The sequence below is a fragment of the Ornithodoros turicata genome, chromosome 7 (genome assembly GCF_037126465.1).
Source record: "Ornithodoros turicata isolate Travis chromosome 7, ASM3712646v1, whole genome shotgun sequence".
Lineage (NCBI taxonomy): Eukaryota > Metazoa > Arthropoda > Arachnida > Ixodida > Argasidae > Ornithodoros > Ornithodoros turicata.
In genome coordinates, this window is record NC_088207.1 from 17,623,105 (window position 1) to 17,692,734 (window position 69,630).

Consider the following 69,630-nt stretch of genomic DNA (forward strand, 5'->3'; position numbering starts at 1 on the left):
AAGGCTACCTTCGTCGACCGCCTATATGCATGGCTTGTATCCTACCCTAAGAGCACCAAGCCATTAAAATTGGCTGACCACTCCCCATACCAAGAAGCAGCATCCTTCTTTTCATCGTGAATCACAGGTCCTGATTTAACATAATTTAACACAACGGATGCAGTTCCGTATCGGGACCACTGGCTTTTTAAAGAAAAAAAGAATAAAAACAAAAATCAAACGCTTTTACGTGAAAGATGAGCTAATTAGTAACGAAATTAAACAGGAATGACCCTCGTATATTGCGTGAAACGCATAAAAATTGAATTTTATCGCCTGTTTCTGGAAGGCGATCCGCCATCTTTACTGAGGACCTTCTGGTCTAACCCGAGGCACAGTCTCGACGCCCGCACCGCCTAGTGCGTGCGTGGGGGGGGGGGGGGCAACCCCCCCCCCCAATCTGCAGAACCTAACCTGGAGTAACCTCACTAACGTGATTTGATTTAGCCCAATTCAACGACCCTACCTCTTGCAAGATGGCAAGTTTCGAGTCCGTTCGGCTTAGCATTCCCGTGTTTCTCTTGCGCTAAAAGTGAATCAGATGGGGTTGTTGAAATGCATATAAAAAGTTCTAGTCCGCAGAATTTTATAATTCTTACATTTTTAGATTCAGTATATGGCCTTCTTCCACTTCTATGCAATATTTACCTTCCTAACGCTTTCACTAATTTTTAAAAACGAGTGGTCGCGATACGGAACTACACTCAACACAACTTATAGAAAGTTCGGCTACAGAAGTGGAAGGGTAGGCTGACGAAAGATCCCTGCATTCTTTCCTCCAACGATATTTGAAACCACGCAAAATGCTGTGGCATAGGCTGTGGCGTCTCGGCTTCGCCACGGCAACAGGCTGCCCAGAGCATCACTTATCATCCGCTAGACTAGAGAAAGCGCGATCTGCTGTACTGGGTAGTGTTTTGGAATTACGCGTCCGGGAAACGCTGCCCGGCGTGTTACCGAAACGCATTCGATGACGCGGATGACCATTTCTTCGAGTTTTAAGTAAATTTCGTTCGAAAAATATTCGTAACTTTTAATATCCACGACATGGAGGATTCACATTACGTTATAGAGTATATAGAAAATAACAATACACTCGATTAAATTCTCTGTCATCGTGAAAGAGTTCTTAAAACCTTCGCCTATCAAAGTGAGCCAGCTAAAGCTGTGAAATTACACTTTCTACAACTCAGTTCGTAAATTGCAGCAGCAGTTCAAATTTTAATTAAACACTCACTGATAGTCTCCACCGCTCCGGAATGTGATCTGATAAATTTTATCAATTAATGTACAAACAAATATCTTGTATACAATATGTGACTATAGACAGCTTTTTAATCTATATCTTAAAAAATTGTAAGAAAGAGTGTACAGTTTTGACTTTGAAAATTTAAACAAGAATCTTTTGTTTCATTATGAGCTAAAATCTTCTAAAATTAAAGTATGTCCTTCCCATTTGTAGTGCCTCATATGCCGTGACATAATGAATAGACTCATAGTTTTTCAGTATGGCTAATGAAAAAAACCTCGGGTACATCCTGTGAATTGGAGCGACACGTTTATGTGTGCTGCTTTGGTTAAGTTTGCAAAAGGAATATTTACTTATTATAATTACGTATCATATGCATAGTGCTCATCTTCATTTGTTAAACATTTCTGATGACAGTTGTGTGATTCGATTCTCCCAAAATCTTACTGGAACTGTGTGCCGCATGTTATGATGATTAGAATTGTAGACTGCGCGTCATTTGATAATAGATTCATTTCAATATAGTACTGTCAACTGTCCAATCGTTTGAGAAAATATATACACTGTGCAATTTAATTCATAAAATAAGCTTTCACAAAATATTAGTGATCCTCTTTTGTAAACAAAGACTGATGTAACATGCCTCTAAATTTCTATTAGGGATTCTTCTACAGTCATTTCCTTCGGGTGTCGGTGTTGTATAGAGTTTGATCGTATAAAATCTCTTTGATTGCCAGCGCTGATTCCATGCGAAGATCCTTGTACATAGTGTGGAATAAACGTCTCCTTAGCAATCTTCAATCTAATCATAAGCTGTTTTCGTTGCGATGTGTAGAATACATTACAATGATGACAAAGAATACAATTATTATTTCAATTATACACTTGTTTATTTCGATAAATTACAGTTCTATTCCAAACTCTGAAGTTTTCGTTTGTCGTCTCGATTGATGAATTCCGAAGACATCAAGTAGTTTATTCTGATTATTGGGCGCTTGAAACCAGCGTTGATTAACGCAGGTGATATATTGTCGCCGTGTTTTTATTGCTTCAACAACTTGCACTTTGTCGCGATGAACTTGCACAGTCTCTTATTGATGTTTCCTTTCTTTGTATGAAGATTCTTGAATGGCGTAGAAGATAGTATTAGATGAAAATCGTCCGGTGGTCCACCGCAATTGATATGTTTGTTGAGTTTCAATAAGTGGTGATACATCAGACCTTGCACAACAATATTGAACTTCTGTTCATTCGACATCATTGACTGGTAGAATAAATGTGTAGAGGCTCTAGGTGGAATATATCACGTGATAAGATTTTTTATGTACTTTCTATTTCAATCGTTAGGTGTAATTTCGACAAATCCGTAATGAATCGTGCGATATAGACTGCTTGTATATGATAATTTGATCTGATTGCTTTCTTGATTAATGCAATGCCCATTGCAATGATTACAATTACGTTTGGTCTAGTGTATTTCAATTCTTCGTTAGCAAACCTCAAAAACTCCACCATCAATCCTAGTGGTCCTTCCGATGTTGACGTGCAAATATTTTTATAACTATTGTAGATTCGGCATACAAGTTCTCGCATCTTGAATTCCATCATAGAAATCTTACGGAGAGAGGCTAGAAGGAAAGCCGGGGAGGAGGATCGGAGGAGAGCAAAGTACTTGAACGGGGCTCTTCCCTCTCTCAATGTATGCGCTCGGAGGCAGCCATATTGAATCAGCCGAGGAGACGTCGTGTATTTCCAGCCCGTGAAAGCAGCCACAGTTCCAAGAACTGTTGCAACACTTGCTCGGTTGCTCCTCTGCTTCCGTCGGCTACATATTTTGTCAGTGTCCGCCCCTATCCAGGCTTGTAGTCAAGGCTGGTTGAGGCAGCGGCAGCGGCGGAGACGGCGTCCCCATGTGGCGTCCGTGTCGTGTCTGTTTCTTCGTGTGTGTGTGTGTGTATGTGTCTTCATATATCTTACAGTTTCATGGGTTCTGGCGGTGTGTTACTGTTCCAAACACATTTTTGGCGTTATGTTTGCTGTATGCTTACTGGATTCCTTTGTTTGCATGCGCCGCTGCAACAGTAGCTGATTCAATATGGCGCTCCCCTCGCCCGTACGTCCCAGTTTCGGAGGTTTCCTTCTAGCATAAGTACTCCTTAAGATTTCTATGAATTCCATAATTTGCACCATATCTCCGAATACGACCATGGCTAGGACGTATCGAAATGCATCGATAATTGAATCGTTTCGAGGCTCCTCCTTTTCGAAGCAGCTTTTTATCAGGTCCTCCCATGACCTATGGTAACGAGAACAAAATCCGTCCATCTCTTCAATGTATAGCAATTGTCTGTTCTGTTTTGTAGTGTGCCTCGACACTTAATTAAATCATATCGATGCTAATTTTATTTATTAAAAGAATTATTATGTTATCATGTTTAGAATGTTTCACCTGCCGTGAGAATTATGAAAATCAATTTACAAAAAGATGTGATGAGTAAGAAAAATGTGTGCTTTCAATGATTCTACGTACAAGACCACGCTAGAAACCTCCCTTCCCTAACTTGACTTGCAGGAGCGAGTTTATGGTTTTCAACTATACATTGTGTACCAAGAGCTCCAAGACCATTGTAGAATTCCCCTACTCCCTGCGGGTGTAACCTTAACGAAAGTGTATGGGAGGCCAGATTGCCCCTCTCACTTCGAATCCACTAGTGGGTCCTGAATGAAAAAGACGTGTTTCTGTGATGTATTTGCGCGCGTGGTTAGGAAAATGTTTGCCTAAATTAATTACTGCTTTGACTTTGTTTCAGATGATCACTCGATTGATATTAATAAAAAATATTCTACTAGATGGGAATGTATTTTTGAGCTGTGTGCGTTGATTTCCGCTATAGAAAGCTTTTACAATAATTTACATTTCAGATGAGTTGTTTGTTGTGGCTTAGAACTGCGTGTAGAAATTACTGTTGCAAACTTATCATAAAAAATGATGTAATTAAATTTATTTCTCGTTTCGAATTAGTATTATTTCTATCACTTAATAAACTTCACTTTCTCTCTTTGCTTCAGATGTTCACTCGATTGATATTTTGTGAGTTGAGAATAATGTATGCATTATAGTTGTGTCTGATCGGAAATACATTAAAATGCAGCGTTTCTCGTTTTGGTTGAGTATTGTTTGCGCCGATAATATTTCTCATTTGCTTAGATAATGTTTCTCTAAATACCAGTTTGCACAGATATTGACGTCTATTCCTAGATTTTTTGCGTGCTATTGTTTGTTGATAGAATTCTTATTGTGTTCTTGAGAATCGAATCATTCCAATGTCTACTTGCGATCATTAAAAAATTTCGTCTCTGTACACCAGTCCTAAGAATATTTCCTTTTGGAGGAAAGAATGTGAAAAAGAGAGAGGGTTTCCCCACCCCGTAGATTGACAACAGATTCTTTGCTTTTGGGGTGTATAGAGGGATAGAGTGACCCCAGCGGTCTCGAGTCTGGTTGTACTGTGTAAAGCATAGCTGTGCTGCGTGTTTGGATACCTCTGTCAAGGTAATGTTTATAGTGCCTGAGTAGGATAAAAATTCTATATTGTTAGGTCGCAATGTTGATTTTATGATAGTTCAAAAGATATATTATTTCCATTTCAATTTGTAATGTTTGATAGTTTGTTTCGCTACTATTTTCCTGTGTGTTGTTTACATGTTGGCAGATGCGCCGTTTAGACTGTTTCTCTGCTATTCAGCGTTAGCTCTGTGCATGTTTCTCGTTTTGATAGATTGTTTTTCAATTATTTATCCTTTGTGTACCTCTTGTTTACTGATGGGTTTTGGTTCTCTATTAGCTGTTGATCGTGTTTTTTATCATTTCCTCGCGTGTGTGCTATTGTTTACATGTGGATGGTGTGCCGTTCAAAGTGTTCCTCTGCTATTCAGTGCTAGCTCCGTGCATGTTTCTCGTATTGCTAGATTATTTTTCAGTTATTTTCCTATCTGTTGTTTACACGTTGGCAGATGCGCCGTTTAGAGCGTTTCTCTGCTATTCAGTGTTAAGTGCGTGCATGTTTTCTCGTTTTGATAGATTCTTTTTCAATTATTTATTCTTTGTGTACCTCTTGTTTATGTGATGGGTTTTGGTTCTCTATTAGCTGTTGATTGTGTTTCTCATTATTTCCTTGCGTGTGTGCTATTGATTACGTGTGGATGGTGTGCCGTTCAAAGTGTTTCTCTGCTATTCATCCGTGCATGTTTCTCGTTTTGATAGATTCTTTCGCAATTATTTTCCTGTATGTGTCTGTTGTTTACACGTTGGATTGTGCATTGTTTTGGCTCTCTATTAATGCTAGCTGTTGATCGTTTTGTGTCTCATTATTTCCGTATGTCTATGCTGTTTACTTAATAAGAGAGTGATTAACTAAAAGTTGTGTAATGTTGGAATAATCAACTTATCTTCCCTATTGCGCTCGAAAATGTTCATAACTGTCACAAAACAGGCGTATGCCTCCCGTCTTCAACAAATCAGAGCAGATATTATTAGAGCTGGTTGTTGGGCTAGGAGCGTGCTATGCGGTGAAGTTCATTTTTAATATATTTTCTGTGTTGGATTCATAAAACAAAGTAAGGTTTGTAGTGTCTCTTAGAATGAAAATTGTATGGGGTTCTACTAGATTAAGTCACGAGGATGATTTTATGATAATTAAAATGATAGATTATTCTCCTCCTCTGTTGTTTTGATTAAGAATATCTTCTTTGGTTAAATGTAGCGTTATAGATTTTATTTCCTCTTGTGTTCGTGTCATTCGTGTCCCATGGTCTTCCAGGTTCTCTGATGTCCACAATTAACTACATACATCTATCGGCACTTGTAATTAAAGCTCCACTATGGTGGTCACTTATAATAATGTTAGACTTTTTATAATAAAACTTTTAAACGAATGAAGTCGACCCAGAGTGAAAAAATGTGAATGAATTCGACCCAGGTGTTGTCAGTGTGCATGCCCCTATTTGCATGTAAACCGCCTATCGCACCGCCTGAAAAAATTATGAAAGAATTCGGCCCAGGTGTGACGGTATAATCGCATGGCTGGGATGACAGTGTGCATGTCCCTACTTGCATGTAAACCACTCACGCGCCGCCTCAAAAAATTGCGAACGAAGTCGGCCCAGGCGGAAAAATCGCCAAAGAAGTCGGCCCAGGTGCAAAAATACAGAATGATAAGGGCACGCGCAGCCCTCCGGCTCGCTGGTAAGCTCCCGGACAGCCCCCTCACCCGCGCACCACCCACCGCGCGCTGGAAAAAAAATTTGTGAGAGAAGTCGGCCCAGGATGAAAAATGCGGTAAACGAAGGCCTTCCGCCAACTCCACCGATCACTTCATAAGAATCTGATTAATTGTGCCATATTGGAATATTAGCTGTTGTGCTTGAAGTTATGTACATCTGTCAGAACTTTGTAATTAAAACTCCGCTATGGTGCTCACGTATAATAATGTTAGACTTTTTATAATAAAACTTTTAATTTTGATTGTAATCGTATTGATTAAAAATATATTCTTTGAATAAAATGTGCTATCCCTTCTGCTTAATTGAGAACTTGCGTGATTATCACTAATAAAAAATATTGTGTATGATGTGTGATCAATGCTAGCATCATACCTGTAATAAGTATATTCTTTATTACGTGTATTGTGTTTCCTCTGCTTCAGGTTTTGCGGCTAGATTCACAGATTGACATTACAGCATTGGCTTTAATAAATATATTTCCACTTGTACTTTTGTGTATGGCTATCCTTTGCATGTAAATCGCCTACTGCACAGCTGTTGTAGCGGGTAAAAATACGAATGAAGTCGGCCCAGGCGGAAAAAAGGTGAGAGGGTAAACGCGCACACAACCCTCCGGCCACGCGCCGCCCATCGCAGCAGCCACAGGGGTGGCATCCAATGTATAGCTCCGTAGACGAAAGCGTGCTGGGCGAACGCAATGCATCCTGGACAGGTCCTGGTCGCACGTCCCAGCAAACGTCAAGGACCTTAAAGATGACGACGCCCCTGATCGGCGGCCAAACCGTTTGTAAACAATGCGGTTGTTGTTTCTGCGCCACGTTTTGGATGTCTTTCGATCACAGTAATTATTTTTATCCGATAATCTCGCAGTAAAACGCGCAGTCTCGCACATAAGGTCTCATGCTGTTGACGACTTCCAAAGATGTGATGACGACCGCGCGTTAGGACCCACTGAGCCGATGCGGTGTACTTGAACTAAGGAAAAATGGGCTACCATATTGCAGAAGAAGCACCGCATAGTTTACGCTGGCAAAATACACTCATCTCTTCGCTTTATGACGACGGAAATGTGTCGGTAAGCGGCAAAACGACTTGTAAACAAAGTCACATGACCTCAAAATGACGTTTTCTATGACGTGCGACCAGGACAAGATGGCAGTTTTGCAAAAAGCACCCGCTTGAGGGTAGTTACAACAATGGCGGGTTTGTGTCACCCCTGCGGCAGCAGCCCTCCACCCGAGCGCCGCCTGCCGCGCACGGGAAAAAATCGCGAAAAAAGTCGGAGCAGACGCGCTTGGCCGTTGCTAGGGGCCTGGGGGTACCGTACTGGACCGCACCGTATACACCTCACGCAGGACTAGAAACATCAGGGCCAGTTCTCAGTTAGCGAGGCCCAACGCGGCGTCGTGAGCGGGCGGCGGATATAGTACGCGCATTTCCGGAGTCGGGAGAGGAGAGACGTCGAGCCAAAAAACTGCCATGCCGACCTTCTTTCACGACGTCGGCGAGAGCTGCCGAGAACGACAGCTGGCGACCAATTAGGTGACACAGAAAGGCCACGCCTCCTGATTTTTCGTCTGCTTTGGACGACGACATGAAAATCGTGCGCGCTGACGGGGCGGCGGAAATGCGCCTCTACATCCGGCGCCCGTTCGCGACGTCGCGCCGGGCGTCGCCAAGTGAGAACTGGCCCTCATTCGTGGCACCGACGTTTGTGTGACGACGTGCCCACGTTTTGTGTGTTTGTTGCTGAAGTGGTAAAGCATGCCAGTAATCAAACTTGTACAACAATGGAGGAAATCAAATGAATCTACAGTTGTAGCACAGCGCCAGTTTGTAAAGGAACGGACAGGAGTACGAAACAACCGACCAAGTACGTACTTACGAATGCAACGTTATTCGCGTGACAGAGCTGATTTCTGTTGAACGGCAGCCGCAACCGCGGTAACCCTGTATTCACACGAGTCAGTTTTCTGCCGGCAGCAAGTCGGGAAGGAGTGAGAGGATATCCGAGATAAACGAGGTCACTACGCGTCTGAAGACGAGGAGGAGGAGGAGGAGGAGTGTCGTTGGGAGGAACCCGAGAGGTCTGCCTGCCTGAGTAGGCGGCATGTTTCTCGGGAAGGGAAAGGTGGTGGAGAGGAGGAGAGGAAAGGGTGAAGTGGAAGACCGAGCGGAATCCGCTCGGGGGGAGTATAGCTGCATCCATGGGCCGACTTCAGGGGAACTGTGCCGGCATACGCCTATTACACATCTGAGGGAAACCCAGGAAAAACCCCAGACGGCACAGCCGGCCCATGGATTCGAACCGCGGACCTCCCAGTCTCCAAGCGCACGCGTTACCGCTGCGCCACCGGAGCTGGTAACGGCAGCCGCAACCGCGGTAACCCTGTATTCACACGAGTCAGTTTTCTGCCGGCAGCAAGTCGGGAAGGAGTGAGAGGATATCCCAGATAAACGAGGTCACTACGCGTCTGAAGACGCCCGCTCGTTCTCTAGCATTCACACGAGTTATTTTCCCGGCGGCTATCAGTTTTCCGATCCCTTCTGTATTCGCGCTTGCATATCGCCTGTGTCTAGCGTAGGATGGACCAATCAAAGAAAAAACTTATTGCGCTTGGGCTCCTTGTGGATGATTGAGAGCGCATTCACGTGAGAAACGGGACAAGATATGGGCCAAAGAATAGGTTCCGAAGAAGCGCTATGGAATGTAAAACAGCATTAACCCAAATCTCCGTGTGGACGACCCAAACGCCTGTCGGAGTATTTTGATAATAGACGTTGTCACATTCGGTTTTATTTTCCACTAATGAAGCGTATCTCGACGCTGAGCATCAATATAGGCGCGACATCATGCCGACAAGTGATGGACTGGCAATGAAGCTGTGATGTCGAGCTACAGGAAGTTAATAATTAATTAAATTAAATCAAATCGATTTTTATTGTTCTTTCGGTAGGACGGGTAGCTTCCAACTATTATGTTTTTATGCATGTATTGGAAAGGTGCAAGCGAACGATTATGTGTATATATAGCCAACGTCTGTCCAGCGAAAGAAATATCTGCGTTTATAAAATTCATGCTTTGGATTCCGTGTCTGTTTCGTCTCACGTAGAGAAAAAGCTTCCTATGCAACACTACATTGTAGGCATCTATCTATGCATTGCATAATTGTTCCAAAGCTGCTGCGCCGGTGTGTCGTGGCACCACTTTCGCGGTAAAGCCAAGCATCGTTGGCGTTCCAATTCAGAATTGGTCATAGTACAGTGAATGCCGTTGTATGGGACACATACAGAACAATCCTGATGAAATAAAAAGCAAGCGCGATAAGTATCCGTTGCGTCACCTTCTCCTTCTGCCGGCAGCAGGCGCCGTCGGTCGTCAGAACCTGTGCCGGGAGGACAAGATATCCGGCTGCCTCCGACTGCCGCTCCGGTGGTGACGTAGCGAAGAGCGCCGGTCACGTGGCACCAGAGAGCGGTGACGTTCCCTGCCGGCTGACTCGTGTGAATACAGGGCATGGAGGTAAGAAACTAAGGAGATGCCCTAAGCGCCTCTCCCAATGCAAGCGAGCGTGCTGTGACCCGCGCATGGCATTGTGGTTAGTTGCCCACACACGTGACCCATAAACGTCACGGCAAGACGTCATAAAACATGGCGTCCTCCATGTCCGCGGCGTATCTTATCTGAATACAGAGACGAGCTGCGGCCGAATAACTTGTTTCCGCTTTCATAACATATTTGGAGTTGGAAGTTATCACACCCGTTGAAACACAAGATAGATCATCTCAGTGTGGAAGCAATGGATCACTAAATCGCTAGAAGATATACGTACGTCATCGTGACATTGCCTGGCTTCTCTTCTGTTTTGCTATTTTGCTGCGATTTATCACGCGGCAAATGTTGAAACAACCCATAACCTTCAAAGTATTGTGCGAATGGACTCCTTGAAGGTAAGGCGTTTGCTGAAGATGAAGTTTGCTAAACTTCAAAGCCTCCGCGCAGACCGCCATACCGCCGAAACATGTGGGGATCACGTGACCGGGCAACTAGATGGGCGTGGTATTGCCAGGAGCGACCGCTAGAGGGGTCCCACGGCCTTCCGATCTTTTAGCCCTCTCCTTAGTTTCTTACCTCCATGATACAGGGTAAGAACACGTTAACAAAACGTTATTCCCACAATGGTGCTCACATTTTAAGAGTAAATGACTTTGAAAAAGCACAGAAAGCAGCGCGGGCAACAAAGCGTTGCTAAATCGAAACTTTAGAGAAGATCACGTGGTGGACAGGAAGTAATGGCATTTTGATAGGAGCGACCGCCAGAGGGGTCCCACGGATATCTGTCCGAAACGGTATCACATTTGACGAAGGTGCTTCGTACAACAAGGTAATTTGGTAGTCGCTACAGTTGTCCGCAACAACGCCCCCGTTCAAACGCCCCCCCCCCCCCCAACTCCCTCGTTTGGTTGCATTGGAGGTGAAATCTTCCTCGCCATGTAAAGTTCCCATAGACCAGGTCCTAAAACATTTTTCTGGCTACGCTAATGAATGTAAGTGATCCCGTCCGGGGGCTAACAAAGGGCTTTGAAAGTGGAATGATAAATGAAGGCAAATATAAATGGGCAAACGTAGCCCCGGCTCAATTCTGAGATTCAATTCTCCCCTCACAGAGCTAACGTCTTTGTGGATCTTTGTGAGACCACTGGTGGCGTGCGCGACAGCGGCTAGGTGACACGGCGGAGGAACCGCAAAACAAAGTAGCTGTAGTTTCAATATCCTTCCCGATACAGTAATAAACCGCGACGCGTAGTTTTCAGTGCATCTTTTGCGTGTAGAAACATAGCCTATGGCTAACGTGTTCATAACACATGCAGATAGTATAAAATCCGAGTGCATATCAGATTGCCCCATATGGCATATAGTACGCCAATACGCCACACGTGTGATTGTGTTATATTTTACTAAATTTTAAGCATATGAAAAATTGCACTGCGCAATAACGGAAGCAGACAACCTCGCAACACTTCAGGCCGTGTTCTTCAACTAGAGAGCGCATCGTAAATAGCGCGAAGCAATGGCGCTCGCACAGAATCGCATTCAGCCCCAAAATCATCCATCTCCAAATTCCAAACTGCCATGCAGAGTCCGCCCGTGCCCATGTCCTTGCGCATTCTCGCCAGCTTCACGGCAATGGTCCTGGTGCCTTCGTAACTAACCCAGTTCCTCGCGTGCACAGCAAAAGAACACAGTCCGAACCTGTCGACGATATCTCTCAAGTAAAATCTGCACACGTGCGTATATTCCATGAGGCCGGCCTCCTGTGTATTTCCCGTTGGCGAACCGGCGCTCTGGGCTAGGCTTCCCACCGCGAATTCCGAAGACGAACGGAGCGTCCAGGAGACACCCCGGAGCGATACGCTGAAGCAAAGAATATCACGGTGCTCTCGTGGGATTTCATGCTTGAGGGTGTGAACGACCTCGTACACCGTGGTCCCTAAGCGTGGCTGCTCCGTGTAAGGGCCGGGACAGCGGGTGCGGCCGGAGGAGGTGTTTGTCAGCTCGTGCGTCGAGACGAGGAGGTAGTTTACGTTGTCAGCGAGGCCGGGAAGATGATATCCGCGGTGACGTACTTCGTTCTGGTGCGGCACGCCGACCGTTATCAGGAAGCGACTGCCAAACCGTTCCCTTAGCGTCTCCACCAGACGCAAGTAGTTCTTCTTGTCTGATGGTTTTCCGCAGTCCCCACCGGGGTATCTCCAGTCGATATGGAGACCGTCGAAGGCCTGATTGACTAGCCACCAATATGCTCGATCTGCGAAAGCCCGGGTGCGGTTCAGATTGGATGACATGTGTGAGAAGCGAACAGTGTCCTCCAGGTGAGGACCCCCGCCCACAGCCAGAAGGACTTTGAGATGAGGGTAGATGTTCTTCAGCTCTGAGGCCATTTTGTAACCGCGGTAGGTCTCGTCGATGACGGGATTTTTGCTGTACAGACTGCCGTCCGATGTCACACCTGCCTTGTAGTAGAGAAGGTGGGTGCAGTAGGTGCCCGGGATATCGTTGATTCGATACCGGAGCTTAGGGTATTTCAATAGGACGTCATTCTGGTACACGCAGAAGATGGCATTCTTGCTAGGAGGTACCCGTCTGTACGGTGTTATCTCGTCCATGTCGACAAAGGGTAGGTCTGAGTGGATGACGCGACTTCTGATTGAGGTCCGGTTATAATTTGAGCAAAAGGAAAGAGACTTGACGCTACTAGCATTGGCTACCGCTCGTCTCGCAGCTTCGTAACGGGCAGCTGTGTACGCACTGGCAACGTAGAGGCTGCAAGGCAGAATGACGACGGCGACAGCAGCTATCCCTACCATGGAGTAGAGCCAGCGGCTTTTCTTTGGTATAAGTACAAGTGCTGGAAACTCCTTGCCTTCGCTGACAGTGGTACTCGGCTCCGATACGCTATCCCGGCCGCAGCAAGAATGATGGCTCGTTATCTGACATTCGTTAAATCTCTCTGATGATAAAGTTACTCTTTGTTCTGCCGTAGCAGCGCTGACAGAAGCGTAGGAAGGCTGGGAAACCGGAGAAACATGGGTTCTCCTGAACGAAATTGCATCCGGTTGTGATTGCGCGTAGACCTCATCGCAAGGCTGTAGGTCGTCGGGTGTCTCCCTGCCCCTTATGAAAATGATTTTCTAGTTTCTATACAGGACCTATCGAGAATCTATCTATCGTGTCTAGTCTGATTCTTGTGGATAGGAAATAGATAGAAGCTGTATAGGGTTTTTAACTGGTAAACTCTATACAGTTTCTAGACAGCATTTAGACTCTAGAATGTATACATTTTCTATACAGTCTCTATAGAGCTAACACTAGCTGCCCTGGAAGATCTTATTTACGGACATGTGTTTTTTTTTTTTTTTTTTTGCTGTACATTGGAAGAACAACTAATACATGTGATATGTGCATGTATGAGTATGGATACAAATGCTAATAGCAATATTGTGACTTATCACTTCGGGCAACGTGAACATTTACCGTATAGTACTTTTTAATGTTGCACTTGAAGAACTGCTGCTTCTACACTGTCAGCGGAAAAGGTATAAAAAGCGTATGTATAAAAGAGGTAAACCAGGGCGGAAGTACCATTTTTGTGCCTGTTTCAACTGTTTATGCCATCGTTTATAAACCAAGTGTAACTCACTGACCGCAGTAGCCAATAGTATAGTACGGGGCTGGCTCCATGCATGCGCAATGTGCAGCACCACATTAATTTGCCGTGGAGATTGTGCTGGGTTAATTCGAGTAATTTGAGTAAAAAACACAGTCCTTAATGCAGTAATGTATTAACCAGGTTGGAGGAAATATTTTTAGTGACTGTTATTCGCTACCGAAATAACAATCTATGCGTGCTCTCCTCACCCGTGTGGTTGCATCTCGAGCTAAGACGGCTACGCATGTGGCCTAGGTGTTTCGTTGCGTGTTCTGCCAGTATCTGTTCCTCTGCAAACACGCACTGGCTTCTGCGTGTGCAAGTATTTTGTGGTTTATTTTTGAATCGTGATGTGGGCAAGGTAACGCTTGTCCCATCCTATCGTTGGCGGTACAAGTGTTTCCCCTCTTGCTTTTGTTTATTTTACGTATTTCTTCGTTTTTTTTTTTTTTTTTTTTGCGGTTTGGAGTGGGATGTGGTGGTACAATAACTGGACAGTTTCTGGTCAATGAAATACAAAAGAAGGTAATCGAGGTACTGAAAGTCCTCCTCAGGTAACCGAGGATACGGCTGTAGAGTATGTACCACTGCGCCAATCTACAACGTTGCAAGCTCATTGGCCCAGACTGTGTGCGCGCTCCGATTGGTCGACAACGTTTTGAAATCGCATTTTGTACGCGCGCATGTGTGTGCAGCGTCCCGGCGGCCGTTTCAGCATAGTTTCGAAATAGCTCGCATCGGTCGCCACGGCGTCCGTCGTCTTGTGTTCCGTGTTTCGGTGATGTCAATCGGCAGAACAGTTTGTGATTCTACGCGTGACGTGCTGTTCCTGAACACGACTATTATCCCACGTACAGTCTACAAACTACGGAACTGGAATGCTTCGTGGGTTGGAGCGGTTGGAGAGTGAAGAACGCGTTCGGGCGCCGTTGGATTTTGAGGCCTGACAACAAAGACAGGATTACGATTACGTGCCACACAAGTGCTTTCCGCTCTACAATCAACGAAAGAAGATGCTCATCATAAAATCGGCCGGCAAGGCGTCCTCTTGTGTTCCGTGTTTCGGTGATGTCAGACGGCAGAACAGTTTGTAGTAGTGTTCGCTGGTTTATTCATGCGTCGATGTGATTCAACGTGTGTTGTGCTGTTCCTGGACACGACTATTATCCCACGAACAGTCTATCAACTCCGGAACTGGAATGCTTCGTGAGTTGGAGCGGTTGGGGAGTGAAGAACAAGCGCGGGCCCCGTTGGATTTCGAGAGCTGTGTTCGTTTTGCTTCAAGTTCGAACTTGATTACAGTGCGCCAGCAACGCAGTGGACTTTATATTCACAGTGCCCCCATGTATCAGATCTTTGAATCAGTGCTTTGTGTCAAATAAATATTTCTTTTAGCCAAAAGAAGCTTCAGTTATTTTGAATATCGGGTAACGGCGGTAGGCGTGAAATCCGGTAGAAGTCGATGGTAGCCAGAACCGGTCGAAAGGTCAGCCAAAGTTAAGGCTCCTGATTGGCTGACTGGCATTGCATAATTTCTACAACGTTGCACTCTCATTGGTCGTGTGCCCAGTGTTGTGTGAATTATCTCAAACTATGGGCTCTATGGGGAGCTGTTGGAGCCTGGTACTGCCATCGGCTAGGCGGAGCTAAAAAATTCGTAGTCAACCAGTTGGCGTAGCTGTATCGAAAATGAAACGATATTGTATTCATATTCTATACCACTTGTAATGTGCTTTCCAATTCCTACCTAATATTGTCTCTACAATATCGTTTCCATATTCAAACTTTTTTCATAAGGGTATATAAAAGATCAAACGAATATGTACACAGATTCTTTAGGAACTCTATCTATTGCACCGTATACATTTTCTATTGAAAATAGTCACCAAATATTGATTAAAAATGGATTGTGAACAGATAAAGGCTGTATAGAATTCCTATACCGTTCCAACCTGGCCCGTCTAGATCTTTGTACACAATTTGTATAGGATATAGTTAAATTTTTTTATAAGGGGCGACAGTTCCGCATGCCGGAGTGTAGGAAGGTGGGCTCGACGAAAGGAATGCTTCGTCTTCTTCTACGTCAGAGAGCTAGCTCGAGTATGCGTTCATCTTCCTCATCATTTTCCTCAGTACGCAGGATTTATTTATCCATTATGGAAGTAGTTCAAAATAGAACACATTCCTTTTTAGAAGTTCCAATAACGGGAAGTTTGTTCAGAGCACTTGCAAATGTTAGGTTTGTTTCCGGAAATGTTGTGTTCTGCAGCGATGAGCTCCTGCAAGAGGACGACGGGTGCATGCCACACATCGCTCTTCCTTTGTCTTGAGCGGAGGAACAATTTGGTGGTGGTGGTGGTTGGTAAAGTAACAAGGGGAGGTTGAATTCGCGTAAGCGAATTCTGCTACCCCCCCCCCCCCCCAAAAAAAAAAAAAAAGAAAGACGGTACACCCCAAAGCAGAAAAGAAACAAGAAAGGAAACGGTACGATTGCACCACAGAATGTGCGAACGCACCGCAAAAGTTCACCGGGGTGAGCGTCTCGACCGCGACAACGCAGGACCGAGCGCGCCGTTCACATCAAGGATCATAGTAATGTCCACGCTCCGTCTAGTATAGAGTTTCTAGCAGCAGCAGGGACTTCAGCATAGAGAAAGTCTTAGGCGTATGGGACGCTAACCACAGGGACGTGGCCTTCAATGCTCTTGTCAATTTCATTGTGAAATCTGGAGGAACAATTTCTGTTGTAGGTTCTTGTAGCGTACCACGTAGAATAACAAAAGTATGTTTGTATTGACATCAAGTAGGGAACATGTACCTATGGAGGTAGGCCCCTCTTGCTACATGCTGGAGAGCTTGCCCTTGTTGGCCGCACTCAAGTGGGCATCGTCACGACTACTGAGCTACTTGCTGCGCGTACTTACCAGATTATGCGAACAATCCAGAGCAAGAGTGTTCTCGAAGCTAGGACATCTCTTGGAACACGATGAATGAACGTGAACGAGACACGGGCGGACAGGGTTCAACCCTTTAAAGCAGGAGACAGGCAGTTTATATTGATGGCGTGACTGCTCCTTGCTTGTAAATAGTGTTGGGATCTCTGATATCCCGGGATCCTGGTTATTTTTCACGCCCCGAAATCCCGGGACTTTTTTGAAAAAAAAAACGTATATTGTTGACGCAGTCGCGACAGAAAACTGCGTAATAGTTCCGAGTTATTTAATTTCTAGCACGGATTTGAAATGCTGCTGCCTCATTCGGCCCGAAGAAAGACGCCTCTGAAGCATCCCCATGTTTTCCCATGTCACGTGGCTCCAAGGCGCGCAAAGGCTGCGCGTGACGTCACGTGCACAAGCCTTCATTCTTTGTCACCAGCTGCCTCTCAATCAGTCTAAGGGCGTACGCGTCTCTTCTCGTTCCTCACGGAGTGCCGGTAAGGAGGATTCTAGTGTTCACGCCAGTGACACACAACTGCCTGATATCAGAGTGTTTTAGCTGACTCTTTTGACGTTCCGCTCCGTTTACGATGATCCGCTGAGCGCGAGCGCAGCGGGGATAGGAAAATTGGTTTTAGCGGGGCGATCATCCCGTTTTCCGTTTCGCACCGCTAACGGCGCTCTCTCTCTCTCTCTTTGTACGCGGGAAGTAGTAGGACAAATGCGAGTGATTAGCTAAGCTTTTTCCAGTGAAAGCGAGGCGGTATTGTTTATTATTACAGTTTTCATTATGTTTGAAAATAACTCCATGACAGTTGCTTTCATAATAAACCTGAATATTAAAAGAGCCCGGTCGACTTTCCAATAGCCAAGACTGGGTCGACTTTGGTGCGAGCTTCTTGTAAACAATAAATTTGCGCTCGATGCTGTCTGTCCCGGGTTCACTCGTGAACTTTTGGAGTGCCATATACAGGATCCTCGTCGATCCGAAAACGCTTCCGGAGCCGCTGCTGAGACGCATAGCCCTAAGCAGAAGCAAAAGACGACGAGGGCAGTGGTATGTGCTCACCACTGGGTGCAGCCATCTTGACACGAGGAGTGCGGACCGTCTCGCGTCCCGCTTCGCTGAGAGCGCGCGGCAGAGGAGCGGACGCCCCGCATAGCTGGGCCAACGGCCAAATGTCGCGCGCATGCGCAGTTGCGTGCTCGCTCGCCGGCTGAGCGGAGCGGGGACTCGGTCAGCTAAAACTCTCTATTGCCGTGCACGTGGACAACAGCTCAAAGAAGGAAGAAAAAGCGTGAGTTTTAGAAAACCACCCCTTCCCTCAACATTTTGCAATCGTCCACTTCCTGTTTCTTGGCCAGTTTTGAAACTTCAGTGATTCAATTTTGGAAGTCGAATCTTTGCTTCCTATTCGGCGATAGTATGAAATAAATCGGTAGGCTGACAGCTGCGAATAAATACGAGCATTTATTTGACGAAAAAATTAAACAGGTAGGTCTTCTCAGTTTTCTTTATATAAAGTGCCGAATATTAAAAAGGAATGTATTGATTAACGTGCAGTGGCAGAACGCCGAGGAGACACGTACACACAAGAATGATCAGAGTTACTAAACAAAGGCTGCGTATGCGTAATGTTTGGGTACCGCGATCCTGGGGTTAGTCGGGAAAAATTCCGAAGTCCTCTGACTGTGAAAGTGGTCCGGGATTCCCAACCCTACTTTTAAACCCAGAGCGACAGGGACCGGTTAATATTTTTAAATCACTTGCAAGATTCATTGAAAACAGCTCTTACGCAAATGTCAAACGATTTGGGACGACATCTGGTGGCAACGAATCCCCAATTCGTTAAGCAACGGTGATCTACGTCAGTGTTTATAGTCGACCCCGCCCTCCCCCCCCCTTCCTCGGGATTTGGTGCTGGTGATGGCTACGTAGCTGGCACGTAGCAAACGTCGTTTGCTTTAGACCGAGCGTTGTCCGAATGCAATGTAGTCTTTCCGCCACATATACTTAACTGGTTCATCGGGACATACAGACAATTAACCGATTGACTTCACGAATAAGTCAGTTGCTAGTGAACGCCTGTTCATGTGTCCTTCAGGTTTGTTTGTCATGTTCCAAGTAATTCAGCTCTCGATTTGTTGCCCTTCTGTTCTAGGACACACTAACATCAAGAATTCAGCTGCCGTTTATATCCATGTGGCAGTGAATCCAAGGATGCGGTCACCGTGAAAATCGCTGAATCACAATTGACGTAGTAGTGGAGCCTCAGATCGGGTGTACCTCGAAACGAACTGTACTGTCGAAATAAATCGATGCGCAAAATTGCAAAATGCGGAGTTCTGAATCTATATCCTTGGTTGATGCCACTCAAGAAAAAAACGCCCCAAATTCATAGTCGCGAAATTATCACATTCTCATCGGACGCTAGTCAGTGTGGCACGGTGTCACTCCGTTCCCAGAGGTGACCCGTGTTTGGATCCGGGCGCCCCCCCCCCCCCCGCCCACACTCTCTCACACACTCATTTTATCTTGTTTCATTTCGGACAAACACACACACACACACACACGTCGTCACGGTTGTCAAAAAACAAGACGCCCTGATATGTACCACAAAACTTGTACGCGTCTAGTCTCAGTCTGGAAGCAATCACGCTTGAATGTACTGGTGCTCCTCACTGATGTTGACATTTTTCGGTTTCACTACTACGCAACTTGTGCGACTTATACACCACAAAATTATTTATTTGGTGATGCATAATAAATGGTAAGAAATGTAAACATTTCGGAATATTTAAGGGACATTACAATGTCGTAATCTTCAATGTTCAAGGAGTAGGACAGTCCATGCCAGGTCTCACAACAGTTTCGGTGACTTTGAAGACAAACTTGGTTCGGTGTCGAATCCATTTCTTCATCCCAGCATAGTAAATCCTGCAATGTTGTATAATACAACTTCTCAGCACCGCTCATAACTTTTAAGCGAAGGGATGACATCAGTGCCAGTGATCTTCCATGCATGATCTTCCAACAAGTCGAATTTCCCACAAGTTAGCGATCACTGCGTGGTGCATGCCTGTTTATTCTAGGGCTACTCTTAAGAAGGAAAACATGCCAGTCTGCAGGAAGAGAGAGACTTATCTTCATCGGCTTACCCAGTGTCTGGAGGCATTGCGGAGTATTTGCTACAGAACATTACAAACTTCCCACACTGTTTCCTCTCCCAAATAAGGAGGTAACATTTCAAGGTGATAGGCGAACGTCGTTCCTTCTACGCATTCCACTTTTTGCTGCTTTGTGATTGGACAGACACTGCGTCACGTGACTTCTCCAAACTTTACTTAGCTCTAGCTTTAAGGTTTAGCTCCAAACTTTAGCTTTCACCACCACAACCACCACCACCAAACTTTACTCTCCCCCTGCGCAGAGATAAACTGTCGTTGCGTATTAGCTCGACCCTTTTTCTGAAAACGCCAACGCATCAGCGCAAAAAAGAACTAAATTAGTCCATTAGTGCGCGTTCCAGGAGGTTGCTGCTGTGGACATGAGGCGCACTTGACCTGCACTCTTAAAAATGAACTTCACGACATGGCCCGCTCCTAGCCAACCATATTCTTGAATGACACCGATCTCGCCTCTGATTTGCTGAAAACGGGAGGCGGAGCCTATTTTGCTTGGCATAATGAATAAAATAGGCTCCGCCTCCCATTTTCAACAAATCAGGGGCGAGAACTTCCTCATTCGGGATGATGGTTGGCTAGGAGCGTGTTATGTGGTGAAGTATGTGGCGGTGTGGTGAGTGTGATGAAGCATGTGGTGTGGTGGACATTTTTAAGAGTGCAGAACATATCACAAATTCTCGTTACTGAAAAAAAAAAAGCATTTCCCTATATTTAAAAAGAAACTGACCACAGTTAGCGTGTACGCGCTGTATTTGGTACTTTTATATTGCACTCTCGATTACTGTCGTAAACCCACGACTTATCAGATGACACACAATTGACACACAGTTCCGACAAGTGTATTAAACTGGGCTAGATGGCACATAGTTTAAAGGGACAAAAACCGAGCGCACTAAAACAGGGCCAAAGAAAGGCGGTGCCCCCCCCCCCCCCTGTGTGCCTCTCTTTCTACTCGCTTCTCTTTTGGTTCCTTGAATGGTTGTGGTATTGTCGCATCCTATGTCATACTTACCAGAAGCTGTATCCGGCAAATCCGAGCCAGGTGGATGTCTCATAGACTATGCAGGGCAGAACGCAGAGAGTCACAATCCAGGACTCTTGCAATGCTAGGACAGTAACGACGTAAACCCAAGCGAAGCAGAGCACGGGTATCATGGTGGCACTCAGCACGATGGTGAGCAGAAGATGGTACTGGTGCGGTCGCGTGCTCTTGTGACGTAACCACGCGAGCTTCGACTGCGTGAACAAGAGGGCCAGTTTGTGTAGCCAACGTTCTCGCAGCATGCAGACAAACCTGTGCACAATACAGTTCTGCTCGCGTGTATCTTCTGGGCAGACTTCGTAGGAGACTGCATCCACATTTGCCTCAGACCTCCTGAAGAAAACCGTGGGAAAGCACCCACACAGCACAACCGGTGCCGAGGCTCTCTTCACTCATTTCCCTCTTGGGGGAGGGAAATGAGTGTTGGTATCCCGAAAGGGGAATGTGACACACGTTATCTGCTGGTTTTTCGGACATTTTTGGCCTTCCTGGCTGGCTTTTCTTTCGTTTTCTTTCTTTTATTGCGGGTGTTAGGGGTGTAGGAGATGCTGGAAACTCCCTTCCTATTGCTAAAGTTGTTTATTTTTCAGTTTAGTGGACAGAGGGTCCCTGAAGCAAAAGACACCAGCCTATGCTATGCTATTTTCTCGCATCCTGCACAATTTCATTGGCTTGCGCTTGCATTGCCATTGCATTTTACGCCCAAAAGTTGAACTCACTGAACGCATGCGTTCGTGATCCGTCCGCATGCTTGCGAAGGGCCGTGCGTAGGTTCGCAGACTACAGGTTGGTAGTTCGCTATCAGACGCACCGAAACGCAATAGTGCGGTCCAGTCGCTAGCTTTCTAACCCTGATAGAGATTCGCGCCTTTATACGCTCCAAACGTACGGTAAATACCATACCGTATACAGTCAAACTCCTTTATAGCGAACACCTTTTTAACGAAAATACCACTACAGCAAATTTTTTTGGGGTCCCGCTGGAGCCTATGGGTCCAATAATAGACATCCTTTTTAACGAAAATAGCTTTACTACGAATTTTTTTTGCTGTCCCCTGAGTTTCGTTGTAAAGGAGTTTGACTGTACCGCACTTTTCGGCAACTGTTATATTGCAATTGTTCAATATTTCTGAAGGGGAAGAAGGCAGCATTACTGCGCATGCCTAGAATATTTAATAGCAATATTTTGCGTAATACTCAGTGACAACTCCTTGTCTCCCCCAACGCCTTGGACAACCTTGTCCACAAAACGCTTGTTTACCCTTGTCCTAAATCACTACTGCTGTTTTCCCCGGACTAATGGTAAGATAAGCCGATTCATGCGTAACATTCGTATAGCGCATAAGTTATAACGTCCCGGTGTCATACTCACCTTTTTGTAAGCGATAGCCGGTATGCGGTGTTTGCACTTGTCGCAGCGATTGCTGTGAACCTTGTTCATGTAATTCTCCACGCATGCGACATGGGCCCACCGCAGGGTACCTGCACATGTTAAACATATACGTACATTCTCAGCGTCACACTGTCGGACAATTTGACGGGCCAAGAAAAGTTACAGATAAAATGGTACGAAAGCAGGCAAGCTGATGCATGAGACCGATGGATGAGATGGATGAGGAATAACATTGGAGTTATTGTTAAGCCTATGTGTCAAGGCGGACTTATGTTCGACCTGCCTTGTGGGTTTAATAAACCTAGCTTCGTCTCTCTCTCTCTCTCTCTCTTTTTTTTTCTTTTTTATTATATTTTGTGATCATCCTGTCTAGCCATATGTGTAGTGAAGTGTAGTCATGATGGGGGCTCATCTACACTCTAAGAAAAAAAGGAGTAATTTTAGTAAATTTAGGAGAAAAAATAGTCCCTTTCGGGAGTAAATACACGGGAGTAAATGAATGCCACAGAGTGAAGACCGCATTTCACGCGCTGTTGTAAGAGTCCCAGGTACATAATTGGTGCTCATGCATGAAAATACTTTGAAGCAAACCGTCAACGGTGTCATATCGAGTGATATAAAATCTTGCGCCACACTAGGGCACAATTTGCGAAGAAAGATGCGCTAACTGTTTCTTACTCTGTGTGGCTGGAAAATTGCTACGTTGTCTGAGTTATACAGCCTTATGTCGTTCAAATTGACCAAGGGTACATATCTACGTAGACTGTTGCATTTAGGAGACCATTCGCGAAGGTTAGGGACAATTTGCAGTCCTGGGGAGTAAATGTCGGGACTAAATGTTGGGTTAGGGGACTAAAATGGGGAGTAATTGCAGACTAGGGGAGTAGACGCTGCAATTATTCCCCGTTTTACTCCTTTTTTTTCTTAGAGTGTACACGTTTCGTTGGCCACATCATTGTCAAGCACGCGTCTCTCTCTCTCTTTCTCTCTCTCTCTCTCTCTGCTCTTCCCTTTTTCTCCACTTGTACTGCTTTCAAGCCAGCTCTACTGAACCCAGAAGGCTAGCTTGTACCTTATAAACACCTCGGACACAACGCACACGTCATATGTCGCTGCGTATAGACCCAGTGCTATTCACATACAATTTAGTTTTCCCATCGTACATGACGTGCAATGCGTAGTTGTTGTCTACTTCTGCACAGTGTTGTCTGCAATTTTTACTTTTGGTACTACGCGTGCGATTGGGACGCAAATTGCACCTATGCTGCTATTGAATAAGCTTTAATTTTCGAGATTGCGCCTCAACAGCTTTACGGTACCTTTAATTGCCACAAAGGCGTACGTCCCGCCCTCTCCTCAAATCGCAAGCGACAACTGTACTGGCGTGTACCGAGCACGTTATGCGGTGAAGTTCTGTTTTCAGAATGAATGTTCGTGTGAAATTAGCGTCTGCGCAAATCGTATCGCACTTATACGTCTACATAACACCAGGGTCTCCAACGAGCATGAGCTGGCACGGGTAACCTGCTACGTCACGATTGATGTAAACTAATTAATACATACTTCTCTTTCTGCATTTGCAAGGGGCAACTAGCAGTTCCGCTTTGTCTATCTTGCCACAGTATCTGCAAGTAGAAAGAAATATGTGGTATACGTTTTGATATGAATATAACTCTGTGCTGCGCACTTTCAGAGGACATCTCTTTTGACTCGAAAGAGGTTAAAAGAAAGCGAAAGAATCGTACAAGAGGGTCCTCAGTATACCTTCCAGGATGTTTTTCCTCCTAGAACCTCCCCGCCTTAAGAGCCGCATTCTTAGACGGTCCCCGACTCGGTAGTTCACTCCAGCTGCTCCTCGAGACTGGTCTTGTGCTTCAAAAATCGACCTGGACTCGAAACGTCCTCAAAGAGAAGGAAATCCTTCGCACTTTCCTCGAGTATACTACACGGTAGCGCTGGCGTTTCTATGAAGTCTAAAGTGGAGGAGCGCTTTCCTTCCTCCACTCACTAGAGTTGCGTTCCACCTAAGAACAGCACGTTTAATACCCGCTCTACGCGTCCACCTATTGGCTGCAATAGCTAGCCGCGTCACTACATCATGACCTACACCTGGTTGGCGGAACCTAGTGGCGCTGCAGTACCATTTCTCAGGTGAAGTACTGTCGGGACGACGGGCTATATGTCGTGTTCTTAGGTTGAACAGAGGTGTCGAGTCGAGGACTGTTCACAGGTACCGTAAAGCAGTAGAGCTGCATCTCGAGCAATTTATCTTAGAGTCACTAAATAAGCTACGCTTCAGAGTAACGACACTGAGGCAAAATCAGCCGCCATGTTGTTTCGGATGACCTCCAGCCCCACCTCTATTTTGGCAGTAGAAATAGATGAAGATGAAGTTCAGCAGTGGAAGAAGACAACACTTCGAAGAGCGCTAAATGGATGGCGCTGGAGGTCATCCGAAACAACATGGCGGCTCAGTGTCGATACTCTGAAGCGTAGCTTATTTAGTGACTCTAATTTATCTATTCACAGCCGGAGCCCTCAGTGCTTTTGCGTCACAATTTTTGGGCCCATTCGCACTCAGGTTTTCGAAAAATACGGGCAACACTGTGACGAAGTGGTCACCAACTATACAGTGAACCCTCGTTAATACGACCCCCGATAATTTGACATACTCGCTTTATGACAGTTTTTCTTGGGAACCGTTATGCTGCCATGTAAGTCCACCTCGTTAGTATAACAATCCGCTTATCCGACTATGACCGAGATTTTTTGTCATAATTAGGGTCAAACACAGGCATTATTTTCCCGTTATTATGACCGCGTCACATGACCTGCAGAGTAGCCCCATGGAGAGGCTACCACATACCTCATTCAGAGGGTGACACCTGTTAAAGTAGGGCGCCAATGTTTGGGATGACACTTGATGCTATTAACGTCGGAATTGCTTATTGCGCTTTTCGGACAGCCGAAGTAATGCAGCGCTTAAGGCGGCAATGACCACGAGACCAGGTCACACTGTGCTGCTGTTGTCGTGCATGTAAGAACGGCCGGAACGAAGCGATCTCTGCGGTAAGCGGAGGGTGCGTTTCTCGTTAGTATGACAATACGCTTTATGACCAAAATCCGCGGGAACGCTGGTGGCGAGGGTTCCCTGTACACAGAAAAATATTTTGGGAGGGGTTCTATGGGAACATTACATGAGGAGGATATCACCCTCCGTTCCCTCCCCCCCCCCAAATGCACTACCAAAGGTACGGTTTCGGGTGGGGAGAGGGTTTGAACCAACACATCATAGATAGCAGAAGGCCTACGCCCACGTGGCACATCGTCAGACAGGAAGGCCTGCTGTGGTTGTTGGTATGGTATCAGTGAAAGAGCGAAAAAGAGAAAAGCTCGAAGCAGCTCGCAGAGCTCACGTAGACATCCGTGTGTGACGTAGGACGCAGGCCTTCTGTTACCTAGGGAGTGTTGGTTGACCTCCCCACCCCTCCCTCCCTTCTGGATACGCCATTGCCCACTGTGCATTGCTTGTCGTGTGCGGCGGAAAACTACTGCGGGACCGGCGTCTACGGGAGGGGGTGGGGGCAATGGCATCCATTGAGCGCACCTGAAGAGGCGCAAAAAAAAAAAGAACACTTTTCGGCAAGCAAGAAAACGTCCCATTGGTCCCCTGGGAGGCGAGACGCCGACGCCGATGCAGACGCCGATACTATACTACTGCATGCAAAGGACAACAGTGGGTCTGAAACTATACTAAAACGAAAGAAGTTCACTACGTGTCGGCTACGTAGCCATCGGGAGCAGCAACTCTGTCGGGAACATAGATCACTGTTTCTTGACGAATAGGGGCTTATTTGCCACCAGACGTCACAACGAGCCGTTTTACCGCAATGTTGGTAGCAGATTGAAAATATTAAGCGTTCCCCGTTACATTTGTTAAGTTCTTGCGATGGGTTTACGGGCAACAAGCTGTTAAATTACGCCGTCAACATAAACTGCCTGTCTGCTACTTTACGGTACCTTTAAGAATACGGCCATAACTATATATAGTTATGGCCTATGGTTATAACTATAGTTATAGTTATAGCCTCTCGTCGGCCCTGGGTGTGGTTATAACCACACTCAGGGCCGAAGAGAGGTTGGGGCAGGTTGAGGCCTTGGGGTTGGCACCCCAAGGCCTGCCGTAATCACATAAAGAAGAAATACTTGGGCCTTTTCTTTTCTCGCCGGCCCTGCTTACACTACTTACGTGAAGACGGTATCAGGTTCAAGGAAGGATGCGTGGTACGCTTGTGTTGTTAAGGGGTTTGTGATCCCAAGTTAAATAATAACAGCACAACATACAGCGATGTAAATGTGCATTTCATGGTTTATAGCAAAGGGGTAACAGACGCGTACTAGACGCAGAAAGGGGTAGGGGTAGACAGGGGTAGCAGAGGGGTAACACACGCTTAGAGAAATCACCTCCGCGAATATATGAAAAGTCATCCGACTGTAATTGACATCGGCACCAGTGAGGTGAGAATGCACGTGCTTCGAGGACCGCAGTACCTGCAGATGAGATCGTCCGTGAGTGAGGCACTGCTGGCGTGAGTCGTAGAGATGTCGTTGCGCACTGCGACGCTCGAGGAACTTTTGCGTAGGCTGGCGAGCACGTTCTCTCGGTAAGCAAATAGTTCGCCGGAAGCTATGGCTGCAATGGACGCTACGGATGGGGGCAGAGATGACGTCACATGGCCCAGGGCTATCAGACTGTCACTGCTGCTGTAAACATGGCAAACGCAATAGGTTAGCAAAACCTGTGGGACACTGCAAGAACTGCATGGTTTCATGTCGTGTGCAAATGTGCAAATGAAAAATAAGAGCTGTAGATACTTTTTCTTTTTTTTTTTCTTTTTACAAATGAAGTGGAGTGTCTGCAGTTTTGTACTCGGTGTAAACGTTTCAATACTGATAAATATCGACATCTGAAACAGAATATGGATTAAGATTCATTACAATACCGATGAAAAGTATAGACACTTTATCGATATACGAATATCGATCAGTTACAATATCGGGTCGCTGGATACTCAACGTCATCTTTGGTTTCATTTGGTTTCAAAACTACGAGGGTCGTCCAAGGTTGACACATACTTTTGCTCGAGAAAAATCATTGAGTACACGTAACTGAATAAAATTTTCGGAGGACGAAGTGCAACCCTTCTCGAATCAGCGGCACTCGCAGCACGTGTAGCTTATGTGTGCGCGTATAGTAGCAGTAGCTATCATGGTTACGAGCAATGTGTCTGTAGCTGTGGAACAGCTATGTACACTCAAGTTCTTTGTGAAGGAGAACGTCAAACCAGCTGAGATTTTGCAAAGTTTATAGGCACAGTGTAGGGAACACCCCATGTCAAGGGGGGAGTGTGCGAATGGTGCAGACAGTTCGGTGAAGGACGGGATATGGTAACGAATGAACCACATGGACACGTTGGAAGGAAGTTGCCTCAGGACAGAAGCCGCCGATATTTCGAACAGAGACTGTTCTTCTTCTGGGCAGAACAGTCTCTGTTCGAAATATCGGCGGCTTCTGTCCTGAGGCAACTTCCTTCCTACATCTCTACCGGTTCGCTGGATTTCTACCCATCTACATGGACACGTTTGTACGACAGCAGTCACGCCAGTGCACATCGCAGGCATTGTGCACGCAATTCTCGAGAACCGGCGAGTAACAGTTCGGGACATTGCAGCCCATGCCTAATGTTGGCAGTGCGGAGGCAATCATTCACGGGCACTTACATTTCTGCAATGTCTATAGACCTGTATAGCACTGTTTGCAAATAAACGACGCAAACCAGAAGAGCTACGGGGAACAAAACAGGTTAACGCGCGCTGGCGCTACCTGGCGGCGTGCACTTTTCACACCTTTAAAGGTGTAATAGCGTGCATGGCGCACGCCTTTTTAGGTGTAATTTTGGTAACATCATAATAGAGCACGGTTTCGCACAAATTTTCTTTACTCGAGTGTTGTCTGTCCTCCAAAAATTTAGTCTTGCAACATCTCAACATTGTTCAACAGTATTGTAGACACTTGCGCGTGCTCGATTATCGATAGCGATGCATTATGCATTAGCTCGTACCGACGATATCCAAGACATAATGAAAGCAAGATTTGCACTGACACTTGATCTTTAGTAATGCTTTCCGAATTTTGTAAAATATCATACTGGAGATGCAATGTTACGCAACCAGATTGAATGTGCATAGCGCACACCTTTAAAGGTGTGAAAAAGTTTACAGTGTGGAGCTATCAAAAGCGTCTTTGCAAACAGCAGCTGTAACCGGAAGACCAACGGGACGCACATCCAGCTGTCGCGCATTGGCGCACCCTGGCGTCGCCCCGACACTTCACTTCTGACCAGAAGGGATCGCGCATGGCAGTCTCTGAGCAGCTACTGAACAGATTTTTAATCCGAGGTGGCTGGATTTTTGCAGGCGGTCGTCACATGTGACGAAACCTGGATGCATGATTTCACCCACAGAGACAAAAAGGAAGCTGCATGGATTGGCAACATAACGTTTCTTCGCCGCCAAAGACAAGCAAGATGCAGCCGTCTGCTGGGAGAGCTATGGAACATGTCTTCTGGGACATGCGAGGTGTCATCCGTGCGGACTTCTTGGGGCAATGGGTCACGGTTGATGCCCAGTGTTACGTAAATGAGTCAGACAGACCGAAGCTCCAGGTGACCAACCCCAACAAGGGGGGGGGGGAATATATATTTATTGAAAGGAAGCTTTAATCAACAAGTGCCCAGAATCCCAACTCGAGCCAGGAGCCGCGCGCTCATCGCAGTCCCATGCACATGGTCGCCCATCGTCCTTCTCTAAGTTATGCAACACCCAGTACTACTGCCGGTGCCCGTGCCGGACGAAACGCAATTCGCAAGAAAAGGCCTAGGATGTTGCCCGGAAGGGCCAATCGTGACAACGCCCTGCCTCACCATGCGAATTCGGGAGTAACAAGCCTGGCAGAAAAATGCTGGGAGATTTTGTCCCATGCCTCTTACAGCTCAGATTTTGCCGATGCGATTACGAGTTGTTCGTTGTTCTCAAATTGCACTTTGGAGAGAAAAAGTTCCACAGATGAAGCCCCAAAGAAGATGACCTGCATTGTCTACGACAGCGGCCCACTACTTTCTACGTCAAAGGCATCAAATAGTTACCGCAGCGACGGTAGCGGTGTCTAGATGCGCGTGAATAATAATTTGAGAAACTGACGTGGTATGTCGAAATGTAAGGCAGAAGCTGTGGACGAAATCCCCTTCACAGGCAAGCTCTGTACCGGCCATACTATATCGGTTGATGAATATCAAAGAATGCGGCCGCAAGGCCCGGCTACAAAAGACGCGTTGCGCCGCCTCTCAGAAGGAAAAAAGGAGTTCCCAGAGAGTTTATTGATAGTTAGATACATCATTTACAGTAGTTATTACATGACTTTACTGTATATTGAGCTGGAATTGTGGGGAGCCTTAAGCCGGTCAGCTTATGTCAGCAGCATAGATGTCCCGTGAAGCTGCTAAACTTCAATGACACGAAATCTCTTCATGATGAGCTACAGACTGGCAATTCCAGACAACCGTATCGCAAGCAGTACATAAGCGCTGTTGAGATAAAAAAAAAATGCGGCATACAGGCCGTGCTGCCTAGTACGGGCATTATGAAGCCTTTGCTGTAGTAAGAAGTGGTGCCCGAAAACTCCGTAGTGTGGCAGGAATCGTTTGTGTGTTGGTGTAGAGGATGGGGTTTTCTGTCAGCCAAACCTATAGAGGCGGGCCGGAAGCGGTACCTTGTATCTAGCTTGGGTATTGTGCAACACAAGAGTTATTGGCTTGCAGTTGTTGGCGCTATTAACTCACCCTTCTTGTGGACACAAAATACTCCGTAACCTCCTCCATCCTACTGGGACACGCCTTCTGTGGAGGGAGAAGTTGAATAATGCGCATGGGATTATACATGGGGAATGCACGTGGGAACGTGCATTGCCCATGTGTAATCCCCATGCGCATTATTCAACTTCTTCAAGCACCTCTTCAGCAACTTCAGCAGCTTCTTTAAGCACGTGGGAACGTGCATTCCGGGCCCACGCGCAGCAAGTGCCTGTGTACGAGGCGGTCATCCCGGGGTGGAGTGTTTTCACATATAGCGGCTGTGGAGAGGCTGTTGTCTGTTGAGAGTCTGTTGTTTGTTGTGGAGAGGCTCTTCGTCTGTTGGTCTGTAGCACGCCGCCATGTCCTGTGCCGTTCTGTTCGACCACACATGGCGACAGTGTCTTTCGACTGCATCAAGTGGTATGCGGCATCCGTGGGGTCCCCGGGTGATGAGACGGACCACAGTCGTATGTTTCTTCTACATATAGCCGCTGTACTGTTTTTGGGATTTTCGGGATTCATGGTTTGTCGTGCGTTTTGCATGTTTGTTATTCTTCGTGAGAGGTGAATGAGAGGTGAAACTTGTGAACTGCTACGGTGCATCTAGAATATCATCGAGTTCCCGCCATGTGAAGGTTATTAGTACGGGATGTCAACAGGCTCTCAGTGCGGGCTTTGGACCAGATTCGTTCGGGGGACAGGGGCAAACCCGGACGAGGGCTTCGTTATCGGCGAGACGCTCTATTTGCGCTCAAAAGCGCGGTACACAGCTGGTCTTAGGCCTTTTGGCTGATCACTACAGTTTGATCTTAGCAAAAAGGCCAATGGAAATGAGGGATAATGAGAGGTAATGGAAAATAGTCGTATCCAAGACAAATGACCATTTTGAGTCAGCTCACCATCGATCGACCTGAAGCAGAAAAAAGTGAAATGTCTAGGCCATCGGAAGAACTGGGACAAGCAAGCCGCGTCGAGGCACTTAAATAGACGGGCTGTGAAACAAATAACTCACGCCGTTAGAAGGCGGTTGTGTCGAGTGTAGTCTTGTTTATCTCAAACAACGAATTATATCGATCATGCCCAAGTATATAGCTTGCACAGGTGCACTGGTGAATTAGGTTTTGTTTCGTTCCCGTTCGTGTACCGATGGTGGCGTTTTCTTGCCGAGCACTCTTCCTGCCGAATGTTGCTGCCAATTTAGAGGATCGTGGGGCCGACTTCGCACAGCATGTCGGGTTTCCAACCCACGTCACCTCCCAGTCTAGGCGTGGAAGAGCGGTCACTAGCCACTAAGGTCCTGTCCTGTTTCACCAACGCCAGCTAACACTTGAACCGAAGTTAGACTTCCCTAAACTTGGTGTTAATCGTCAACCCTGTGTTACCAACGGCTGTGTGTTACCTTGTTTGACGGATAATCTCGCTATCCCGGGTTGGTGGAACCGGGCTGACGACTAATACCAAAGTCAGGGAAGTCTGATTTCGGTTAAAGTGCTAGCCCGTGTTGGTGAAACAGTGTCTTAGAGTCATGGGAGCTGGTGGTTCGTGTTCAGAGGTATCAAAATGTTATACAGTCCACGTTTGCTTCCGTTGCGTTGCCGAACGGCCTAGTCAGTTCAACAATACGGGCTTGCTTCAATGCTGTGTTGTACTCTGTAAACAGAACTTCACCGTACTGCAGACTCTGTGGTAACCACTGCGCCGAATGATCCGTGTATCGCCTGTGGTTTCAAGAGTGAGCGCGATGTTCATGGGCGTACCAAGAGGAGGGCAAGGGGGGGCAGTGTTCCCCCTCCCTCGAGCTCCAAGGTCGCTTGTGAAAAAGTGCGCTGTTTAGTGATAGGTCGTCAGGATTATTCTCAGGTGTCATAATAGGAACCCCCGCACAGTCCGCAACGTCCGCCTCCAGAAAACAGGTGGTAGAGGGGGGGGGGGTTGTACGCTTGTCCCTGCTTTTAGAAAAAATCCTGGCAACGCCCATGGCGATGTTAGTGGCGATTTAGCTGTACTATAGCAATGAAAGTGCTCCAGTGGTCGCTGAGATGGAGGCGGTTTTATCCGGTTTAGACCAGGTTAGGTTAGGTCAAGTCAGATCTCGGGTGCCCTGGAGGGGGGCGGAGGCGTCCGGGGAAAGCGGAGCCTTCCCACCGCGCACGCCCCAGACGGTGCCAGCATAAAAGCGGGATCCCATGACAAGCGATGAATTCGGTAGAACCACCTGGACTCAAGCGACAACAGAGCTATGTCGCGGCTACATAATCTTGCATCTGTTCCCCGTAGATATCTGTCGCTTGTCGCAAGAGACGGTTGCCCGGAGCTTGCCCAAATCCGCTAGATTTTGCGGTATGTTGAACCGGATCGAATGATAAAAGATAGAGATGTGGGGCAACAACGTAGGCGTGTGTGGCAAGTCAACTTTGTTGCAATGAAATTTCCTGCTTGCAGGTGGAAAGCAACCGTTTGAAGTCTGTGGTTATCGCGTGTGACAAAAATCTCTTGCACCTTGTGCGGAAACGCCACACACCACACATATATCATGACAAACCTGCACTATAGTAGTAGTGGTATCGGTGTTTATTATATCCTGCGGCGGGTCAATCGAAATTTTATTATATTTGAGACTGGTATGCCGCATAATCAATTGGAAATAATGATATTTTTTTCTCTCGCAAATGGATTGGGTAGCTGAACCCCATGGGCGGATTTAAGGGTCTGTCATGGGCGGGGGGGGGGGTCTTAAGGAAATTTTGTGTTTGTGCAGTGGGTCGTCATCATATGCGAATGCGATGCCTTCCTTATTTAAGAGGACATCAAAATGTATTTCCAACACGAACGTCGAACATGGAACCCATTTTCGTCGTTCAGTCTACTCTCCCAAACGGCGACTATCATATGAGGAGGGGGTAGCAGGGAACGACTGTTTAGCGCTCACAGCGCAAAGCGCACTACGTGGCCCGCCTGCTGCTATGATAATGAGGGAAGTCAACTCAAATTTGCAATTCTGTGACGTGGCTGTGAATACGCCCCTGACCATTTACGGCATCCCACTCTGCACAGGCGTAGGTGTGGGCAAAACCGCAACTTGCGAAGCTATGAAATGGCAGGGAACCCGCCCCAAGATGACTATTGGGTCTCGGCCTGTTACGTGTTCATGTGACCGTAAAGTGAGATAGCGATGAGTTGATTAAGGCAAACTGTACCTTTCTTGATTCTCTTCGTCCCGTGCAGTTATGGTGGAGGGCGCTAGAGACTCCATTTGTTGTCAACTGCTCAGAAGCACAGACACGTGATCACCTCGAAGTCCATTGGAACAGGTATGGAACAGGACGCACGAACTTCTTCTTCTTCTTCCCATGGGGAATGGCCATTCCTCGAAAAAGATAGCCGTGAGCCACTGACCTTCTCTGTCTTCTTCGCCGTCTCTGCCCGCCATCCACCAAGGGCGATTGTAAAGGCTAAACTAGCTAAACTATGACTAAACGTCACTATGTTTCCTGTAGCTGTGGTCGCTAAGGATGATGAACGGGTTGTGGTGCTGGTGCGTTATTTCCGAGTGATCTGCCTGCCAGGACGATCAATGTGTGCGTACAGTCAGTGAACAAAAAGGCGCAGACAGGCAGTTCAGTGCATCTTTCTTTTCTGTTAATCCCCGAATCCAATGTTGATTATGACGGATATTTATCGAGACGTTGCCAGTATAATGACAAATGACTCAGCTCCTCAGGTCGTTACTGGGTACTGCAGTCTGACAATATGGGAGGGGGTAATCGCGCTAACGTGTGGGGGCGAAACTTGAGGAACGATGGTCGAACGAGGGCACAAAAGTGACATCTTAATCGTTTTTCTCAAAAGGGAGCTTGTCCGCGAAGTTGGCCCAGGCCACATAATCCTCATAACAGCATAAGACAGGCAGGCAGATCGCTCGGCAATAACGCGCCACCAACAAACAGAGAATGCATGGCCATGCAAATCTTCCGATTTTGTGATATTTGGTGGACACTTAGTGCAGAGACATCGGTCATCACGTGGATCTCGTGTGATAACGTCGCAAATGAAAAACAGTGAAGAAAAGAAAAAGATACTCCGCAGCCGGAACTTGGAAATTGGTACAAAGTACAGTTGGACATCCTCATAGCCCTGGCCGATCTCCCTCGTGGCTAATGGCCATTCTCCGTGGGACGAAGAAGAAGAAGACATTGGTTTGAATCAGTGACGAACCACCAATCAGTTCCTCATCAACAGCTGCGGAATTTTATGTCATTCTTTTGTTGTTGTTGTTGGTTGGTTGTCATTCTTTTCTTTATGCAGCACATCGTCGATTTTACCCCGCGGGAAACGGCAGTCTTCACTGACTCAAAATCTGCACTGCAAGCCATTGAAAATTCCGGCATACGTGGCTTATCCGCACACTTATATGTATGAAGTAGGCCACAGGCTGGTTCAGTTAATCAGTTAAAAAAAATCAGTTGATTTATCTATCTAGAGACTCTGCAACACATTCTCCTTTCTCATTTCTAACGGCACACCGTCGTTGAAGCTGTTTAACACAATGGAAAGCAATTGTTCCGAGGCTGGAACATACAAAGGAAAAACACAAGCCTCAAGTTTCCGGGACGCATGAACAGTTGAAATACGGCAGTCATCGAAAAAAGGTAGACAGCGGTCGACAGCTGCCCAGACAACCAGACAATAATAATGATGCTGTGGTGGCGCTGGTGAGAGGGCTCACCGTTGTCGGATGTTACACGCAGTGGCCTAGCCACGGGGGGGCTAGGGGGGGCTCGAGCCTCCCCTACCTGCCACGGACCGACCCACGCAAATCGTGTAAATCCCAGGAGAACATAATATATGGGGGAAGGAGGGGGGACCAGGGTGACGATCGCGAAAGTTCTTGCAGTTCATTGCGTCTATACTCTTGAATGGTTTTCAAAGTATGAGCTTTTCAAAATACTTCCAATCTCGTGACACCACCTCATTGATCATGACAGCCTATACATGTAATCGTATTGTGAACGTCCAAATCAACTATTTTCGTTCCCCCCCTTTTTTTTTTTTTTTTTTGCATCCGCACTTTGCAGTGTGCACAAGTATGTGTGCTTCCCCTCCTCCCAGGGGGGGGGGAGTGGGGCGAGTTTTCGTATCGAGCCCCCCCCCCCCCTACCTTGGAGGTCTGGCTACGCCACTGGTTACACGTGATGTTCGTCTGCCTATGGTATGGCAACATGTTGCACGTGCTGCAGGGTAGCAGCCAGACAGGGCCCGAATTGGTCAATGCGCTCGACCGGTAATCCTGTTCAGACATATGTCGGCACAGTTCCCTTAGTATAGTCGACCCAGGACGCACATCCAGGGCATCAGTCGTGACGTTGCCTGCCACTGTGAGGCCCTTTCACCAGCACCACCACGACGTACGGTTCAAATCCCGCCGCTCTCTGGCTTTTTCGAGGACTGCCATATTTCTGCTGTTTAACACATTTGAAGTCATTCTGCGCCACGTGTAGCATGTGTTGCTATATTACGCTCTTTGTCTGTGCAAGTTCTTAATGTGTGTATTGGCAGCAAAGTTGCTGTGCAGCGGACACACACGGACATGCTCTCTCTCTATCATTTAAAACGGACTGCACTATACAACTGGCTCAATAACAACCCCCGACAAAAACTCCCAACATTTCAAGGATCAATGTATGTAATCATAATAATTGGGGAATTATGTCGCGAGACAACAGAGATCACGAGCGACGCATTAATGTATGTATGTATGTCCTAGTCGGCGCCAGGCAACAGTACAAGACCACGGAAAGTTGTAAACAGGACAGCGATATATGACCTACAGAGAGACCTGGGAGTGGACATCTTCGAAGAGGACCGACGTTAGCCACCGCCTGGAGAGCCTGGAGAACTGCTCTCACCCCCACCCCCACCCCCCACCCGCGCTTTCGACGTCCCTGCCCCATGAATGCTCAATACTATCAATACAGAAGAAGACGATAAAAATGTGTTGTACACGGTCATGGCTGTAACACTTGTTCATGCCTTAGTCATCATACGCCATATATACATATGTCATAAGTACGTGGTGGTGGTGGTGGTGGTGAAAGGGCTTGCCGTTGTCGGCCTCACGTATGTGGGCAACGTCACGACTCACGCCCTAGGGAAATGTGCGTCCTGGGCCGACTTCTAGGGGAACTGTGCCGACATATGTCTGAAAGCGTGCGTCTGACCTGGCCTTACTCCCCACCACTACCACACAGACATAGTTTGTCCTTTTTGTCCTGGCCAATCTCCCTTAGTGGCTCACGGCCATCATCTCATTGGTAAGAAGAAGAACACGCGCATAACTTGCACGTGACTTCAGAATGTTTTGCTTCGCTGCATCTGCCAGGTATCAAGTCTTCTGCTCCTCCGTCCTGGTAATGGGTAAGAAGAAGAGAACCCGCTCCAAGCGCCATGCGACTACGCCCGGGTCGCCCACCGTGATTGAGATCCGTGGTCATCATATGATGCCTGAATTGGTAGCTGCCGCGGCACCTCGAGAATACAAAATGCCTACAGAGTACCCAGCTCTCGTGGAAGAAGCACATCCGGAAATCATCGACGCGTCGGAACCATTGCCTCCTCCCCCTCGCAGAGCTTCACCGATTGAAACTGTCGTTGAGCACTCAGAAAATGCTGCTGAGGAGAATCCTGCTACCCATGAACATCCTCTTCCAGTGGGCGAAGGCAAGGTCAAGTTTTCGGGCGTGAGCAAACCAGTAGACGAGACGCCACCCATAGCAGGGCGGCCTCGCTCAGGGTCTCGCAGTCGATCGGTGTACATGGATTTCTTCAAAGTTGTAGACAGAACGTTCCACGCTGGAAAGCGAGACGACCTCTCCTACATGGTGGGGGCTCACGGTGCATTCCAACGTGCCACCTTCAACTTCGGACTGATCGTTGCATTCGTCCTGCCGTTCCAAGCCATGGTTCCGCAAATTCTGACGCCTGACGTCAATTACTGGTGCGCTAGGCCGTCAAAGTAAGCACACACGGCAGTGAGCAAAGTGAGGAGGAATCACATTAATGAAAAACTTCCATAGGGCCAGGTTTTTACATTCGGCCCCCTTATGAAAAATGTGAGACAGTGGGGGACAGTTTCTCACTGTCTCTGCTAGTTTTATGACTTAGTGCTTGGGCCATTATTTTTGCCAATATAGGTACGCGGGACGTCATTATAGGACGTCATTCGCGGGGAAGCGTCGCGGTCGCTAGCTCATATTTGCCTCTATATGATATAGGTCCTGAGGTCCTGATCATCCAGATCCTTACCCCCATCGTTCATTTGACGCATTTGAGTTCTTGTACCATATCCCGGTAATTTCTATGTTTTCACCGTTGGTAGTCTATTATAAAGACCATGTGGCTGCGAGCGAAAACCGAAAGCGGACTTTGCCGGACCTGCACCATTGCTGCGGTCTCGCCATTTCGAAGCTAGTACCCTCTAGAGGAGAGACGACAGGGAGTAAACTCTACAGGTATCCACTTTGGGACCTGACCAGGTTCACAACAGCGTTCCTTTTTTCCTTTCTTTTCTTTTTTACAGTGATGGAGCTTCATGGGCTCCATGCACGGAACACGGCTTAAAAGTTTAATTGTTTTCCTGACTGGATGAAGCACCCGACTCCAGTTCCTAATACTCAAGATGCCCGTTCCGAACGACTTCAATTATAATTTGTAACGCACTTCGTTAGGACAGGCCGTGGACTGTGGCACTCTCAAGATGGTCCAAATAATGTCTTCTGCAGGAACATTAGCAGCGACGAGTGGAAGGACCAGATGATACCCAAGATGGAGAATGGGGAATATAGCAAGTGCGAAATGTTTGTGGTTTTGAAGAACGGCACTTGGATCACAAAGGCCTGCCAGAGCTGGGAATTTGACATCGCTTCCTACGGATTCAGCATCGTCCAAGAGGTAAGATTCGTTTACAAAAAATAAAATATCATGGAACTTTTCCTTGAAGAAGCATAAAGTGTAAAAATTACTCCCCACGAATTGCAAGATGCCTTTGCCTTGACAGCAATACAAAAGGAATGGGGTTTGTCGGTCGCGTTGTTCGTGCGCAATCGTACTTTACAATTTCCCTCTCCTTCTCAAGAAGGCCGGTAACGCGGAGAAGCCTCTCATTGGTCTACTCAAACGATCTCTCGCGATGATTGGTCGAATCGAAGGAGACCAATGACAGGCCGCTCCGGTTTGCCGCGCGTCTTGAGAGAGAGTGAAATGGAGTGAGATTTCGGATGAATCCCCGTTCCTTTTGTATTACTGTCAAGGTAAGGACATCTTGCAATCCGCGAGGAGAAATTTTTGCACGGCAGTGCCCTTTTGACGCATTTTGGTCCAAAATAATTATCGGCAAGGATATTTAAAAATGGCCTATTCGAGGTCAAAGTACGATTGATGGAACAAAGTCTACCGAGTGAGGCACACGTGCTCGGAAATGTGCAACTGTATTCTCTAGTACAGTGTTTCCCAAACTTTTGGCGGTGACGGACCCCCGGAAGCGTTGAGAACCAATTCACGGACCCCCCCCCCCCCCCCCACACACACACACACCGTCACAGCCAGTGGATAACCAGCAACCTCGTCAGCTGCTGCGTGCTTTCGATACAGCTTGAGAAACGATTCCGGACTGGTTTCTTCTGCTTGTTTGTATGTGTATGACGCGGACAAACGTGCATTGCAGGACTTTGCTATCAGAAATTAGAAGCTAGCCGTTGAAGCATGCTTGTAACAATTTTGGAAGTTCTGGGTGTTTGGAAATCGGGCAGCATGTACGAGCGCGTGTTTGTGGGGACGAAAATCCTCACTGAAATGTGAGCGACGGTCGCGGACCCCCACGGACACTCTCGCGGACCCCCAGGGGTCCGCGGACCACACTTTGGGAAACACTGCTCTAGTACACAGTGGGGATCAATCAAGTCTCTATCGAAAAGTTCCGTGCAAAGGTGTGTCGCAGGTACTTCAACCGTTCCAGTTCAACCACTTCCAGTCCAAGCTGGACTCCCGAAGTGTCTAGTTACCTGATATCTCCGTCCAACTGGAGTACCGTAGAAGCCAATGTAATGTCATTAGGAAGTTTTTGTGCATCGTGCGCTATCGCCTTTGTGACCGGAAGGGATAGCGTTGGTCGTTCAGCGCACGCGCAAACAATAAAGAGAGCATCGCGCATTGCACAGAACCACTACGTTATACTGATGAAGGAACGAATAACCGAGAGACATGGGACACGAAGACAAGCAAAACTCCTCAAACACAGTAATGTTACAACTATCAACAGTAACTATTGTGCTTGTCTTCGTGTCCCCTGTCTCTTGGTTATTCGTTCCTTCATCATCATGCACCAGTTAGTCTGCGCCCTATCTCTTTTATCGACTACGTTATACGTTGCGTACGCTAGCGCCTTTGCGTATGTAAGAGATAGCGTTTGTGGTTCTGCGCACGCGCAAAGCAAAAAGAGAGCTTCGCGCATTGCACAGAACCATAACGCTATCCCTTACGTATGCAAAGGCGATAGCGTACGATGGATAGATGCACTACGATGCTCTATTATCGCCTCGTTGGAACGCCACGTTCATGTTCTAAAGCTGAATTGCAAGAAAGAAGATATGGAAACGTTGCCTACGAAATTGAGCGTTGCCCTACACCAGCCTTGGTTACCGCAACAATATGAACGCTAGCGCCCTTGCGTACGTATGGGACAGTGTGATGTTTCTGCGCAGTGCGCGATGCTGTCTTTATGTTTTGCGCGTGCGCAGAGCCCCCAACGCTATCCCTTACGTATGCAATGGCGATAGCGTACGATGAGCTCACTCACTAAAACTCACTCTTATATACTGCAAAGTAGTAGAATGAAAAATATTAGACTGGTGACGTATTGACCACTGTTCGTCATTGCATTTATGAGTGCATCGTAACTAGCAATTTGCTTCTGTTGTTGCCCTGTCCCCCTTTTTTGGTATTCTTCATACCCATGCAAGGGGTGTTCTGTAACGTCTAAACATCCGTCATGCACTGTGACGTTGAAGCTATCCGCTGTTATGCTTAGAGTTTAAGACTGCAATTCTTCGCAACAGTACGAGATGGTTTGTCACAACGCATGGCTGCTTCCCATCAGCTCTTCCATCTTCCTGGTTGGTGGGCTCTGCGCTTTGCTGGTCTCTGGTCCTGTCTCCGACAAGTGAGCTCAATGACGATGTTTCTTGGTTAGGAACGCGTCTTATACGTGCAGCATGCAAACATAAAAGTAACACGAACGCAGCCACTAAAATTAATCTGTTTTGTATATTTTAATGGTAAGTGTTTTCTTAATGGTAAGAGGTACGCAGTATAGACTGGGCAGTGTTCAGACGCAGAGGCGGAGAGTTTCCATTTTCCCGGGGTTGGGCAAGGGCGCACCGCGAAGTAAGTACTTTGGCGGGGGGGGGGGGGGGGGGGGGCTTTGTTTATTAAGAAAAAAAAGAAAGGAAAGGTAAGGTATGAACATGTGCACAACTGGAGGCATTACGCCTTTGAAAACTGAGTGCAAAAGGAACAAAATGCATTGAATCCTCGGTGTTTGACCCGAAATGCGCGCAATATAATGAATATGGTCAATGAGATGGAGCAGCGGGAGTTGAACCCGCTCCCAACGGATATGCGTTCCGAAGATCCTGCCGTTACACCTCACTGGCAGCTGCTGGTACCTTTTCGTCTGCTTCGTTTCATTGATCTGATTGCTTTGGGCGAAATCCAGGGCTGTGTGTTGTGTCATCCTCTGTTTCTTCGCCTCACCTTCTACTGTGATAATGAGTATGGTGGGCGGATACATATTTTACAAATTGCAAGATGCATTTTTGAAGTTGGTGTCTCGTCGCTCTTTCGACCCGGGCGCGCCGAGCCCCAAAGGTTGGCGTCAGTGTCTTAGCGGGACTTCCCGGGGGAGGCGGCGCCCCCCTAGTTCATGTTCCGGGAGGAGGAGCCTATTTTGTGCTCATTATGCACGGCACAAAATAGGCTCCTCCTCCCGTTTTCAACAAATCAGGGGCGAGAACGTTGTCATTCGGGATGGTGGTTGGCTAGGAGCGTGCTATGTGGTGAAGTTCATTTTTAAGAGTGTACGTCACTTCCGGTTGCCTCGTCCTCCCTCACCTCAGAATAGAACAGGTGGATAACGACTAGAAACGGAGGACGAAAAAGAATAGCTGGCAGCGCAGATTTCAAAGAAGACAAAAGAATACAAGTTATGAGAGTTTGATTATGAAACGAATGGCGTGCCAAAGGCTGCAAAAGTAAAAAGAGGAGTAAATGAATTCACGCGATGACAAAGTCGTGTGTAACGTATCTAAACTTCAAATTTTCAAGGTTACAATTCAAAGATGAGAGTGGTGCTTCAATCGAGGATCAGTTAGTTCTGCAGTGCTCTATGGCGCATTAGTCGACATTCATGTAAGCCGTTGCCAGTCGACCTTAACGATCAGTCGACATATCTGTTCGTGTAAACACAGCTTAGGTCTATCGCTAAAACGCCACTACGGACTAAATCTAATGTCTTCTGAATCTTACCGAACTTACGCCATTGCAATCCACGTGTCTCACACTATATTCCAAAATTTCGTTTCTCTATATGACTCTGCCTGAGGTACCACAAAAATGATTTCTAGCTTTGACAACTATGACGACATGAGGTACACCCAATCTGCAAAGCGTCTGGCAACGTTGCTCTCCGTAGCGCTTCTTTCTCTCCCCTCACCGCAGCTGCTGTCAGACTTCCATCTTAGAGAGGAGGGCGAAGACGCTGGTGCTGTTGATAAGGAGAGAGAGGCGCCAGATTCTCGATGTCGTCACGCACTCTTGGAGAATCCGAAACTATGAATTTGAAAAGCGTAAGAAACCGAGTAATGAAGTTCTGCTGTCTTTTCCGAACATTCGTGGAAGCGCGTAATGTTCACCGACGGCATTTGTATTTTTGTGCTGAGTCTTTGAGCGAGGTTAATTCTGATACGGAATAAAATTCATTCATATATATCATCTTAAATAAATATCACACCTTAGTTCAATACCATTCGAAGTGACTGTTCGCTCAGGCTGGTGTTATATGGCCAAGTACTGTTTCATAATGTGCATCAGAATTTGGAATTCCAAGCTGTTTTGTTTTTTATCCCGGGGTTTCGAAATTTCTACATTGGCATCCCGGGGACCGACGACGGGATTTTTGTGCAACTGCCCCCCCCCCCCCCCACCACCACCACCACACACACACATAGGACTATCCACATGCGCATGCTCGCTGTTGGAAATAGCCATACGAAATCTGCCTCGCGAAGTCTTGACACTTCGGGACGTGAAAATATACCAGGATCGCGGCAATCTGAACACCGGGTGGAAAATATTGTCCGTTATACAACCCTCGAAAAACAGGACTTCACCGCGTAACGCGCTGTGCGTCAGCCATTGCACCGAATTACAAAGTGCAAGAGGGGGAGCGTCTTTTTGTGGCGTATTATCCAGCGTATATATCGAAATCGGCACAAAAGGGTGTGCGCCCCTGTTTCGAATAAATCGAGAAAGAAAATAATACCCTCCCGAATGATGGTAGATTCTGGGTTTATTGTGTAAGTGAAGCTCTGTTTTTCGAGTGCACGCTCTGTTAACGTGTCGTTTTTTATTTATTTAAAGACCGTAGTGTATTCGGGTCATATTTCCTCGTGTGTGTACGTTTCAGGTTTGGTCGGAAACCAGTGGTCAAGGTATGCGTCATGATATCTCAAGTAGTAGCAGTGGCCATCATCTTCTGCCGTTTCTTGTACGCCTTCTTGGTCATGCGCTTCCTGCTCGGAGCTGCTTTGACCACTCTACTTGTCACCAGCCTTGTACTAGGTAAATACGAAGGGAGTTGCCTCAGAACAGGAGCTGCCGATATTTCGAACAGAGGCTGTTCTGCTTCTGGGCCCAGAACAGTTTCCGTTCGAAATATCGGCGGCTACAGTCCTAAGGCAACTTCCTTCGTACTTCTCTACCGGTTCGCTGGATTTCTACCCATCCTTGTACTGTAGGTAAAGTTCCACGTTGCGACCACTTCGCAGTGGTTTGGACAAGCTGGCATACGTCAGAAGAGGGAGAGAGGGTTGGAATGGGACCGAAGAGAAGACACACGGCGCTGACCAGCACCTGAGCGATCTGTTATACCAAGGCGAAAGGTTGGGGATATCAGTGCAACCACTGGAGAACCGGAATCACGGAGAGCTGGCGCTTTAATTCTCGCTATGATTTTCTGAACGCGTTTGGAAGCTCATCTAAGAAAAAAAAGTAGCTGCACTTAATTACGCTTACGCTTTTGCACCTATACGAGGGCGTGCTGAAAAGTTGCCGGACCGACCCGCTTTCAGATATACGACCGCGATCTCGTTATCGTAGACGCAACGAACGAGCGCCAAACGCTCATTTCTGCCCGGGCTATCAACAGAACCGTGTCTGCTAGAAACTTTCAAAGATTTCAACGATTGTTTTGATTCAACGAAGATTTCAGATTTCAAAGATTGTGAACTTCGACGTGTCATGAAATGACGAGCGCCCATCACACTCAGCCGTGAACAAGCGGTTGCTAATTGGCAGGGCCCGGATTTTTAGGCATTCGCCTATAAATGCCTCGAAACGCCTAAATACGACATTTTCGGGGTTGCCTGCCTTTTTATCGACTCTATTGCATTGTAGCATTTTTAAACATTTTTAGACGTCATCAGAGCCTTTTTTAGAGATGTAAGTGCGAGTGCGGCTTTCAGGCTCGTGTTGAGTGCTGCACTTTGCTTTTCGTTACTGCATGTCGCGTGTTTGTTCCTTTCTTTTTTGCGTACATTTGATCCAAAGATTTGGCCTCTCTGGGCCTTTCAAGATCTTCGAGAGCGGAAAACTAAAAGTATTATTCAATATACCGTGCCTCCCTGCTTCCTCAGCATTCATGTACCAGACATCAAGGCTGATATGGTACTGTAGCCTATAAACGAGCAAGTTTTCCTTGGTGGAACTTTCTGAAACACCAAGAAAGCCAAAGAGCGTACCAGATTATCGTGCCTATTTTTGCTTTTTATTGCCTATTTTGTCCTTTTTTGAGGCCTAAATGCCTGCCTATTTTCGTCGTTTTTAGTGGCTAAATTTCCGGGCCCTAGTAATATGTGATTGGGGGTTTACGTCGCGAGACAACTGAGAAGAAATGGCGTGCCAACTTTCAGAGTGAGGATTTTGACACCAGAGACGCCGGAACATCAGGGAGACCTCAAACCGCAACACCCATAAATTCTAGGTTGTGTCCATCAGCTTAATTTTGCAGATCGGCGTACGTCGGCTAAAACAACTGCTGTGACCTTAGGCGTATACAGTGACAGAACGGCTTAGATGAAGGCTATGCTGGTGGATAAACGTCATGATAGGCAAGCCTGGGCGATTTGCGAAGACACATAAGCAAACACAACACGAGGGCTCAATTGAGCTCAGTTGAGCCACTTGAGCCCTTGTGTTGTGTTTTGTTTGTGTCTTCGTCCACCGCTCTGGCTTGCCTATATCATGGAGCATATCCAGAGAACGCATTGTTCTTGTAATACAGTCAACCCTCGTTTTATGAACCTTCGATTTATGAATTCCCTCGTTTTATGAACAGGAGCACGAGGAACCAAACTTTTTACATGCATTTTCCCCTCGTTTTATGAACCACGATATCCGAATACTGAATGGAATTTCTGGGAACCAACTAGGAGTGGCCCAGCGCTTTTGCCATCAATTTATGAACGGATGTTTCCGAGGTCAACAGAAATGTTCAAATGGATTATTCCGTGGTCTTATGAATGATGCCGGAACGGACGAATCTTTTTCCAGGTATTGCACCCTTCGTTTTCAACCCCTCGAAATTCGAATAACAAACGGGTTTTCTGGGGACGCATTAGAGACGACCAAGTGTATAGTAGAAGGCCTGGTCGAAAGCAACATTACACAATATATTGAATTATAAACACAATCCCAACTCACAAATACTGTTTCGTCAGCCGATAGTACTGACTTCTATTTATAAATCCCTCGATTTATGAACGATTTTTCCGGGAACCGAGGGTGTTCATAAATCGAGGGTTGACTGTACATGAAGAATTCGGTATGCGGAAGCTGTCAGCCATGTGGGTGCCGAAATGTTTGAGTGCCGATTAGAAACAGTGTCGAATGGATCCGTCCAAGTAGATTTCCCAGCACTTTCAGCGTTCTAATGACACTTACAGTTACAGACACTTACAGTTACAGAATGACACTTACAGTAGACTCGTTACAGTTCCTGAGCGAACGATGTTTATAAACTCGTGAGGTGAACCAGACATAAGAACTTCGGATTAAATCGGCACAAAGATGGCGATACGTGGATTCGATTTCACGGTACACGGATTAGAATTAAGTGGCGGAACAAAACTCAAATTTCACGGTACACGGATTAAAAGTGACACACGAAGAGTAAATACGACGCGAAAAACTCCGGTTATGCACCCAAGAGAGTTGCACATAGAATTTCTTGTCCCGCACTGCTCATTTGCATAATTTTTGTAATTTGCATAATTTGTCATAATTTGTATTCGCAGTGATCGAAGTGATGTCGCCTGATATGAGAAGCATCTATGGCATCGCGGTGATACTGGGTCAAACAACCGGGAATATAGCGATGGCCTGCGTCTCCTGTTTGCGCATCAACTGGCACATTCTTCAATTTGTTGGCATCATCCCTACTTTTATGATGCTCCGTGCCTTTTAGTAAGTCCTCTTCCCCTGTTCCTCTCGCATGCTAAAATTTATGCCGTCGCGGTGATACTGGGTCAAACAACTCGGGAGATACCCATGGGCTGCATCTGTTGTTGTCCCTTGAGTCACTAAATAGAGAGCAGAGTAGCGACACTGAGCCACGCCGGAGAGCGAGACCGCCATCTTGAGTCCGGCGCGGCTGCGTTGCCTAGCAATGGGACGCCAGTTCCCCCCTTCTCCGTCAGAGAACAGCGCGCAGTCGAGGCAGCTCGCAACCGAGGAAACACCGGTTTTGGATGGAGGGGACTCAATATGACGACGCGTTCTTGGAAGGAGAAACCACGTGACACGATCGGGGCCCAATCGCGAACACCGGAAGGCGGCTCGGGCGCTGACAGGGAATGCGATACTCTGTACCCCTATTTAGTGGCTCTAGCTGTCCCATCATCTGGCACATGCTTCATGTGGTTGCCATCACTCATACACTTATCATATGCCGTGGATTTTAGTAAGTCCTCCCCTATTTCTGCCTCATTCTAAAATCTATGACATCGCGGTGATACTGGGTCAACCAATTGAGACTATAGCCATGGCATACGTCTCCTGTTTTCACACCGACTCGTACATTCCTCAAATGGTTGGCATGATCCCTACACTTATAATGCTCAGTGCCTTTTAGTAACCCCCCTGTTCTTCTCTGCATTCTAAAATCCATGACGTCGCGTCGATACTGGCTCAAGTAGTTGGAATGTAGCCATGGCCTGTGTGTGCACCTACAAAAGTGATCAGTGACCACCAACAGACACTGATTCCCCCGTGGACTCCTGCCAAGCGGACCCATATGATGTCGCACGCAACTATGTGCCAGGGGTAGTTGCTACCCCTTCCAGTTGCATCATCCCGGGAGGCTTGCCACCCGTCGGTTTCGCTCTCAGACACAGTGCACAGCTACGGGTAAAGCCCATAACATCTTGCATCATTCCCGGCCAGGTTGCGACACGACATAACTTGTGATAAGTCTTGCTGCCGCTGCCTGCCAAAGCTGAGTCGCGGAAGTACCGCATAAACACCCTTCGCAATCTCCTGGGAACTACCAACTTAAAGGGTGAAACACTCTTGTCCTCCTCGTCTAATCCCCTACGTATCGCAGCAAAAGCCTATCCCCACGCAGCAGGTATGAGTCGAGGCAACCATCGACATCCCTGTCAACGTTCCTGGTGTCAGCTTCACTGTTTTCCGTCAGCTTTTCCGACACCCGTTGACATAAATCGTCAGATTGTTGTGCCTTCAAGAGCTCTTCCCTGCTTACGATCGTACCCCAAGCCGGGAGTCACCTGCCCGATTTGAACCAACCGCGGCCACGAGATGTTCCCTCTGAATTAGAGCTTCCCGACCTTCTGGGAGAATAGCACGACCCCATCTTCCTTTCCCTTCCGTCGCTTACGGCAAGAGAGGCTTCTCCGCATGTAACGCGTGTGACTAGGTTGAAGTCACCTGCGAAATCGGCCGCCCCCTGGCCCTCGGATTCTTGCCGTGAGTCGCAGCTTAAACCCAATGGCGCACGAGACAAAGCTACCGCGCTTGGTAAGAGTAGCCCGAAGCGCTAACGCCCAGCCTGCTAATACACTAGACGATTTCTTCAACCGCTGCAGCCACGCGAGAGCCTGGTGGTCGGTCTGGACGGTAAAAGGTGTCCCATTCAGGTACATGCCGAACTTATTCAAGCCGAACATTACCGCCAGGCACACTTCCTCCGTAACGGAATACTGTAGTTCTTTTCCGCCGGCGACACTGGGCGCCCAATACCTTGGCGCGCTCTACCTCTACACCCTCGAAAGATGCTAACACCCTCTCGATAATCTGTGGTATATTTCCCACATATTTCCCACAGTGAGCACAGACTCTCTACTGTTTGTCTACATCGATTGGGTGCCCTCGCGGCCGGTTATGCTACCAGTCGGCGTAGGAACCGCAAAAGGGATCAGTGGGCTCAGTTGTCCGCCGCACCGACATTCATTCGCCTTTAAATCGAGAACCATGCAGTCCCTCTCGGTCAATGAAATCTCGTCCCAAAATAACTTTGATTGACAGCCCTGACCGGTAAATGAGCCTTTGTCTTTACCGTCCCCCGTAAGTCGCATTGTAAGTCTTACTGCGCCTGTAGCACTGAACATTCCTGATGCTAACCGCAATGGGATATCAACCTTCCTGACGCGGACATTTCGTTCACGGCAGTGTGCGTACTCGACGTCTCCGATTAGCGACAGCGTGGCACAGGTATCCACTAGGCCTCCTTCCCCGTGGAACAGAGTCCTGAACACCTGCCCAAGCGCAACCCGGCTCAGCTGGCAGTTCCAGTCGCGGTGGTGATCGGTACCGTACGCCTGAAATCAGCCTGAATCACCCGAGCTTCTCGTGCAGGTGCATGGAGATCCTCGAAATTTCGCCCCGGTAAATACGGATGGAAGCTCGGATGACTCTGCCGTATAACACGCGACACCTTATCCTGATCCGTGGCCGTCGGGTCGGCCCTAGTGTAGAGCTCCTGTATTGCACGCTTCAAATTCATTGAGGGTCTCGTCAGCAAAACGTTAGCTCTTCGCTCACACGCATAGCGGAATCGGGTAGCAAGAATTCTTCGCTAGAACGCTGCCGGAAGTCCGCCACCGAGGTAAAAGGCTTCTGCAGCCTTCGCCATCTTGCGGCATCCCCCAATAGTGCTATCGGCAAAACTCGCCCTAGCAATACCTCGTCGGACGCTCTAGACACGACCTGCTAGGTCTCCAGCTTCAGAAGAAAATCAGTGACGAATTTTCCATCAGAGTACCCCGAGCGAGTCGGAATTGTCATACTCTGGTGGAGTCGTGGGGGAATGGCGGAATGCGAGCTAGATTGCGCCGCGCTTATCTGCTGGGTCAGGGAAGCGACAAGATGTGTCATCTGTAACATTATGGTAGCGGTGTCCAACGGTTGAGCGTGGGGGAGTGCAGACGCGCCTTCCTCTGTGTTGGTTTCGGCGGTGCCGTCGCCGCCACGTGCTTCCCAACCCTAGAGGAGGATACCCTCCTCGTCTGTTCCTGACCGCGACTGGCCATCTTGCAACCGAGTCGTAACCATATCGCGAAGCGTTTAACACTCCCGATCCCCCACAAATCCTAGCGGGGCCCCCCAGAACGTAGAGCGCTCAGAACCACTCTCCACTGACGACAAAGGAACGTAACCCTGTGTTGGGCGCCCAATGTGGGATTTACTCCTGCAAGCAGCCTTCCCACCGGGGTGTGGTCTAAACAGCCGGTATCCCAATCCTATCACCAACCAAGAATGACTCTGACACAGGTTTGGAGTAATTTACATTGCCGACTTTACTGCTCCAACGTCACCACCACCACCACCAGTGTCCTCTTCCTTCCCCTGGTCCCCTCCCGCTGCACCTTCCACTGAGACACTTCGAAGACGCGGCCACATTAGCCAGTGGAACAACCCTAAGTCGAAGGATCTTCTGGGAGGATGAGGTCACGGGACGATTCCCCTCGTGTTCCCCAGACTGGGTCACCACAACTTCGAGGTGGCACTTATGGGCACCTTTAAAAATAAAACTTGAGCTTGAACTTATGATACTGTGCCTTTTCGTAAGTCATCCTCCCCTGTTCCTCCCTACATTTTAAAACCTGACATCGATGCGATACATGGCTCAAACAGTTGGGAGATAGCCACGGCCTGCGTCTCCTGTTTTCGCATCAACTGAATGACATATTCATCATCCATGGTTTGCATCGTCCCTACACTTATAATACTCTGCCTTTTAGTAAATCCTCCTTCCTTGATCCTTTCTACATTGTAGAATATATGACATCGCGGCGACACTTGCTCAAACAGTTGAGGAGATAGCCATGGCCTGCGTAGCATTATGTGCCACGTGCTTCAAGTGGTTGACATCGTCCCTCCACTTATGATGATCCGTGCCTTTGGCGAGTCCTCTCTCGTGTCCCCCCTTAATTTTGGGTCAAACGATAGGAGACCTAGCCATGGCTTGCGTCCCCTGTTCTCGCACCAGGTGGCACGGCCTTCAAGGGATTGGCATCGTCTTTACACCTATGAGGCTCCGTGCATTTTAGTAAGTCCCCCTCTACATTCTAAAATCCAAAGCAATGGGAGGGATAGTCATGGCTGGCGTCTCCTGTTTTCGCATCAACTGGCACATTCTTCAATGGTTTGCATGGCCCCTGCACTTATGATTCTCCGTGCCCTTTAGTGAGTTATCTACCCCTGTTCCTGTCTTTCTAAAATCTATGGCATCGCCGTGTTTCTGGGTCAACCAACAGAGAATATACACATGGCCTGCATCTCCTGTTTTCATATCTACTCTCACATGCTTCAACTGGTTGGCATGGTCCCTACACGTATGATGCTCCGTGCCATTTAGTGAGTCCTCCTCCCCCGTTCCCCTCCACATTCGTAAGCATAATTCATACACACTTGTTTTCCACATGCAGAGGACAGGGCGACTACTCTGTATGATTGTTGACCTAGACCATGTTATGCGATAGTTCTGTTTTTAGCGTGCGGGATAATTCTTTCAGGTGTTCTGAATAATATTTTGCGTTACTGTAACCCTACTTAGTGTAGTGCTGACTTTGCTCAGCAAAATTTAAAAATGTTTAGAAAAATGATTTTGGCGTTTCTTTCCTGCCAGCAGTGTGACCGAGTCGCCGCGATGGCTGATATCGAAAGGTCGACTCGAATGCGCCGAGGCGATCATTATGCACGCAGCCCACATCAACGACGAAAACACGCTGGAAGTAAAGAAGACATGGATGCGGACCCGAAGGCAGCTTGAAAAGGTAAAGTCTTCAATAGCCTTGATGCAGGCTGACCAAACCATAGATATGTGCAAGTACAGCAAGTGCGCATTTGTACACTCTTGAAGCAGAACTGCACCGCCTTGCAATCAGCTAGCAAACCATCGTTGCGATTAACATCGTTCTGCCCCCTGAGTTGTTGAAAACGGTAGGCGTGTGCCTTTTTGTGACAGCTATGCCGTTACGTTGTCACAAAGAGGCGTTCGCCCCGCGTTTTCAACAAATCGGAAGGGATAAACTTATCACTCTGCACAATGGTTGGCATTCAGAGTGCTATGTTGTGCATGCTGTGTGGCGTGGTTGTCGCATAGTACGCTGTGCGCCAACCATTGCCACGACTGATAGGGTTATCGCTTCTGATTCGAAGAGATAGGGGTGTACGCCTTTTTGTGCCAATTGTCATACATACAAAAGTGACACGTACACTCTTAAAAATGAACTTCACCGCATAGCACGCTCCTAGCCAACCAACTACTAGAATGATATCGCTGTGTGCCCTGATTTGTTCAAAACGGTAGGCGTACGCCTTTTTTGTGACACTTATGCTGTTCATAATTGTCACAAAAATGGCGTACGCCTCCCGTTTTCAGCAAATCAGGGCAGATAACGATATCATTCGAGATGATGGTTGGCTAGGAGCGTGCTATGCGGTGAAGTTCATTTCTAAGAGTGTACTCCCCTCTCTGTTCGAATAAACGACAACCCTATCAGTCGTGGCAATGGTTGTCGCACAGCGTGCTATGCGGGGGAATTCTGTGTTTTTTTTTTTTTTTTGAGAGGAGGTGATAGGGACAGAGGAACAAAACACAAGTGGACAGGACTATTGCTGTCGTCTACTTGTGTTTTGTGCCTCTTTGCATAGTTGACGATCGTCGTGGTTGATGTCACTGACGAAAGCTTGCCAGTTTGACACCAGGCAAGGGCACCAAACGTGACGCTTGGAGTGCGCCAATTTCAAATCGTGACGAACAGTATGTTCAGCTCAGTATTGGGCCCTAGGCTTATTTGCGGAAGAGCTGGTGGTTCGGAGCAGATACCGCAGCATGCCAGGATATGCCCCCTGTTTAGTGCCAAACTGACAACCTTTCTTCAGAGACATCAAAAGCACATCAGCCACGACGACCGCCAACCAGAGCGATGCAAATACTAGATGAATATCTCATGCACATGCAGTATAACTTGGGCGACACGATCGGTCATAGCGCGGGAGCTCGTGCCAAATTATAGTGAAGCCATGCATTTATCCCGTGGTATGGAATAAAGAACAATGAAAAGTCTTTGCTCATGGACAAACGACGCTACAACACGACACGAAAGCTCAAATACAGTTTGTTGAAAATGTTTGTTGAGTCTTTGCAAGTTGACTCAACAAACATCAGACAGATACATCAAAGACACCATCAATCACGACGACCATCAACCAGAGCGACGTAGACGCACTTTGCATGCACATGTTGTATAACTTGAGCGAAACATGCTCACCCAGGTTCACTGAGTTTATCCACCAGCTGCCCTGCATCTACGCCATTTTATCTACCAGCTCTTCCTGTGATGTATCACGCCTTTTTTCAACAGGCTTTTGTTTGTCAAGGGCAGAGCCGTTCCGAAGCGAAGGGGGGGGGGGCAGCCACTCTTCACCTTCTCCCTCGCCAGCAGGGACGCCAGATGCACATCCGTGGAGCTCTATGTTGTCCAATAAAGAGAGACACAAGGTGGTTTTTGCGCTCGGAACTGCTTGTGATATACCTCTCTATCCCGGGGAGGGGGACACTTAATGGTAACCTACCCCCAGAACAGCTCTGCTCGAGGCCTATAGAGCATCTTGAACATTGTCCTCAAATTCCTACCCAGGAAGAGCGTCTGAACGGTGGTGGTACCTTTGCCGACTTTCTTGGAATGCGTGAGAGCTGGAAGAACACCATCATTCTTTACTACTGCTCGTGAGTACCAGATTACAATAGAAGTGCACGCACAGTACGCATGGGGCAACTTCGCCCATAATCCTCGTGTTTACCGTGATACTGGAAGCATTCCAATGAAGACTAATGAGAGATGCTCGCATGTTTTCTGTGGTGGGTATAGTTCTAGTGGGTTTCCCAAATCCCTGAGCAAGAGGGCTAGCACACCTCTCCCTCTTCATCATCTCTCCTCTCCCTCTTTCACATTCCCCTCTACTCCCTCCGCTGGGCGCACGGGGCCGCCACTGCAGAGCCACAGGGGTGGCATCCAATGTATTCCTCCGTAGACGAAAGCGTGCTGGGCGAACGCAATGCATCCTGGACAGGTCCTGGTCGTACGTCAAAGCAAACGTCAAGGCGCACGTGACCTTAAAGATGGCGGCGCCCGTGATTGTCGGCCAAACCGTTTGTAAACAATGCGGTTGTTGTTTCTGGACGACGTTTTGGATGTTTTTCGATCACGGTAATTATTTTTATCCGATAATCTTGCAGTAAAACGCGCAGTTTTGCACACAAAGCCTCGTATTGTTGACTTCCAAAGATGTGATGACGACTGCGCGTTAAGACTTACCGAGCCGATGCCATGTACTTAAACAAAGGAGAAATGGGTTACCATGTTGCGGAAGAAGCACCGCATAGTTTACGCTGGCAAAATACGGTAATCTCTTGGTGTTATGACGGCGAAAATATGTCGGTAAGCGGCAAAACGACATATAAACAAAGTCACATGACCTGAAAATGACGTTTTCTATGACGTGCGACCAGGACAATATGTCAGTTTTGTCAAAAGCACCCGCTTGAGGGTAGTTACAACAATGGCGGGTTTGTGTCACCCCTGTGTGCAGAGCAGACTGGCCGGACCTTCCCTCTACACCACCCAGCAACCATGCACATGCATGCACAGTACGCTAAGCATTCGTTAAGATGAAAGCGGGATGGAGCCATGTGGTGTGTGATGGTGTGTGTGGATGTGCCGGTTTCTTGGAAAGCTTAGGACTGTGATGTTTAGACGGAATGTTTGTTTCTATGCGGTGCAGACTTTTTGCAGTCTATTTGAAGTCTATTTTGCAAGTAGATGATACGGCCATGCGAACATTCCTTCCAAGCAATTATGTAGCGACCAGATGACTATTTACACAAGATTTTTATTCTTTTTTCATTCCGTGTTAGCGGCACCAATCAACTGCGGTTATTAGCGTCGTGCAGGCATGGATAGGTGGAGAGAGGACAGCAGGAAGGAGTGTGGGACAGGGGGTTGTATGCGTCCTGGGCCGACCAGCTTCGTTTTTCTTTCTTTCTTCCGTTTTTTTTTTTTTGTGTGTGTTAGGGCCAAATGTGAGATTGCAGAATTGGAGGTGTACTCATTTAAAGGTAGCTCATTTAGGTCGTGACACGGGCATACTTTGAGACATTTACCACCAGATTTTGCGGTACAATATAACACACCGAAACCATGCAGAGGAAGGACGACCCCATGCGCGGCCGGGATTGTATCAGTCACATCGCTATCTAGCACGTGGCGCTCGGACGTGAAAAGGAAGTTGCCCTAGCGCGTAAAGAGGGCATGGTTTCGGTATCGAATTCCGTGGTTATGGTTTGATGATGATGATGATTGGGGTGTTTCGTCGCCCCCCTGATGAAGTACGCATTTGTTTGAGGAGTTTTGAAAATAATTAGTGCCTTTAAAATGTATCTCGGTGACATTTTCCCGAACATCAGAAACTTTAAAATCGGAAAATAAACCTCGAGAAGCGTAGTCATGGCGTTGGTAGACAGACTGAAACCATATCAGAAACAGATCAGAAGGGGACAGCTGTGACGAACGGGCACTTGTTCGATGCCTCCTATTGAAAGAAAACTAGGACAGAAGGTCGTGCCCCTTTTAGGGATCATCGTAATCCCCTCGAGCTTCGAGCATAGTTCAACTCTACCATACCGGTGGCGCTGTCGAACACTATGACGTCACTTGTTTACAAACAGGGAGAGGTCTATTCGAAGTTTTACTTGTGCACGATCTGCTATTGATGTGTTTGTCTTCCAGAACGGTGATATCATTCGCCTACTTCACCATGGGCATCAGGATTCGGAAGTCTGCCAGCCACCCTGACGTAATGCTCCTGATCGCTTCACTGATGGACTTGTGCGCCCAACTGTGTGCCATATTGTGCGTTGCCAGTTGCGGACGTCGCACTGGCGAGGCACTTTGCTTGTGCTGCGCTGGATTCGTCAGTTTTGTGGCTGCTTCGTTGACAGGTGATGCTCCTGCGTTGACCTTTGCAGGGAACCAGAAGTATCTGCCGTTAAACGGAGTAGTTTGTAGAGAGTTTGGCCGTTAGAAGTAGCCTGACTTTAAGCGTGTCATGCGTTGTCACGGGTCAACGGCCTCCCTCGCGTCATTGATGTCCCGTCGTCAGCCGGCCGCCGATGCCATTTTTATGCGAAGCGTTGTTAGACACGTGCGTATTTCATCGATGACTTCTCTCAGTTTCAGTCGTCGTTGCGCCGCCGAAAAAGCCTGAATCCAAGCGGAATCCGTCTAGAAACCGCTTATGCGCCATCTTAAAGCTGGTCGACACGTGCTTTATCGCGCTCTATGTAATCTACTGGATTTGCCAGCTTCTGACCCACAGCCGGCCGTTTCCTATCGTCGTTTGGTCGTTCTTTAGAACGACGAAAAGGTCTATGGATGCTGTTCAGTGCTGACTGCTGAGTGACCTGCATCTTTAGTGGCAGCCGCTCCATGAGGCCTCAAATACATTTCAGTAAACAGATAGGGAACCAGCGGGACGCGCCACAAGAAAAAAGTTGGCAGGTCAACCGCTTCAAATATCGTGCCTTTGTTCCCGTCCATACTCTGAAAACAAGAACTTTTGCGGCAACCATTGCCGCATATGATAGGGTTATCGCTTCAAGAGAGAGAGGGCGTGCGCCTTTTTTTGTCAATTATGGTATATCCAAATTGCCACAAAAAAAGGCGTACGCCCCCTCTGTCTTCGAGTCGGAAGTGATAACCCTATCACTCGTGGCAATGGTTTGCGCACAGCGTGCTATGCGGTGAATCTGTTTTTAGAGTGCAGGAATTCCAGGAGATTTTTCATCTCATACGCGACCTTATAGAGACCCTCCTACTCCCAAAGGAGCTCCTACCGTGCTGTTAGGGTCCATACTGCTTCTAGTTCTTCTTTTTCTGAGCGTTACATTTACTCGCCATTTTTTTCTTGAGAGGGAACTGTAAAGTTGCTGTTGTAGGTAACTGTATTAACTGTAACTCAGTTATTATTTTTATAGCTTATACCGGGTGTTTCAGTTAAATCCCCGGGCTAAATAATTCGCGAACGGGTGCACCAATCCACGAACTTTCTTTTTTACAAGTATCTGTCCGATACCACCTACAAGCTGCACACCGTGTGAATGAGTGGGAGGCGCTCATTATTAAAATAAAAATGCAAATAAAAGTTTCGTAAAAAAGCGTAACTTCTGAAGCAGGGCGCTGTCGGCATTAAAATGGGTACTACCCCTTTTGAGACCTTCAATGGACACCTTTTAGAGAAAAATCTGCCACCGAAGCGGGTCATTTGTTGCAGTAATTAATTGGTTTCGGTTTACGTATTTTTGTCGCGGCTGGTCGTGGCGCAGCGCAAAAGGACGCTCTTTCACTCCCTTATCTATCAATAAATTATGTCCTTACATTAATGAATTACACCAATGAATTACACCAATAAAATACGCCCTTTTGCGCTTCGCCGCGACAAGCCGCGACAAAAATACTAAACGGAAACCAATTAAAAACTGCAACAAATGACCCGCTTCGGTAGCAGATTTCTCTCTAAAAGGTGTCCACTGAAGGTGCCAAAAGGGGTAGTACCCATTTTAATGCCGACAGCGCCCTGCTTTAGAAGATACGCTTTTTTACGAAACTCATTTGCATTTTTATTTTAATAATGAGCGCCTCCCACTCATTCACACGGTGTGCAGCTTGTAGGTGGTATCGGACAGATACTTGTAAAAAAGAAAGTTCGTGGATTGGTGCACCCGTTCGCGAATTATTTAGCCCGGGGATTTAACTGAAACACCCGGTATAGCTACCTTTTTAGAGCAACTTATGATAGATGTGTTGATTACTTCCAGGTGTGGCAGTATTGACTCGGGCAGTGACCATGGTGGCCTGCGCCTCGGTGGCCGCATCCTATTCCATCATTTGGCTGTACGCTGCCGAGATTTACCCGACGATCATCCGGAACACTGGCCTGGCGTTGTGCTACGCATTTTCCAGACTCGGCAGCACTCTCGCTCCTCTCACGGAATATGTGGTTGGTCAACATTCACGTCTACTTATTTTGGGGGCTGAGGGCGCTCACTATATCAACGCCGTCCAACAAGTTCGCTGTTCCAGTACGTGCTAAAGTGCGTACATTTTCTCCTCGTAGAATAAAGGATTTCGTTACCTCGGAACTAATACAAAAGGAACGGCATTTAAGCACTGTGTCGTTCGTGATTATGATCGATAAAAAATAACGTTACTTACACCTTTCCATCGTCTCTGCTTCGCAATAATGCACTCTAAAAACTGAACTTCACCGCATAGCACGCTCTGCGCCAACCATTGCCACGAATGATAGGGTTATCGTTCCTGATTCGAGGAGAGAGGGAGGCGTACGCCTTTTTGTGTCAATTATCATATATCCAAATTGACACAAAAAGGCGTACGCCCCCCTCTCTCTTCGAATCAGAAATGATAACCCTATCATTCGTGGCAATGGTTGGCGCAGAGCATGCTATGCGGTGAAGTTCAGTTTTTAGAGTGTGGACGGTAATGCCAGAGTGTTCTCTCGCCGGTCTCCTCAAACAGTCGTCCAATCATCGCGGGAGATCGTCTGAGGAAACCAATCGGAGGCCTCTCCGCATTGCCGCGCCTCTTAAGCGCGAGAGAACGGTAAATTGCGGTTTCGTTGGCGCGTAAATGGACGGAGCGGACTCGCGTTTCTTTTGAATTGCTGTCACGGGAACGGCATCTTTCATTCCGTGAGAAGAAATTGTTGCACTTGAGCGCCCCTCTAAGATACAGGGAAAGGAGGCAGAATACTTATAGAACTCAAAACCAGCAGGGGCGTCGGAAGTGTTGTACGCACTCATGTATCAATTCACAGTTGTACTCGTTGTACTTTGTTCTCTTTTACTTGGCTGTATTGACGAAAATAAAGGACTCGTGAAGTAACGTTCACGATTCACTTCGTGCTGACCGTTCAACACGGGCAGCCGTTCCTTGATTCCGTCTTGGCTCCGGAGACTCTGCTATCAATGGTTATGGGCCCAGGAACGCTGTAACGGGACTTATCTACCAGTTAGCAATCCCGGTGTCCGATGGATCAGAAAGGATGACGCAGGCAGTGAGTCATTGGAGAAATCAGAGAAAGATAATTATCCGACTATATATATACGGTATACTTGAAGACCAAAGGGATATATGGCATGTGATCACGGACGATCCTCCTCAACAACACACAACCTCCTCGACATCTCCTCAACAAACCTCTACTTCTGAAGTCATTCGAGAATATGCTACAGAAGCGACAAAGAAGCCATGAATGTCATCGTCTAATCATTCGGAATGCGTCAGACCAGCTACGCGATAAACCAGACGACAACAAAAGGAGCCCTTTAACGGACGTTGACGTTGAAGGAGGAACTTAACGACGCCAAGTGGAAAAATCAGGAAACTGCTTCTGAGTATATGCAGCGCATCGAATATTTAGCTGAGCAACTCCGCGTATTAAATGAGAAGATTGATAACGCCGAAGTGGCCTCACTAGCGATTCAGGGGCTCCCGAAGGCTTACTATAACGTGGCCAGGAGTTTTAAAGTTTGCAGCGCATCCGATCTTACGCCAGCGAGAGCAAAGTACGCCATGGTACAGGAAGAGCCACAACAGCGGAGGGATACCGCTGAAGAAGCTGTGCACAAAGTGCGAGTCATGAACAAACGAACACGACTGATAGAGGAACTACATCGTTACAACTGTGGTAAACCAGACCATTCTGCCAGAGACTATCGTTCGTCGGGACCACGAGAGCGGAATCTATAAAGAGAGGAACCCCATCACCGTTCGTGAACCGTAAAGATTACGGATATACCACAACCTTTGTGGTGATTTTGTTGCGGGGTCCCACTTTAAGTACCGAATACTTCGAGTACTGCCCGTCACTGGGTACCGTCACTATCCCTCTAACACAGAACACGCGTATCCACATGCTGAAACGACACTCTTAGAAATTAACTTCACCGCATAGCACGCTCCTAGCCAACGATCATCTCGAATGATATCGTTTTCTGCCCTGATTTGTTGAAAACGGGAGGCGTACGCCTTTTTTGTGACACTTATGCCGTTCATAATTGTCACAAGACCAAGATTGTTTGAGCAGTTTGATACTCATACTCAGCACCCCCGGAACTGGTTCCGGGGGTGCAAGTCTAATCGAACAGACCTTGTGTGTGTTTACCAACTGCCCTGCCATTTTTTCGTACCCACATCTGTTATTCACATAGATAGAATCTAGCCGTTTCCTAATTACCCGAGTGCCATAAGCGGAAACACAATTCGGGTCATTGTGTACACGCGTGCGACATGTGGGTAGCACTGTCTTGCCGTGCGCGGAGAGTTCATAGCGAACCAACCAGTAGTTTATCCAGAATCACAGTCATGGGGGGGGTAGCAAAAAATTGGGCGGGAATCATCATTATAGCTATGTTGTACAGGAGAAAATTTGGGGGTGTTGGGGGGAGGTCTGGGTAAATCACTGGAACCAATCCTTCCAGCTCCAGCTCGCCCCCCCCCCCCCATGTGGCGATCGATTTACGACACTCCACAGTTTAGTATAACCAATAGGATCATGTTAACCATGGCACATTATCTCGGCAAGGTGGCAAGAAAAGGAAAAAGAACCATTGCTAGTTGCGAGCATTGTCCTCCTTTCATGCAAACAGTACTGCTACCTCCCCTGATATGACGAGGATGCGGAGCGTATACGCCTTTTTGTTATTAACATAAATACGAAGGGTCACAAAATGACGTCTCTCATTTTGGTCGCGTCACAAGAAATAACCACATGGTACGGATTGAGGATTGTCAAGGAGCGCACTGTGCAGTGAAGCTGCTCTGTTTCAGGGTTACTTACCTACAGCCACGTTTCAGCGTTCGGCAGCTTTCTGCACTCAAAAAGCAGGTCGTTTTTGGTGGCTTTGGGTGAGTTGCGGGTTGGGCGCAGGCAACACATTATCCAAAGAGACAAACAGAAGGGATTTGATGAGTCACGCAAGTTGCGTCCTTGTTTCGCTATACGTGCTAACAACATGGTCAACGTGTACAACGAACCTTTCAGGTACATCGCCTTCCAGGCGAGTACTCAAAGCTCACGCCTCTGTTTCTTCTGGTCGCGAGCGGCGCGGGTCGGATGGGATTTTGAAAAAATAAAAAGGTGCAGTTTGCGCGAGTTGCATTTGGCGTTCGAACGCAGGTGGGATGCTGTCAAACAATCTCGACCTGCGCGGAACACAACGTTTATGAAGCACTGTGATGTAACGTTGTCAGTTACACATATACCGTCTCCTAGCAATGCTGTGATCTTTGGCCCGTGCTCGTTCGGAGTGTTTCCTCAAAGCACCGTGCTGTGCCATGTTCACCTTGAAACGGCTTTTCCTTTTCAGAGCGAAAGCGACGCCTGGCTGCCCACTCTGATCGTAGCTGCGCTATGCGGGTGCGCTGCAGTGGTGACTCTGCAGTTGCCTGACACGGACAATGTCAAGCTTCGAGACGTGGTTCATGACGTTCACTCTTTTTCGAGGTAGGCTTCGAATGACTCAGAAAGCGAGAGTTTGCCTTACCGGTCCTGGGCCAGAGGTCTACTTTGTATTCCTGGAGCATGGAGATTGTAAAAGTCCCTATGCAACAAAGCCAAACTGCGACCACTGGTTCGCAAACATAGTACATTTACTATGTGTCCGCGATAACCCGTTGCGAACTTCAATTGCGATCGTACAGGCAATGGAAGCACTGGTACCGTCGTTATGCTACTTGCACGATGATGGAAATGCAGGCTAGTTGTTACGTCATGCTACTTTCGGCCCCCACGGTCTTAAAATAGGACTTCACCAGGCAACATGCACCCGTCCAGACTACATACATGAGCAAAACTGCTGTCATGCTTGTTACCAGGAAGCCTGTACTGTTCTCTGACACGTAAAGTATAAGTAGTCTACCCCTGAGCACTGTGAAGTCTTTATATTACTTAGGAGTGTACTTTTCTTGGAATAGGCATGTCAACTTCGTTGTGAACAAAGCACGGCAACGGCTGTTCTAATTACTAAGAACTCTCACAAATGCGCATGTTAGACTGACTGCCTACAAGGCGCTTGTGCTTCTTATCATACAATACGGATCTACTGTCTAGGATCAGCACACAATAACTAACAAAACGAAGCTGGAAAGTGTTCAGAGGGGAGCTGCCAGATTCATCTACAGGGATTTTCGATCGAGCACATCAGCATCCTCGCTGTGTAACGGGGCTAGCCTCCCTACGCTAGACTCACTGTTCAAATTTTACAGACTAACCCTTTTACACCAATCGCTAAACAGCTCACTGACCTCTACCTGAGAAACTTCATCATGACGTTGGTAGACAGACTGAAACCGAAACAAATCAAAAGGAGAGGGGGCTGGGTTCCACGAATGGGCACTTGTTCGTTGCCCCCTACTGAAAGAAAAGTAGGACCGAAGGTCGCGTCCCTTTGAGAGACCATCATAATCCCCTCAAGACGTGGCCTTCGGGCTCGACCTTGTTCGCCCCTACCTTTGAACGTAGTTCAACTCTACCAAATTGGCGGCGCTGTCGAACACTATCACGTCATTTGTTTACAAACAGGGAGAGGTCTATTACCTACCAGATTATCATTAGATAATCGACCTACAAAGCCACGATTTTGCCCTCGAGGAATTCCACCCCAGAAATGATAGCTTTAAATTTTCATTCTATCCGCTCCGAGATCAAACAGTGTCGGCGCGCAGCGGAGAAACGATGAACTACCATAGTGTGGACGCATCGTCTGCTTTCACACGTTTATTCAGCGTTTGGTGCAGTATGTGGAGCATTGGGGGACCGAACAGTATCGTACCAGTGATCTTCCGGTGAATATACGGTACAATTACGGAAAAGAACCATCAACTGCGAACATCTGCCCACGTGTTATCCACGCTAGAAAGGTGACAGTTTCGCCCCTGTGGGTCGATACCGACGTATAGGGGGCGTAACTGTCACCAAAACCAAAACCGTTCACGACTGGAACAGCCTACCGAATTAAGTGTTTTCGGCGCAAAAACCACCCGAATCTTACTGCAACCTAGAATCTTTCTTGTATAACCACCGCACTGGTAGCGGCCCACGACCAACAGCATGTTCAAATTAGTAAATAAATTCATTGCGCAGAATGATACCGCTATCAGTGCTCATTTTTGGAAAGCGCGGGGCGTACCTTTCTAATAATTATCATAACTGCAAAAGTGTTGTGAAAGGGGCGTACCCTCCATGGAGAACACAACCTGAGCTTCATACACAGATAACGACGACACAGATGACCCCCATTCACAGGCGTACCCTTCCGTTTTCAGCAAATCAGTAGACAGGACTGCATCATTTGAGACGCTGGTTGGTTATTAGCGTGTTATGCGGTGAACTTCTGCACGCTTCCCTGTGTAGTCTGCCCAGGGCGCATGATCCCCTCGAGTTAACATCCCGCCACACCGTCAAGCAGGTTACCGTGTATTCACACGAGCGCCTTTTCTGACTGCGCAGCGACTGAAGGAGGAGAAGGAGGTATAGCGTAATCACCCAATCATCAAACCATTCGGTCGCGGGCGGGGCTTATCGTACAGCAGAATCTAGGAAGCGCGCACGTTCTTATCTTATTTTTGGCGAGATATGAAAGAGCCTTGTGCAACATCACTGCGCTCGGCAGCTCCGTCCGTCAGAAAGAACCACGCGGATAGTTTGTTCGCGGGGCACAGAATCTGACGACTGACGCGCAGAGCCTTCCGGGAGGACGAGAAAAAGAAAGAAAAAGCCACTTCTGTTGCCAGTGTGGCAAGCTCTTTTGTTTTTATCTAATACACCTGGTAGAGCAACACTCGATTTTGTGGAAACTTGCCGATGAGCAATACCGAAATGTACCATGGAAACATGCCATGTGAGAACAGATCGTTTTTGAAATGAAAAAGAGACACCTGGATGGTCGAAGCAACGGTATGTATGTACACCAAAGCACTTTTTGGGTCCCCATATTCACGGCGTAGTCGTTGTATCAGTTAAGAACGCGTTAATTATTAATAACGAGTTGGCTGCATGCTCGCATTCCAAACCAAAAGGTATCGGCTCAGGATGCTGGTAGTTTCATTTAAAAACGAGAAAATGTGTGAGCAGTATGTCGCACGCCAGGTAAGCCAAAGCGGCTCAAAACTTAATCCACGAGCCGGCCACTGCGGAGGTCGCGCATATCCATAGTTCTCTTGCTTCATAAATTAACCGTGTAACGCTATAATATTTTAGGGCTGTAATTACACAAGCTTACAGGTAGCACCCTGTGTTCACCATCAAGTCTTGCAGTGCGCTCGCGGGAGGCCGCTGTGTGCATACATTGTGTCCTTACAAGCAGCAACAAGACGAACAGTTGTAATAAACGGAGCCAGTTTTTCTCGGTTTCACTATTTTTGCGTGTTTGCCATCTATCGCGGCCACAAAGTTTGGGAACTGCCACAGCGCTTCAAAGTAACGTGTTTTAAATCTGGATAAAGCTAGTGCTAAAAATGCAACATATTGACGAACTTACGTTATAGCGTCTCGCTTTGCCATAGCATTATTTCGTAATTATTCACTGGGGAGCTTCTTATACAACGCGATATGCAAAAAGTGCGAATTCGTAAATTTCGTTTTGTCCCATAATTTTATATGTATGGACGGGACGGTAACGTACCCCCCCCCCCCCCCAAAAAAAAGAAAAAGAAAGGAGAAGATAAGGAAAGATCATAAGGGTTGTTTGAGTGGGAGAGGGTCATTTCCAAGAGAGGTTCTTCTCCCGTTCGAATTGCACTACCAACGGTGCGCGTTCATGGTGGTGAACTCTACTCTACCTCGCTGTGCCACCGGTATATGCGATGAACGTTTTACTGCAATGAGTAGTGTACGAAGGCAGTAGACAAAAAAAAAAACATGGCCTGTCCAACGCCTAAATCAATGGGGCCAATGAAACGCAGGAATTTGAAGCTCCCAGAGGAGGGGATCGTACCTGAACCATCCCATTTCTGCACTCTAAAAACTGAACTTCAGGGCGTAGCAGACCATGCTCCAACCATGGCCACGAGCGATAGGGTCATCGCTTCTGATTCGAAGAGAGAAGAGGGCGAACGTTTTTTTTTTTTTGTCACTTATCATATATCCGAATTGACACAAGGGAGGTGGGTGGGGGGGGGGGGTTTATGGCAGGACCGGCTCGCCGTTGTTTTCCACACAGGAGTGGGCGTCGTCACGACTTTAGCAAAAAGAAGAAAAGAAGCAAGCCGGATAGAGGATAGAGGTGTGTAGAGGGTGCATGAGCTCGTCGTGGGGAGCAAACTGTTAGATGGGACCTACCTTCTGCAGAAAGAGGACAAGGTTTCTTGCTTTAGCAGAACGTGCGGCAGAACTACCACACACACACCATTGAGACAAAAAGGTGTACGCTCCACTGTGTCTTCCAATCAGAAGTGAGCCTTCGCGGCAATGGGTGGCGCAGAGTGTGTTATGCGATGAAGCTGTTTTTACTGTGTTCTAAAGTACATCTCTATTACAGCCCCCTTCCTATACGTATCTGAACGTCATTATCACGAAAATAAGGTTTGCTTACATAAGTATAATACCCTTTAATGCTTCCAGTCGTTTATTCCCCGATTGTCAAGACTCTGTAATGATCTTCCCCGCCATGTAGCACTTTTCACTAATCATCCCCAGTTTCAGGCGGCCATCACTAATTTGTTATCTCTCCCCTGACTCTCCTTTACGTTTTTTTTTTCTTTTTCTCGTACTGTTGTTCACGGTATCTATATGAGTACATCCTTGCTGGTTTTTGCATTATATCTTGATGACTTTAGTGTTGTATTTCCTTTTTTTAAGTATATTTGACGTTTCTTTTGTTGTTTGCCGATCATGTTAACTGCTTTTTCCGTTTTCACAGTGTTATTGTTATTGTCGCCCAACTTCTCCGTTATGTTTTACCCGTTTGGGTCTTTAACGTATTCTAATTAAATAAATAAATAAAGGTGCGACCTTTACGCCACAGACGTCTCCGCTTTACAGCACACTCATCACTATCATACTGCTGCGGCGTTACGGTAGAAAACGAAAAAGCACTCTCTCCTGCAGTCTTTCCCGCTCAGTCTTATTTACGAACGCTTTATGCATTTAGAGGCATGTTTAAGCACTAAAGAAACAAGGGAAAGGGTGCAGGCTAGCTGGTATAGATCCATGAAGAGAGACACGGACACAGAAGAGAACTGAGAACCTACGTGTGTTGTGTTCTGTGTCCGTGTCTCTCGGTCTTCTTCATGCATGTTTAAGCGCACATAATTCGAAGGAACCTGTTGCAGATGGGTTACGGAAAAACTATCACTGGCAGGTATAATGTCCCGCATATTCATCTCTATACTCTCGTTATGCGCTTTGCTATGCGGAGCAGAATGTATTCAAAAGCGGCCGCATCAATTCTCAAAACCTTGCGGTAGGCACATGGGTCCTCGTGTCGTAGCTCCCGTAAAAGGCTATTTTGCAGACCGTGCTCTTCCCTCAACACCCATTCTTTCGTCCATATCGTCCTTAACCACTCCTTTTCATGGCAGCATCCACTATCGTCAATGAGGACAGCAAAAGCCACCAATTGCTTCGCTTTCTTTCGTCCATTGCGTACCAAGCGCCGTGCACATAAAATTAATGCTGCAACCTTCAACCGCAGCGCGAACTTATCCCCGGCATCTGAGCTGACAGCACATTGGAACACTATCTGTGTAGGCATCCCAGAGGGGCGTTGCCTCAGCGCCTTATCATTTACCCTCTCGCTCCTTCAGTCGCTGCGCCGTCAGAAAACACGCTCGTGTGAATACACGGTTACTCGGCAATAGGGGAGCAGGAACTTAGAGATTCCTTCCCTTTCTCCTTTTTTTAAGAGTGCAGAAAAGAAGCAGAACCAAGTAGTACACTCTTAGAAATGAACTTCACCACATAGCACGCTCCTAGCCAACCATCATCCCGAATGACAACGTTCTCGCTCTAGATTTGTTGAAAACGGGAGGAGGAGCCTATTTTGTGCCGTGCATAATGTCACAAAATAGGCTCCTCCTCCCGTTTTCAACAAATCTAGAGCGAGAACGTTGTCATTCGGGGTGATGGTTGGCTATGAGCGTGCTATGTGGTGAAGTTCATTTCTAAGAGTGTACGAGCGGCGATCACAAGGTTTTGCGACTCGGGTATAAAGAAAGTTGGTAAAATTTGAAAACTATTAATTTTTCAACACAATTACCCCTTAACTGACTGCACATACTCCATCTGTCCAGCAGACTTCAGATGCCCTGGTAAAAAAAAAATGCTCTTGTTCATCAGACCACTGTTCCGTGGCAGCTTTCATGGAGTCCAAGTCGTCGGACCACATACGTTCCCTGGGGGTTACTTCTCAGATCAGATCAGATCTCAGATCAGATCAGATCTCAGATCAGATCAGATCAGATCTCAGATCAGATCAGATGAAAAAGCAAGATGCACCGCTTTTTCTGTTGACTTCCTACAGGTTTTGTAGCTTTTCTTGACGCCATGCCGCTTGAAACACCATGCGAAACCCGCTAATAAATCTACCTACTGTTCCGTGGCCGCTTGGGCCCGAAATGGCCCTGTGCAAACTTTGCTGCAACAGCCCCATGAATACATTCCCGTACCGTTATCAAACGACCGAAAAATAGAGTTTTAGTACATCGCACGATATCACCTGTGCGTACACTCTTAAAAATGAACTTCACCGCATAGCACGCTCCTAGCCAACCATAATATCGAATGATATCGTTATCTGCCCTGATTTGTTGAAAACGGGAGGCCTTTTTTGTGACAATTATGAGCAGCATAAGTGTCACAAAAAAGGCGTACGCCTCCCGTTTTCAACAAATCAGGGCAGATAACGATATCATTCGATATTATGGTTGGCTAGGGGCGTGCTATGCGGTGAAGTTCATTTTTAAGAGTGTACACTCTTAAAAATGAGTTTCACCACATAGCACGCTCCTAGCCAACCATCATTCCGAATGACAACATTCTCGTCCCTGATTTGTTGAAAACGTGGGGCGGAGCCTATTTTGTGACACTTATGCTGTTCATAATTGTCACAAAAAAGGCGTACGCCTCCCGTTTTCAGCAAATCAGGGAAGATAACGATATCATTCGGGATGATGGTTGGCTAGGAGCGTGCTATGTGGTGAAGTTCATTTTTAAGAGTGTACGTAAGGTGGAGTGTCGGTTGTGGGCTTTCTGTTATGGGCATGCGCGGAAAAGAGGAGGAGTCACGTTGAATGCCATGCCATAAACTTTTCTGTGCTCACGGTTGCCGTGGTACCATCTGTCGTCGGAGCTGAGTTTTCGACGCAGATCACAGAGATTTCCGGGGAGGTGCCCAATAATGCTGTCGCATTAATACCGCGATATTGAGAAAGTTGGCCTCGTTCTCGCCAAGCGCGAAGTGATCACGCAATGTGTTGTTGAGCGTCTTCGGGTGCATTATCCGAATCCACACATAACGCCGTTGGCCACAAGTGTGTGTATAGTAAGGTCCTATTGACCAGAAGCCTCAAACTCTAATCGAGTGGCGGGCCTCGTTGACCTTGGATGACATCATGATGCTCAAACTTCAGAGACCTCTAGCGCGCGTTAGGCAGCGTTCACACGGGGCAACTTTTTGCAGCAACTATGAGCAACTTTGGAGTTGCTGTCAGCCGGCAACCTCCAGCAACTGAGTTGCTCAGAGTTGCTGCGAATCGCTCCCGGACCGAAAACTGCATCGGCCAATCAGAGAGGGAAGCATTGCCACGTGACTCCCGACGGCGTTGTGGATTTCGTTCGTGGGTTCATGGGTTCAAATCCTGCAGGTGCAACTGAAAAATAACTTTTTCTTTTTTTACGAACTTCACGGAAACATATCAGTTGCCACTTCTGGAAGGCAGTAATGATCTATTGGGGCAATAAAACTGACTGAAATTTGATAAACAGCAGCTAAAGAAAAGATTCCACCAGTTCGATTCGAACCTACATTGTCCGGTCGCCATAAGGTTGCTTGTGGGTGGAGCTACCGAGTTGCTGCGTGTGAACGCGGACTCGAAATTGCTCGAAAGACGTTGGTTTGAGTTGCTTCGAGTTGCTGGGAAAAGTTGCCCCGTGTGAACGCCGGTTTACAGTTCAGCCACGATTATTACGAAGTTTTAGTGGATCGAACGTCACCCGTGAAAACCATGCGGTCATGGGATACTGTGGTATTCAAGTTCATCGCCGTCATGTCAGCCACTTCAGAACGAGCACGATTGGCTTATCACGTTTTCAGAACCGTTATCGTGAACGGTGTTCCGATCTACTAGAGACTCCCAATTGTCCTCTTGCAAGATCACACAGTATTTGTCACGCAACCCGCTCTAGCTCAAAGCAAATTTTGATGTCTCCAGTGCACAGCTTGCCCGTCGCGGGATCGCAGAAGAGCCTAAATCGATTAGGAGAAGTATGACTTCTCGCTGTTTTCGACAAGTCCGTGTAAATTATCAACACCTTGTACCCAAAATATGACAATGTACCACACTTCTCATATCGTGAGGCAACATGCAGAAAACCAGACAGTGCTATATCCTGTTTTCGCTTAATTTTGGGACAAACAATAATAATCAAGGATATCCAAGCAATTTCGGCTTTCAGTACAGTTTTCGTGCGCTCTATCGCAAAACAGAGAACGTCGCACCCTAGCCCACGAAAGCAGCTTTGCAACGGTACCGATATTATCGATAACAGACGTACACGAGTGGCACAATCTTGGTACAGAAATGCCCTATTTCAATACAGGAGTGGGACCGCATCCTTAACTCGTTCACGCTTCGTTTGAATATACGCTCCTCTACCGCTAACTTTTATATGAGCTATGAACACACGTCTAGTAATGTGCGGATAATCTTCGCTTTCGAGTGCTAGCCCTTTTTTGTAATGTCGTCATACTATCATCCGGTGCCGTGTATCTACGTGGCATGATATAGTGACGTAACTATTCTGTGTACTTGTAACAAGTACCTTTTATCCTTGCAGACCCGTGGAGACCCATGGTGAATGAGCAACTCCAGCTGGGCAACTAAACTTGCAACGACCTTCCTTAAGCCCACCTTTTTCCCACCACGAAGCAGACATCGTCGCGGAACAGTCCCGAATGTTAAATATGATCGTATCATAAATTTGACATTGTATTGTATAAGTCATACGAAATATATCAACGTGTAAAGCATACATCATTCGACACTAGATTCATTATTATGCTTTATGGGAGCGTGAATAGGACCTTTATTCCATCAGATGCGGTGAGGTACCCGAGACACAAGTGAGGTAATACACGGAAAGCGAGATAACACCAGTAGTACTCAGGTACCCGCGGATGCGGCTGTAGAATATGTACCACTGCGCTCATGTACCATGTTGCAAGCCCATTGG

The 69,630-nt window shown here is 47.2% G+C and overlaps 3 protein-coding genes and 2 long non-coding RNA genes across 6 annotated transcripts; 3 read left to right on the forward strand and 2 right to left on the reverse strand.

Moving 5' to 3' along the window:
* Nucleotides 1-11,588: 11,588 nt before the first annotated feature.
* Nucleotides 11,589-13,239, reverse strand: LOC135399615 (chitinase-like protein 4). Its single transcript, XM_064631339.1, has one exon. The coding sequence runs from the start codon at nt 12,938-12,940 to the stop codon at nt 11,609-11,611; it is 1,332 nt and encodes a 443-aa protein (XP_064487409.1). The 5' UTR covers nt 12,941-13,239; the 3' UTR covers nt 11,589-11,608.
* Nucleotides 13,240-19,478: 6,239 nt separating this feature from the next.
* Nucleotides 19,479-33,626, reverse strand: LOC135399616 (uncharacterized). 2 transcript variants are annotated; one of them, XM_064631342.1, is made up of 6 exons: nt 33,447-33,626; nt 26,891-27,100; nt 23,903-23,964; nt 22,319-22,428; nt 20,917-21,140; nt 19,479-19,656 (listed from the first exon to the last, which is right to left on the reverse strand). In XM_064631342.1, the coding sequence occupies exons 1-6, from the start codon at nt 33,500-33,502 to the stop codon at nt 19,551-19,553; spliced, it is 768 nt and encodes a 255-aa protein (XP_064487412.1). In that variant the 5' UTR covers nt 33,503-33,626; the 3' UTR covers nt 19,479-19,550. The 2 variants fall into 2 exon arrangements, with proteins under 2 accessions (XP_064487412.1, XP_064487411.1); XM_064631341.1 differs by having other exon boundaries at nt 26,891-27,103.
* A 2,955-nt stretch (nt 33,627-36,581) lies between these two features.
* LOC135400505 (organic cation transporter-like protein) lies at nt 36,582-50,954 on the forward strand. The gene is made up of 6 exons (XM_064632336.1): nt 36,582-37,261; nt 38,028-38,196; nt 40,359-40,462; nt 42,986-43,140; nt 45,873-46,041; nt 50,723-50,954. Exons 1-6 carry the CDS (start codon nt 36,603-36,605, stop codon nt 50,952-50,954), a joined length of 1,488 nt encoding a protein of 495 aa, XP_064488406.1. The 5' UTR covers nt 36,582-36,602.
* A 1,783-nt stretch (nt 50,955-52,737) lies between these two features.
* On the forward strand, nt 52,738-57,150 carry LOC135399617 (uncharacterized). The gene is made up of 3 exons (XR_010424364.1): nt 52,738-52,828; nt 54,888-55,099; nt 56,975-57,150. It is a non-coding gene; the product is annotated as an uncharacterized LOC135399617 (long non-coding RNA).
* A 3,402-nt stretch (nt 57,151-60,552) lies between these two features.
* Nucleotides 60,553-69,429, forward strand: LOC135399618 (uncharacterized). The gene is made up of 2 exons (XR_010424365.1): nt 60,553-60,684; nt 69,235-69,429. It is a non-coding gene; the product is annotated as an uncharacterized LOC135399618 (long non-coding RNA).
* Nucleotides 69,430-69,630: the final 201 nt, after the last annotated feature.

Bases quoted from the DNA above. Each gene is read 5' to 3' on its own strand.
- LOC135399615 (XM_064631339.1), bottom strand. From the start codon at position 12,940: ATGGTAGGGATAGCTGCTGTCGCCGTCGTCATTCTGCCTTGCAGCCTC.
- LOC135399616 (XM_064631341.1), bottom strand. From the start codon at position 33,502: ATGGAGTCTCTAGCGCCCTCCACCATAACTGCACGGGACGAAGAGAAT. The intron at 27,104-33,446 runs GTACAGTTTGCC...CCATGTTTACAG, and splicing joins GACGAAGAGAATCAAGAAAG to CAGCAGTGACAGTCTGATAG. The intron at 23,965-26,890 runs GTACTGCGGTCC...TTCTACTTGCAG, and splicing joins ACGGACGATCTCATCTGCAG to ATACTGTGGCAAGATAGACA.
- LOC135400505 (XM_064632336.1), top strand. From the start codon at position 36,603: ATGTTTTGCTTCGCTGCATCTGCCAGGTATCAAGTCTTCTGCTCCTCC. The intron at 43,141-45,872 runs GTAAATACGAAG...TTGTATTCGCAG, and splicing joins TGTCACCAGCCTTGTACTAG to TGATCGAAGTGATGTCGCCT. The intron at 46,042-50,722 runs GTAAGTCCTCTT...CTTTCCTGCCAG, and splicing joins ATGATGCTCCGTGCCTTTTA to CAGTGTGACCGAGTCGCCGC.